Below are 59,487 nucleotides of genomic sequence, written 5' to 3'. Positions count from 1 at the left end.
TCATGGGGATTTGCATGGCGTTTCTATGACTTTTTTTTTTATTATTTTTTATTTTTTTTAGTTTGGTTGTTTGGGAATTTTTTTTAAGTTGGGACAGAGAGATGTTTTGAAGCATCTTTTCATGCAAGGCAGGAACAACAAAAAGCAAAAAGCACAGGGGCTGGTACTCAGTGCTTTGCAAGTAAGACTGATAAAGCAGAGCACCTTAGTGACTGAAGGTCTGGGATGCATTTTAAACAGTGCCTGCCTATTTGTTGTTACAATAGTTGTTGCTACAAAATGCCCTGACCTTGCAGACTGACAGATGGGTTTTTCCTAACGCTGTGTACAATGCCAGCTCCAGCCAGAAACACAGCACCTTCTATAAGCAAACAGCCTGAAATAAAGGGCCAGAGGTGGGTTGTGAAGAGTCAGGGAGTTTGAGCCCAAAGCATGATGAAAACTTCTTCATGAGAGGAAAGTGCAAGAACTAAATCTGATGGTCCATGAAAAACTGGTGATAACACAAAATGGATGTGCAGCCAAGGAGGAGGTGAGTACATTTGTGCATTTGCAAGCACAGTGGCAACACAATGCCAGTCTACAATTGCTGCATGTGGCACAGTCCCGACTCATGCATCAGAAGGAACGCTGTAAAATGCTGTTAGGTGAGATCTGTACCTGTCCCCCTACCTGTGGTGTGAGCTGACTGCTGGCCAAGGGGAGCCCATGTCAGCTGATGAGAAGGGTTCGTTTCAAAGGGCTGATGCACCACTTGATACCCATTTATTCCTGAGCACTTCTGCCAAGGCTTCCATGAGGAAGCAGAGTGTGTGGGTGGAACCTCTTACCCCATCTTTCACACATGCATGTTACCCAAACCCCAGCAAAGGAGGGACAGGGGAGCAATGGTGTGCTAAAGACACCAAAAGAAGCTGACTACAGAAGGGACCTGTGCTGCACCCCCGGGTCCCCAGCCTGGCAACCTGAGAGTTGGCTGCAGCTGTTTCATTTCCAGGAAAGAGGCTGACGCTATTGACCCAGAGTATTATTTGCCTAATGAAATACAGGGAACTGAGGGGTGGGGGCTAGATGTGAGCATCTGCAACTTGCTGGTTTTCCTCCCTCTCCTTCCCTGGAAGTGTTTTGCAAGAATGTCTCAGCACTGCCACGACATGAGTGCTGATGGCTGGTAGAAACATTGCTGCTCCAAGGGTGTCATATCCTGGAATGCTCTACACTGCTGCCTGCAGCCCTTACAGGTGTGTGAGCCACGTGTCTGGAGCCATCCTGACGGACGGAGGAGCCACAGGCACAGTACTCCAAGGACCTTGAACAAGACAGTGTTTTGCCAGATGGCCTCAGCCCTTAATGGTTCTAGAGAGCCCCTCATGTCTGGGGCTGTGCCTGTGACACTGAGCCCTGCTGTCACCTTGTCTTTGTGGCCCAGTTGGAGCAGGGATGCTGCAGGGACTCGGCTGTGAGAGCAGACTGGCCTCAGCCCGTGCTGCTGGAGCAGGTGGGCTCTACCAGGGCTGCTCGTTCCAGCAGCTATTGAAAGCAGAGGGGGAGGCAGGTCGTGTATCAAGCTGATTTCTGGATAGTGTGGCATCTTTGTCTGTTAGAAAGCCCAAATGGATTTGCAGATCCCAAAGAAAATGCCATCTGCCTCATTACTGAGCTGCATTCTGTTCCTGCTCTATCCCCCAGTTATATTCCCCAACCGGGATTTATTGTTCCTTTTCAATCTGATGTTTTAATCTCCAATTCCCCTGCCTTCCTGCGGCTGCCCCTGTCGATTCCCTTTCCAGAGCTGCTGCTGTTCCTCATGTCTCCCCTGCCTTTCTTTGCCAGTTGGAGTGGGACACTTGAGAGGGAAGCAGCTTTACCTGCCTACTCCTGCTGTCTGCCAAAAGAGGGGAGCTGTTCTCACACAATAAATGAAAACACCACCACGAAGTTGCACAGGTCCTGCCCTTCCTGCAGCGCTCATGTGAGCCAGACATTAAACACCCGAGCTGGCATTCCTGGGCTTTTCAGGAGATCCCAAAACCTCGGGGGGAGTGTTTGGGGGGTGGGGGGGTGGGGTAGGTAGCATTTGTATCTGTGCTTGCCCCAAGTCCTTTGCAAGACAACTCGGTCCAGAGCAAAATAAGGAAGGAGAACGTACACATTGCTGCGGCATGCACAGAGCATGGCCAGGGTCCGTGCTGCCTTCATGCTCAACAACTTCTTGCTCTGAAGAACCTACAGCAAAGCAGGAAGAAAAATGGCCCTGGCTGCTTCCTTTGCAGAGATAAACAGTTGGTCGCAGCTGAAAATGAGGCTTTTAGAGACAAGGCTGCCTTTTCCTGCAGGTGGAAGCTGTCTGGGAGGAAGGACCAAGGCATTCTGCACTTGAAGAGCTTCTGGAAGAGCCCAACAATTACGTATTTCAGAACATGTACTCCTAGATGAATAGCCAAAATATTTAAGGCTAAGGCAACCAGTGATGTGGCACAGCAGGGACCCAGTGTTTGCACTCAAGTGCCAAATCTACACTCCTCCTTTGTGTTGCAATATCTACGGCGTGTGCTGTACAACAAGTCCTTTCTGTCCCAGAAGGGGCCGTGGTTCCTGTGGTTTGTCCTGCAGTGCCTATTTTTTAGCTTTTCCTGCTGAGAGGATGCAAGCCTCCAGTGATGCCATCGGCTGGAAGTGAGCGAGCGGCAGCGTCGCCCCAGGATTGTCCGTGTTGGCTGCTCGGCCCTGGCGGCGCACGCCAGGCCTTGTGCAGCTGCAGGGCTCGTTGCCAGCAGCAGGGTCTCTGCCTGTGCTGCAGAAAGTCTGATTCAGCAGCAAAATCCTCAAGTTGTCTCCAAGGCCTCCTGGAAAAGCCGTATCCCACTTGGGTGGGAGCAGCCACTGCTGGATGTACTTGCTGGCTCGCTCCGTCCTCGCATGCTGTGGGGACGGGGCACCCCCAAAGGCTTCACCTCCAGGATCCCAGGCTCCTCACTGCTTGAGGGCATGATCAAAGTACAGTGTGATTTCTTCCCTTCCTTACCCTGGAGGTCTTTACCTGAAGCTTGCTGAAACCTGTGGAAAGGCTTGTTGGCTTCCCCTTCTCTTAGGATTGAAACCATGGCTTCCCTCTCCATCAGCTACATGTTTGTAGCATTCTGCTGGCACCCTTTTCAATTGCATTTCTCAGGATAAAACAAAAAGACTGCAGGGGAGGAAGGGGAATTAAACCTAAGAAACCTTTTCCTTCACCTTTCCTTCACCTAAAAGAGCACTAGGTGGCTGGGGAGGGATGAGAGAGTTACAGGCATTGCCAAAAATTAGTGATTTGGTATCCTCTGTACCTGCTACTGAGTAACCACCCCTTAAGTAGAAACAGTTGGATGCATGTGGGATAATCTCTTAATACTGCTCCTACTGTCTTGTCTCCACTGATATGCAGGATATGTTGTATCTTCTTTCTGGATGTGCTTTATGATACAGCAAGAGGCTAGATGTGTTTTGCATGTGAGTACAGTTGCATAATGCATGACCCATTGACCTGGGGCTTGGATCTGAGCTGTTTGATCTGGAATGGCAACCTTTCCCCAGCTTTTTTCACCAAACTGATATTAGGATACCTGTTGGGGGCAGCCAAAGAGACACTGGGAGAGGGTGATTGTTTGACAACCTTGCTCATTTTGGTGAGTCCAGGGAGCAACACTGACCATCACTTCAAACCCTCTTCATTTGTCCCTGAATCTCTCCAGAGCTCAGCACCAAAGGGCCGGGTCAGCTGTTATCAAAGGCTGCAGTGGGGTGGAAAGTGGCTGGCAGCTCCTGGTAATGCTGGTGAAGTCTGGGGATGCTCAGCATCTGCTGATTGAAAGCAAACACTCTTGGTGGCCCAGAGGGCCAATTCTGAGCAGGGCTGAAGAGTATTCCTGACGTCTAGTTAACTGATAGCAGCTGATTACGTTTCAGTCGAAAGCTTTGACAAGTGCAGAAGTCAGCGGTCTCGTGTCTCTTAACCCATCTTTGTGTGGCCATAGAGGCCCACATAGCTCACCAGCACTGTGACAGGGAACAAGGGCTTGGTCCCAGCAGTGTATTTGCTCCCCTTGGAAGTGTTTTTCCATCTCTGGAAGGAGTGCCTCAGCTGCTGCAGACTGTGCTGGTCCCAGTGACATGTGGAGTCTGTAATGTGCTTATATCGATCACAGCATGCTAGTTTATTTTCTTTCTCCTTAGATATTTTGTAATGTCCTCTCAATTCAATTGCTAGTATTTTTTATAACTGCATTTCAGCAACTGCATCAATCCAGAATTTGTATAGATGTCTTGAATTTTGCAGTGTTCTCACTTGCATGAGGCACCTCTCACGAAGCACTGATGAGGCAGCCAGCACTGCTGACAGTGCTGCAGCCCCTGCCAGAGCAGTGATCCTCCTCAGGAAAACGGTCCCACCTCTTGTCCCACCTGTACCTGGTGAGCAGTAGCTGCCCTGAACAGTCCCCTTGTTCTCCTTGTCTCACATGGGAAGTCAGCTGGGGATGGAAACAAGCAGAGGTTTGAGCTGCTGGAGCCTGCACAGGAAGGACTCCCAAGATGGAGCCATGTGGAGATGCCGGGAGCTAGGGATACACTGGCTGGTGTTGTTTTAAGGCATGCAGGAGGGGAGCTGAATTCAGATCTTCCATATTCCAGATGGTGACTCTTTGGTACTGGCCTCAGTGACCCCAAATCCAGGCACCTCAAAGGGCGACAGCCATGTCCTGTAAGGGAAAGTCCTCCCTTCCTCTCTCCATGCACATTCTGCATCTGTGCCGAGCTACTGTGACAAGGGAAAGAAAACACATGGTATTTCTTCCTTTGTGCAGCCTGCAGTAGAGGCTTGCTGGGCTGCCCTGGCTCAGTGCTATGCACAAAGGAAACCTCCTCCTGAGATGCCCCACAGGGCTCAGATTTGCTTCTGAAGCAGGAGAAGCAGTGACCTCTGTTTCAACATGAATAATCACAATTGTAGTTCCTGCCCCTCCACTGATGCAGGTCTTTATTAGACCTGACTGGGTCCATAACCTCTGCTGGCTGCAGGTTCTCCCAGCTGCCGGCGTGCTGTGTGAAGTGCTGTTTGTACTTCCTTCTATTCGTGCTGACCTTACCTGCCATGAATGATGCAATCATGTGGACAAGATCAGAGGGAGGTTCAAAGTCCTGGATGGAAAAAAGGAGAGGGGGGCTGGAAAAAAAAGTGCCAAAAATAGAGTTTCCAAGGCTGGAGGTCATTTCAGTGTGGGGCTCAGGGGACATCAGAAACATGCTGGAGCCTCCAGATTGGAGGGGAAAATCCACTTGATGCCTTTCATTTCCTGTAGCTCTTCGTGCTTAAGCAATCACAACTTGCAGCAATGTTGAGTCCACAGACTTGAGGGAAACCCAAAGAGAAGTGAAGCTCTGGGGGGTGGTGGAGCCCTGGCTGCTGGAGAGGGAGGGGTGGCAAGGACCATCACCAAAGGCCGCTATGAGCCGACCTGTGAGGGTGAGCTTCTGGAATCCTCTGGAGTGACAGATGACGTGGCTGTGGGGAACAGTCACAAGAAAAGGGTGGGATGTTCTGAGAGGCCTTTAGGAGAAGCTTCTCCACAGGATGGTGGTGCAGCACTGGAACAGGTTACCAGGACAGCTCAGGGACTCTGGAGAGGGTTTAAGACTTGGCTAGACAAAGCAAGAGATGATCTGAGCTGGTGTTGGTAACAACCCTGCTGCGTATGGGAGATGGGGCCAGAGGCACCCAGAGATCCTTCCCAGCAGATCCTTCCATGACTATACTGACATTAAAATTGAATAAACATGGCCTTGTGTTGACTTAACCTTCCCAGTGAGCATGTTGATCTGGTTTTGTTGACATGCTCATTCCTAGAAACCGATTCTCATTAAATACAAGTGAAAATGGGGGGTGGCCTGTTTGTTACCTGAAAAAACAGAAGTTAGGTGTTTGATTAGTTCCCCTCTGGTTCTGGGAAGCTGGCAGGGGCTGCACTGCCTGAGATGATACGGTGCCATATTACATAAAAAGACATATGCTGTCTTTGTACACGTCACTGCTGCTCCCTGTTACCCTGGACAGACCAGGACGTGTGTTCCTGTGCTGTCTCATGGGGAGTGAGGTAGAGGTCAGAGAAAACCCTTCTTGGTCCCCTTCCTTCCATCAGAAGCATGGAAAATGGTAAGGAATTAATCTGAAACTTTGTGGACTAAAATATAAATCCCCATTGCCTGAAAATTGCTGGATAAGAGCCAAAAAGGCCTAACAAGGAAACATATTCCTTCCAGCATAATTGTGTATTTGGCTTATATTTTATTAAATGAGTAACAGCTGAGCAGAAAGGCCAACAGGGGAGACTCCCCCCACCCTGAGGTATGTCCAAGGCAGAGGTTGGGCTGTGTGTGAGTGTCAGGTACCAGAGTGGATGATTTAGCATAAAACACTGAGGTTTAACTGTGGATTAGACCATGAGAAGCAATCAAAGTGAGTGACTAACGCAGGTGTAAAGGGTTGTTGTTTTTTAATGTTTAAATTTTCTTTTGAATTCCTTGAAAATGGGAAGAGAGGGAGCAAACCCAGGCACTGAGGTCAAGTCTGAGGGGAACTGGAGGCCTGAGGTGATAAATCATCAGCAGTGCAGTGAGATTAAGGGGGAAACTAATGTAATATATGAAGCAATACAGAAAGAGGAATTTTATTACTTCAGTCAGCTCTCAAAGGATTCCATTCCAGATGGTTAAAACAGGGTAGATGAGGAACCCCCATCGATGGGGCCCACCATCCGACAACAGCAAAGGGTTTCTTCTCACTCCAGCAAGAGTTTCATCAGGAGAGAGCTGTGTCTATAAAAGGATAAAATAGCTGGTATTAGTGGGAAATTTTCCTTAGTGAGGAAAGCTGGTGATGAGCATGGACTTTGTGGCATTTTCCCCCACTAAGGAAATGTGTCTTGTTCTTGCAGAATATTTATGGAGAGGTTTAGGGATTAGTGTGCAGCTCTAAAGCACCTCCTGGCTCTGGATGATGGTGCCATTGGGCTATTGCTGATGGGAATAATGGCCTTGCTAAAGACCCCACCATAGCAGCTCTGCAAAGCAACAGCCCCAGGGATGAGTAGCAGCTCCCACCAAGCAGCCTGAGTCTCTCAAACTTGTTTTTTTTTCTAGATCACCAAGCAGTGGCTAGGAAGCAATGCCCTTTATAACCCTCAGTCAAGGCCTGAGGTTAAAACAAAGGCCTGGTTCATGGGGGAATTTTCCCTGCAAGAGCTGTTGAGCATGGGCACTGCCCAGCTCCAGATCAAAGGCACACAAACCCCGAGGCACTGATGCAATGCCACAAACCATTGGAATGAGGGAGACTGTTTCTCTGTATGGATTTTATTTTATTTTTTTTAAATTTGAGGCGCTTGAGAAGAATTCTCATTTGGGGAAAGTTTGGCTGTGCTTTGCTACAACATTAGACTTCTCTGTTGGGTGTCTTCTGCTAGAAACGTTTAGATTTATTTTTGTTTGTGTTCTGTCTTACACAGCTAAGAAAACAGTTTTGAATAGGACAAATTGTCTTGTTCCAGGGAGGAGGTCTGATCTGGAGAGTGAAAACAGCTTGCTACTTGGAGGACTGTCCACAAAAGAATGAAGCTCTGAGGACACTTCCCTGCACTGTGCCCCACTAGAGATAATGTAGAGCCAAGATGCTGGCCTCAGGAAACACAACTGTGTGAGACAGTCTCTTGTTTAAGTATTTTGTTTCCTTGTTTTCCTAGGATTCGTGTGCTCCAGTGCCTGGTGCTCTGGGTGTTGTTGCTCCTTTGGATCTGATGGGCTGGGAGGCAAGTGCCTTGGGTATTCCCTACTCCTGCTTGTAAGAAAGAGGAATCATTTTAGTTCATCATACAGTGTCACTAAAGGACATGAAATGATTCACACAAACGCTTCTCAGTGTTAGAACAGGAAAGAACCAATCTTCATTCTCTGACTCCAGTATTTATAGATTCTTGACAATGACCAGGGATTGGATAATTAAGTTACCACCTTCCCAAGCACACTGGTCATGCAAAACGTCCATCAAAAGACATTTCTTAGAAGGAATGTGATAAACAACCTATGTTTATAGAACATTCATGGGAAAGTCACTAGAACTATGAAAACATTATCAGAAGGCTTTAGTTTTCATGGTGACAATACAGGGATGCTGCTGCACTTTTCTGACAGTCTTTAATAGCTGGTGCTGTAGAAGAACACTGGAGTCTTTTTTTAATCAGGTGTGTGTCTCTCTAGATTTGTGTTTTGCGTGTCACTGGCAATGTGTGAGGAAGAAATAGTCATGAGAGGGCCAATGTTCCTGCACAACAACATTCATGGGAAATCAGTTCTGGACACGCAAGTTCCTTGTGGCAGCTGAATGGAGAGTTATAATTGGATGCCTAGAGAAGTGAGATGATGTTGTATGATCCGTGCATCCTGGAAATCAACCAGCACTATGGTTATAAAACATCTCCATTTGTAGTATCTGCTTTGGCAGACTGGTGATAATGAAGAATTTTAAACTTGATGTAGGAAGGAACTCTCAAGCCAACAGGAATTCAACTGCTTGAAAACCTTGGTCTTGGCTTAGTCCAATTTTTAGCCAAAGTGTGGATTCATCACTTTTAAGTTCTCAATTAAAAGGTCATCCTCACACCATCAAGCAGTCCAGGCTCACCATACCATCAGCCATCAGTTTTCCAGAAAAATTACCCCTGTCTGAAGGATAACTGGAAATGCCTAAATGAGATTATGGAAGTGCTGTGACCTGAGCCAAGAGCAATTTTGCTGTCAAGGAAAAAAAATTTTCATTAAGACAGAAATGTTAGGAAATAGTAGTCTTTTGATAGACAGTTCACAAGATGATGTTTGTGAGACTCTGTAGAAAGAGAAGCCAATGGAAATTATTTTTTACATTTACACCTAAGGCAATTGCATGGATTTATTATTACATCTGGGGCTGCAAGCCTGAGCCTGATTTATTAACTACTGTCCCTTTTGGTTTCTTATCCAGGGTGGCAAACCAGCTGTGCAGTGCTGAAAAGAAGTTGAGCTGCATGTCTTGTCCTTTCAGCCTCTTTCTTGCGTTCATTCTGATCTATAAACAAACATCTCTCAGGTCTCCTAAATAGATTTTCTGATTGAGTTCCCAGAACAGACCACCACCAGCCTCATTAAAGCTTATTTATGTTACTTTCATGCATGAATAAAAAAAGCTCCCATTCACTGCTGATTTTATTTAGTTAGATTCTGTGCCTTGTGGTAGACATTGAATTGGAGTGACATTTTTGGCACCAAAAAAGAAAAAATAGTGAGACTACAAGGAATAGTTTGACTCCTGCATCTTTTGCAGTTCGAAAAGGAAGGGGTTAACCTGTTCTTGGCTTATATGATATTGATTGAGGACACAAAGAAAATAGAGCTGTAAATGTTTAGGAATATTCTCTAGTAGCTGGGTTTTTTTTTTTAGGGGAATAGGTCATTGAAGTGGAACTCTGGAGGTACAGTCTGTTTTCCCAGGGATGCCACCCGCTCCCTGCGTGATAGGAGGAGAAAGGTCACTCGTTGTTCTAGGTCTCGGCTCCCAGCTGAGAATGATGCTGTCTCCCTCCTCTCATTTTCTAGCTTGCTTGTTTATCTCACTAGCTTTTCATCAGAGTAACATCCACTCTGCCTCTGTGCTGAGCACAGTGGGTCCTGCTCTTGGCTGAGGCTTTTAGACACCACTAGGAGTAACAGATATGATTCTCTCTTTACGCCTGTCTCCTCCCTCTCCGCCCATGCTCCAGTGCTTGTGAGGTAAGATTAACAGCTAAAAAACCCCAAACCAACAATAAAATCAGTGTAAATGGAGAAGGAAAGATCCAGTATACGTGATAAATTGTGAGATAGGTTTGAGCGGTGTTTTTCTCCAGCCCTGCTGACCGGTGATCTCTCTTATGTAAAGGTACTGCGTTTTGGGACAAGAAGGATTTGAGCCTATCCTTTAAGTCAAAGGGGTGAACAAAAAGCAGCTTTGCCTGTTTCCTTTGCGCTAAGCACATTGTGAATATTCTTAAGCATTGCCACAAGGATTAACATCCCTGAATTTTAATGTGCCTGGTGCTGGAATGTAGCTGGAAAGCAGAGCAGGCAGGAATGGTCTCTCTGGGCTGTAGGCTCTGCTAGGTGACTCTTTGAAGTTCTATTCAATAGCTTTCTGTTACTCTATATATTTTCCCTTTTCCGCCTTTTTTCCTCTTCTTTCAACCACTTCTGGAACAAGTACTGATACATTTCACGTTTCTCAAATTTACTGGACTGGATTGTTTTATCTCCACATACTTTTGCATGGCAGTAGAATTAAAATAAAAATTAAAAAAAAAAAAAAAAAAAAGGGCATGGGGACAGAAGTACGGAGTTTGGTGTTTACTTTGGATCATTAACCTGGTCTGTAAATTTGATTTGATCTCTCCTTTTTTTTGTTCCTCCCTTGGTCTTTCTTTTTTCAGAGCCTTCAAAGAGACGCTGTTTTCTGTGGCTTCGGGATCCCTGCAAGAAATGGGAGTCTGATGGATTGTAAATGCACCTGCTTTGTTTAAAACCCAGCCATACAGATAAGTGCACTTTTAATTATCTCCGAACAGTGCTTTAGACATAGCTGTGCACAGCGTCTCTCTTCAGTTTGGTGAGGCTCTGTGTTTCACCCCTGCAAATGAATGCTGTGTGGGTCTCATTTCAGCTGAGAAAAACCAGACACTATTGGTATTCCACATTAAGGTAATTAACTGGTGTCTGAAGGAGCTGCAGCTGTGGGGTTGGGAGGCTCCCAGGGGTCTATCCTCGCTCTTCCAGAGCCACTGTCTCCAGCAGCCCTGGGAGGTTTTGGGACTCTGAGGAGGAACTCTGCGGGACCAGACGAGGCTGATGTGACCCATCTGAGCCTTAAAGAGTCCTATGGGACTCATTAGAGGTTTAATAACTAAACTTGGCTGGTTTGATTGAGAAGATGCTTGTGCAGGCTTGGCACAATCTCAGAGAAACCAGCTTGTGCTGCTGGCAGGAGAAAGGGCTTTCTGCATGTGTTTGTCATATGTGTGCAGAGAAAGTGATAACCCTGCTTCCTCCCAACAGCTTCCAGGTGGGAAAAGGGCTGGGGATGGGGGAGAAAAGACCTTGGTTACCCTGAGTTTACACAGGGCATGCCAAGAAATATCATTGGTGAGTGATAATAACAATTGTCCCCTCAAAGTTAGGGGAACATTTTTGTCTCTTTAGCAAGAAGGCAGTTTCTGGCTGCTTAGGTCTGCTTCTAGAGGTGACCACTGTCTCCTTCTGGATACACCACTGCAATTACTAAATTATTCAAGAAACTCATAAAATAGGGTCTCATGTAAAGTGTAACTTTGCAGTAATGTACAGCCATGGGGCTGGGGCAAATATTCGCCATAATGCAATTTATTGTATTATAATAATGAAAAAAAACCCCCAACATTGAAGCTGAGTGCATGAGCTAATTATTGTTGTTGTTATTATTATTATTATTATTATTATTATTATTATTATTATTATTATTATTATTATTATTATTATTATTATTGTTGGGGATGTGTGGCAGGAGGCTGGACAAGAGCCATATTATTTACTCCAGACTTGTCTTGCCTGCTCTACCAAGGATAATTACTAGTGTAAAACGTCTGCCTTGCTATTAGGAAAACTACAGACAGGTTTGCTACAGCAAATGAGGCTGTAGCAACTGACCTGAATTCATCTTACCTTCCTAAGCAAAAGGTGAGTTCCTTGGTGAAGTTGCCAATTTAGAGAGAGACAGGAGAGACAAGAATGGGAAGTGGGAGGTTGCTGCAGTTTGTGAGAACTAAATCTGGATCAACTAGTGATTCCTGAAGTGTCTGAAGTTCCCTCTTTTCTAGGAAAAGCTTCACTGCTGCTGTTATTACCAAGGAATTTTTTATATGAATAGAAGAAATGGCACGTCTGTTAGTAATGACTAATCTCTGCCTTACAATTGTAATACTTATTCCTGACTCTTTAATACTTTGAAAGCAAAGAAGCTTGACACTATATTAAGAAACACTGATAAAATGGAGCTCTAGTGAGAAAATCATGGCTAGTTCATTCAGCAAGGGTGGAAGTTAAAAAAGCTTAAACCTTCTCTGTGCACCAGCTAACACAGCTTAATATTTTTCTTCCCTCCGAGATTCTCAAGGTATTGGTTGTTAGGTTTGCAACTTTAAATCTGTTTTCTGCCAGTGAGCCAAAATCAATGTTATCCCCATATTAGATCCCATTAAATTAACCCTAAGCTGGCCAGTCCCAGTCTGGGCAATCTGCCATTACTCCAAGTCAAATTTGGGAATCATCCTGAGGTGTGGCTGGCATGCAACATGTAATGTTTTGTGCTGCCTGGAAGAAGAAGCAGCAAACACTTAAAGTGTGTCTCGGGAGCTGTACTGATGAGAGAGGTGATACCAAGAGCATTTTATGCACCTGTGCTTTGGCTGGTGCTTCCTGCAGCTGAGGAGAACAGATTCAACAGTTCTTGTCCGGTTACTGTAAAAAAATTTTGTCCAGAAAAGAAGATCCTTGAATCCCTAACTCCTTGTCTTACAGGTGAGCCTTGAGGACACCTGGGAGACTGTAGCTCCTGAATGCGTGACCTTCCCCTGTGAATAGAAGAAAGCCATGGGGAAAGACAAGAAAGAAGAGGCCATCTTCCTGAGGAAAAAGATAACTTTGCTGCGGGCCTTCTCGCTGCTCATCGGCAGCATGGTTGGCAGTGGCATCTTTATTTCCCCCAAAGGAGTACTGAAAAACTCCGGCAGCGTGGGATTCTCCCTGGTCGTGTGGTTCTCCTGTGGGGTTTTCTCCATGTTTGGTGAGTGCTGAGCTTTGGCAGCCTTTGCTTAACACCTGGGAGGTGAGGGCAGCCTGTGCATTTTTGTGTTTAGAAAGTTGGGAGATGAATAAACCCAAAATTCCTGGTTCCTACTGCCACAAAGGTTTAAAAAGTCGGGGAATGGTCACTAGGAGTTTTTAATTCAAATGATTTCCCTGAGGCAATGGAGAAACTTCCAGCACTTATGGTCTGCGAATATCAATTCATGTACAAGTCCAGGGCAGGGGAGTGACAGTGACTGCAAATGGAGACAGCCTGGTCTCTGCCAGGAAAGCTGGGAGAGAATGAGGGGACTCCTTCTGTAAGGTAGAAAGGAGATGTAGGCGCCTAAAAGGGAATCTGAGGGCTGTGCTGTTCTTTTCACAGACACTGTGAAGAGAGTAGGGAGTCCCAATATGCCCCATGGGACCCCCCCTTCTGTTAGAGAGAATAGCTGAAGCAGAATTCTTGGGGAGCTGCAGGGTATGCACCAGCCCAGGGCAGGTGTTGGGTGTCTGTAAGAAATGATGTGGGTATGTCTGATGCTGCCCCATTTTCTGTGTGTTGCTATTGGCTTGATTTCTGTCATTTAATACCAGTCTTTTCTCACAAAGCATGTTTTTTTTGATGACAGTTTCATTCTAGTTCTTTTGAAATAACATAGCTCTTGTAAGTTACAGTGGATAAAACACATGGCTTTCAGTTTCTTTCATTAACTGCATAAGGTCACTATCTCAGAAACTCTCTGAAGGTGCTATTAGGACGACTGTAAGTTCTCCCAGCCCAGGAGAGAAATCTGATGCTTATTACAGTGGGTGACTTAAACATTCCTCTTCTGTTGTAACTAACTAAAAAATAAAATAAAGAAACAAAAAGCCAAACAAAACAAAAACAATAAAAACAAACAAAAAATATCCCCAAAACCAAACAAAAAAAATCAATCAGAAAAACCCCACCAAGAAAACCCAACCAACCAACCAGAAAAATAAACAAGAAAGGAAAAATAGTCCATGTGAAAAAAGCCCACTTTGACACTGTGGCTTGTATATGCAGGTTTAGAAATTGAGACATTCAATTGTTAGTAGGGCAGTAAGTTGTTCTTGCTCTCAGTATATGTGTACCAATATTTCACATTGCAACCTTTGTGTGGTTGTTTGGTGAATTATTCACTTCTGCTTAAGGAAAAGCTGACAATATAATGTGAGCATGGTTTCTTCTAACCAATCAGAGCAGTAAATGATAATGTGAGTGCTGATCACATAGCCAAGCTCTGCACTTGCAAAGGTTTCTCCCTCTACAGCATCCTTTGATACACTCTGCTGGAAGAGCCTTGGGAGCCTCTTTATCAAGTGATTGCATTTTATAGCTGGATTTGTTGGTTTGTTCTTCCCTTTTATCAGCTTGATGACCTCCCCTGATCATTTCTCTGACACTTTTTTGCATTATATTTAAAAGGCCTGCTTTTCTTTATGCTTTTTTTTCCTCTCAAGTGGGGCATATATACAAGTCCCTTTGCATAAATTCAGCAACATACTTACATGCATGCTTGAAGCCTTTAAAGGGACCCACTGGAATAAACAAGATGAGCTGTCTGCCTATATTGGATGCTTTGAACAGGAGTTCTGCACAAATTTACCAACAGGGAGGCGGGAAACATTGAGGCTGTCACCACCCTGCATGACCTGAATATGTCATGAATGCCATTGGACTTGGAGGCATAGTCATGTCACCACTGGATTCAAAGGAGGGAAGGGATTTATGTGAAGATGCAAGATAAGGACACAAGAATGTTGCCTGAGATCAAAAACATGATTGGAATGACCAGCTCAGCCATGGCCTGTGGTTGAGCTGCTGTGGCTGCTTTGTAAGCACCATTTTACCAGTCTAACTGTGAGGAGAAGTAAGAATCCAGGGCATCTTTCACAAAAAATCTCTTGTAGCTCTGTGCAGCATTTCTCTCATGCACCTTTATTCAGAGCTTCCATGGAAATGTTGTAACATTAACTACAAAATAGAGAATTTCTTTCCACCTGACAGGTAAGCCAACTACTTCAAAAGTTCAAACCATAGTAGTGCACAAAATTAGGGAAAAGCAGTTCTGTTAAACCTCTTTTTCTTCCTCTCATTCACTACTTATTTTAAATGGATTTGTTCGATCCCTGAAAAAATCACACAGAAAAGGGAAAATCCCTGGGATTATTTACTTGGTACATTTCTACCTGAACTTTTCCAGGTGCCTTGTGCTATGCAGAGCTTGGAACAAGAATCACCAAGTCTGGAGGGCATTATATCTACATTTTGGAGACACTAGGGCCTCTGCCAAGCTTCTTATTCCTGTGGGCAGAGTTCTTTGCTATCAGGTAAGAGATTTTGTTTGCTTGCCTCTGCATGGATGCAGTGTTAATTTAAAATACTGAAAGTTATAGGGCCAGGTAACAGTCCAGGCAGTTTGTAAACAAAAGAGTAGAAACAAGATGAATGATTTTTCAAGATTTTTCAGTGGTAAAAGGAAGAAGACGCAATGTGGAAATAGTTAGAAATGTTAAATATGTTCTGTACTTGAAGAATATCTCTCTTTTCCCCTGGCAGCTCATATCCCCCAAGAGCTGTGGTGTATTTCAGACAATAGATGCCAGATTTATTTCAGGTCTTCTGTTTTCAGTGTGAAACTTTTTTGGTTTCTCCAGATTTGGAAAGTGGAGACAACCTCATGGCTTAGCCCCAAGTCAAATAATTTATAAAATTGTGAACCACTTATTTTTTTTAGCATTAAAAAGGAAGTCTCAATAACCTGTATCCTTCATGTAAGCTTAGATGAAGCAGAACATATGAACTACACTCGCATTGCTCAGTATGATTAATCTCAACTTTTGCTTTCAAGTTGGAAATTAATAATTTTGCAGCATGTGGTTTTTAACCCATTCACTGAGAAAAACCTATGAGAAAAACTTGATGGGAATTCACCATCTGCATGGGTGAGAGGATTAAGCCAGGGGGGAAACTTGTTCCCCTTCCCAAGTTTTGTGCAGTTTTACCTCATGCCATTTTCCAGCCATCCTCAGGCCAGATTGTGCTTGGTCCCCCCCACTCCAGGCCTGCCAACAGTGCTGTGGTTTCCCTGGCATTTGGTCGCTACATGCTGGAGCCATTTTTCACCCCCTGTGCTGCCCCTGTCCCTGCGGTGAAGCTCGTCTCTCTCCTGGGCTACTGTAAGTACTAACACCTATGGGATTGTCTGTCCTGGCCTCTCTGCCCTAGACTAGGAGCACTTATGGGTTGTTATTTCTGGGACAACTGTGGGGGGAGGGTCCTGTCTTACTTCCTCAGCTAACCAAAAACGTTCTGATTCAAGGTGATGGTGTTGGGCCACACTATTCTCTAGGAAGTGGAATGGGCCTCCCTGTTGACTAGCCGGAGCCCTAGGTAGGGGGAATTTTCCAGGTGTGGGAGCAGAAACTCTCAATGTGTAATTGTGCAAGAGCCACATGAGTTGTGGGTGTAAGGCTTGAGGTTTTGGACTCGTCTCCTGGTGCATCCAGCCATGTTCTGCCTGCTCCAGACTGGTGTGGGCTGGCACAGGGAATGCTGTGAAGTGGGCTGCTGGGATGTCCCACACCTTTCCCCCAGGCAGGTGTTGATTACCCAGAAGGAACCAGGTTCTGCTCCCTTTTAGGAACATAAATCAGCCCCTTCTTTAAACACTGTATGCTGGACCACACCAATGTTTTCTGACATCTCTCACCCCGGGCATCCTCTCTAAGGCATAAAGATGTGGCTTTCCCCCAGCATCCCCAGGGCAGGGAGAGCTGCTGTATTTTTTCCTGTGTATGTTGAGCACAGGCTGCAGCTGCAGCAGTGTGGTTTTCTCTCCAGACATGGTCCTCACCCTCAATTCCTGGAGTGTCACCTGGAGCGCGCGGCTGCAGACAGCTCTCTCCGTTGTCAAACTCCTGGCTCTTGCACTCATCATCGTGCCAGGGATGATGCTGCTGGCCCAGGGTAGGTGTTGCTGCATGGCTCAGGGAGGGTGCTCGATATGCCCCCTGTCATGGCTTTTATCAGTCCCAAGTGACAAGTGTGGTGTTCACTCAGCTGGCAGGAGCTTTCTCTGTCTGTGTGCCAGATGTGAATTATCTGGGAGCTGAGACCGGCGTAGCTGGCACTGGGCTGATGTACCTGGCTGGTTGGTGCTTTCTCCAAAATTTAGTGGGTCTTAGCACCAGAGGATGTGTGATCCTACCCAGGGTCATACAGACACCTTTCTCTGCAGATGGTCTTTCTTTGGAGTCAGACTTGCCTATTTCCTGTGTAGCTCAAAATCTTTCCAAAGCAGCACATATTTGATGGACGTTTAGGCTATGTGACAGCATCCCCTGTGCCAGTCACAGCTGTGCCAGTCACAGCTGTGAGTTACCAGCCCTCAGCTGAACCCTGGTAATGGCATCTCTAACTGTGGCTAATGTTTTTTACCTCCAGATTGAGATGGGTGGTAATTTAGTGAATTGACAATGAACTTTGTACAGGATTTCATGCCTGCATGCAGTGGGGGAGAAAACCCTGCCAGTAGCACCTTCTGTGAATGATACAAGAGTATTGGCTTTAATCCAAGCCTCAGTTTATAGAAAAGCCCAAGGCATCCCCACTCAAGGGATGAAGACTGCTCCCTCTTTTTGCTATTACCTTCTTCTGCAGAGAAAACACCACAGGCAGTGGGCTCCGCATTCATGTTTCTTTCTGATGTCTGGAGCTGGCTCCTTTGAACATGCAAAGCTCCCCTTGGGCTGGCACCACTACTGAACTAAAGGACTGCCCTGCAGCTAGGAATCCCGAGCCATTATTGTTAGGAATGCCTTCAAATGACAATCTGGAGCCCTGGCACCCCTCCTCTGGAGGGGAGGATAAGTGCAGGTGACATCTGGAGGGAGAATTCACCAAGAGGCTCCAGTATGACAGGTTGTATTTAATGTGACTCACAGGGGACTGTAAAGTGCTCATTAATGCATTGCAGGCAATAAATCCTTTTCATGCACCATCACTTACCAGCCATAATTTTAGAACATTAAAAAAGTACCCCAGTAGGCCCACTCCTATATTTTGGGTTAGTTTTCTTCAAACCTATTTTCAAATTGATTAATTTTTTTTTTTGTGCTTAAAAATCAGTTTTGTGTTTTTAAATAAAAATCAGTTTTGTGCTTTGTGTGATTCCTCTGCCTTGTGCTGTTTTTTTTTTAAATTACACTTCTGGCCTTTCCTCTGCCATTACCTTCTCTTTGGCTCAGGCTTATATTAGAGACTGGCTGGACCAGTGTTTCAAACCCGAGTGCCCAAATCTCATCACTGAACTTCTTGCAGATGCACCTCCACAGAAGTGGCTTGACTTTCTCCATGTGCTCCATGCCATGTCACACTTTGCCTGGTGAAGCCCAACTAGGCAAGCTTCTCACCTCTTAAAGAGAGTTTATTATGGAAAATTGAACATAGATGTTGAATCAAACCTTGGGTTACCTGGATTTGAAAATGTTGGGACACAATTCTTTTTAACTGTGTTCAAATGAAAAGCCATTCAGCATTTCTCTCTTCCCTAATTTTTTTTTTAATTTAGAGAAAATCCTGACTTATTTTTTTTCTTTTTTGTTATGTTTTGTTTTGTTATTTCAAGCAGACAACTTGAAGGAAAATAAGGAGAGTTGGTAAATATCTGAGACACCTCTACTTTGAAAATTTTATTTGCTTCACCCTCTGTGTCCTTTCCTGTGGGTGAGTGGTGGTGGGTCAGACTGGCAGGTCCCTGCTCCCATCCCCTCCTCCAGCCTGGTTCCCATGCTCTGGCCAGCACAGGGCTGGGGTCAGTGCTCCAGCAGCAGGAACAGGAGAGAGCACAGTGAGAGCTGAGTTAGCTGCCTCGCTGGCTGCACCACATCAAAGGGCAGTGTGTGTCCAGCTGCTGAGGGGGCTGGGGACAGAACATGGGGGTCAATCCAGCAACTTAATTTTGGGCCTAAAGAAATGAGAGGACAGCATGATTCCCCTCGCCTCCATGATCTCCTGTTCCCACAGCAGGGTCTGTTGGAAACAACTAGCTATTGTTGTTGCCCTTCCTGAAATGCCTAAAGTAGCTGGACAAGGGATAGATTTTTTTTTTTTTTTTTTTTTTTTTTTATGTCACTGTAGGAAAGTAAACACATCAGCAACAGCACTGAAATTAAAGCAGTGAAATGAATTTGAATACCCTGTTCCAAGGAAATAGCAAACACTCTTCCCAGGTCTGGGCAAGAGGTACAAGGGATGTTATCCTACAGGGAAGGAAGCCTGTCTCTGACATTTTCCGGCTCTGTGTCCCTTGTTTGTCTCCTCTGCAGGCCACACCGAGAACTTTCAGGATGCTTTTGACAGACAGTCGCTGGTTCTGGATAAGCTCCCCCTGGCTTTCTATGCAGGCATGTTCGCATACTCCGGCTGGTAGGTGCGATGGGAGGGCACTTCTCGGGCAGCAGGCAGGTGCCCTCAGCATGATTCAGACTCTCACCCCGTCTCTTCCCATCGTGCAGGTTTCAGACCAGCTTTGTGCGTGAAGAGTTGGTCAAACCTGAACGGTAAGGCTGGGAGGAAGCTGCCCTGGGTTACCAGCCTCGGGGGTCCCGCAGCTTTCCCAAGTGCAGGACAGGAGGAATAACTTTGTGGGTTCACCTGACTGCAATCGATTGTACTGCCAGATAAAATCTGCAGTAATGCTGCGCATAACAAGGAATAGCAGCTTGTTCTTTGTGTGTGTGTGTGTGTTCCCCTTCCTTCTAGAAATATCCCCCTGGCTGTCATCGTGTCCGTGATCTCAGTAATTGTGGGGTACATGCTCACCAATGTCTCCTATTACACGGTCCTGGGAACACAAGATGTTCTGGCTTCTCCTGCTGTGGCTGTGGTGAGTTGTCATTGCTGTTGTTATCTCCTCAGTGTGGCAAGTTTATGCTGTGGTCATGGCAAGTCTTTCAGAGATGGTTTTCCTATAAAATGCTTTATTGCTTTGTAATTTCTCTGGATTACAGGGCAACAGTAAATTCTTCTTGTCATGCCTAAAACATAATGAAAAAGTAATCTGCAGATGACAGTAGAAAAAGTGAGGTTTATGACTTCTATATTGCTCCTTCAAGGGAAGAACTTTTCATTTTTTTGACCCTGATGTCACCTAGAGATCACCACATTTTCTGTAAAGTCATGTTTGCTTTTCCTCCAGAGCTTTGTGCAGCGAGCTTTCAAAAGCCTGATCTCCGTGGTCCCTGTCCTTGTCGCACTGTCCTGCTTTGGAACCATGAATGGAGGAATCTTCACATTTTCAAGGTCACATCCCTAAGGATCTGTTATGCTTTTGGCTTACTGAATCAGAGGGAAGTGTCACCAACCTGTGCAACTACCCATCCATACAGTGGCATTTTAGCCACTCTTGTGGGAAAAAAAAAGGCTTTTGACTGTCAGGTTGTCAGGTACAGGATGGTCCCTTTTGGCTAAGAGTCTGCTTTTTCTATTTCTGACCAGGTCCAGACTTTGGTGTCTAGGACTGGTCACAAACAAAGATTTTTATCTTCTCCCCTACCCTTCAGTTTAAATCCCCAGTTTAAAGTGAAATGTTAATGTTTCTGGTGAACTAAAGGCTTTGTTGATGTTGGCAGCTGCTCAGTGAGACTGAGTCTTCTTTCACTGGGTTCACCCAGCTGTGCTGCTGGAGGGCATGGGGTCCCTCTGCTGTGAGGCTCTCTAGGCAAACTCTCCCTTGAGGACTTTGCTTTGAAGTCAGTGAAATGTCATAGAGATGGGCTATTCCTAAAGCAATAGTCAAGGTTCAAGAAGTCTTGTTATAGCAATAAGAAAAGCTTTGTTCCATGGAAAAATAAACTTGCCAGCTTCACTGTCTGCCACACTCTGTGTCCTTATGGGAGCCTTGAAATTGGAGAGGAGGGCAGACCTTGTGAAGAAGTATGTTGTGTTGGTCCTGTGAAGCTGAGCAAACCCTCTGCAGTGGGTTCTGCTTCACAGCTTTGACTGCAAAGGGAAAAATAAGTTGATCTGAAAGGAATATTTCATAGTCTGAAAGCTAATGAATTATCTGATCCACTACCCTGAAGTCCTGTGTTAAATACAGGTGTGGATGATCCTTCCTATTCACTGCTCTAGATAGTGGCTTTCTTTGAGGATGAGAAGTCGCTGGACAGCACAGAGGTTCTTCATGTCCCCTACTGACCTTTTCTCCCCCATCCTGGCATCATTACCATAATCACTGCAGAAAGTCCATATAAACACTGATGGGGCCTCCCTGGCTGCCTGCCAGCCACACCCCTGCAAAGCCACAGAGACAGCAATAAAGCCAGTTGTACACTTGTGCCCCAGCTGCATGGGGCCCTGCTTCAGCACAGATGATGCTCTGGCATGGTTTGTTTGAGGATATTAAATTTATAAAATTGGATGTGATTGTCTTCTCCGTAATTGCTCTTTCATGAGTCAAAGGAGGGATGCAAACAAGGAACTCTCTGCTCCCATTTTGTAGTTGTTCTTGTGTGTAGCTGGTCTCTTGGCAGAAGGACAAACTTTATTTTCCAGCAGCTGACCAGAGGATTGGAAATCATCTGTCATTTGAAGAGATTGCACTTTATTTTTTTCTATATATGTACATATAAGAATATAGACTTCAAAGCTGACAATCCCCTTTCATAAACTCAACAGTTTCTCTTATATAGGATTAAAGTTTGTGACTCCTCCACTTCCTTTTCATTGGAAAGATTAATTCCTTTTTTTGATGGCAAGAGACTTTCTTCTTACTCCTGTTTCCAGTCTGGGCTCATTCACGGTCACTTCGGACTTGCCCAGGGGTCCCTGCTAATGAGGCACCCAAGGAGCCACTGCCAGTGTTCTGATGGTGGGCTCTGAACTGCATTGAACTGGTATTGGGAGAACTATGGGAACTCAACCTTGGTTTTCCTACAAACGGCCCTAAAGTGGAGCTCTGAGGAACTCGGCCTGGTGGAAGCTGTCCCTGCCCATGGCAGAGGGGTGGGTTCCAACCCAACCCAAACTTTCTATGAAAGTGCAGATAAAGGCAGAACTGTGGCCTTGAATAGCAGAGTTGTGCTGGGGAAGGCAGCGAGTGTCTTGATGCCTCAGGTCAGTCCAGATCTCATTTCTAATGTGGATGTAGAATGTTAATGTAAAGGGCTCCTTGTCTTTTCCCAGGACTCTGTTTGTGGCTTCCAGGGAAGGGCAATGGCCTCCTCTCTTCTCCATGATCCACATTCGAAGGCATACCCCCCTTCCTGCTGTCATGTTAATGGTAAGGAGATCTGGCTGTGTGTGACATGCTCTGTTCTTTTGCTGTCTTGGCTTTCTTGCAAGGAGTGGATAAACTGAGGAGTTTTAAAGGGTGTTGAGGCACTAAATTACCCCCTGAAAAATAAAGAAGGCAGGATACAGGAAATGGCTGCAAAATATTAAGTCCCCTTGAGCCAGCAGTGGTATCCAAATGTACAACCTCGAAGTCCCTGCCTTATAACACCTTTTTTAAAAGTACAGTCCCTACTGTCTGCCACAGGTGTGCTGCTTGATATAGCCTTGTGAGAACACCTCTGCCAGGCTTGGCTATTTGGAAACTGAAAATTCCCAGGCGTGGTGGAAATGCAGGGAATGAGCATTTGTAGAGATGATCTGGTCTCATGTTTTGGTTTGTTCAGGGATTTTTTAATGGCAATGGTCCAGCTCCATCCCAAGAGTGCTGCAGTGCCTGTTGCAGCTTGGCTGACCTGCTGAAAACTTAGCAGATGTTGTAGATAGCCTGTGTACCAACAGTGCAGGTTTTTGGATCATGCATGTTTTAATTGCCCTGGCTTGGACATGAAGCATCAAAGATGCTGCTGATCTTGAAATGATCACTCTTTTCTGTAGCACTACAGAACAGTGCCTTTAGGTCTTTTGCCTTCAGTCTGTGACACTGTTTTGTAAAGCTCTCTGACCTCCAAAATGTTGCAGCTGTGATGTAGTTGCAGGGGGGTTGGAGGAGGTGATCCACGGCTTTAATGACTGTATTTCACGTTCACAATGCTCAGTTCCCTTTGGTCACTGCCATGGTGTGCATCGGAGACATCTACCATCTACTGAACTTCTTCAGCTTTTCCCGATGGCTCTTCATAGGATTAGCCACCCTCGGGCTCATCGTCCATCGGCACCGTCACCCGGAGCTGCACAGCCCCTTCAGGGTAAATGCACAGCGCCCACCTGGCAGCCAGCAATGTGCAGGCCTGTCATTCCTCTCTTTGATTTGCTAATAATTACAGCATTACATGGCTATGGCTGCATTTAGGCTCTTAGGGGTTTCCGTCCCTGATGCTTAGTAATGCCTGTGGGGAGCTCCTGAAAGTGCTTGATGTGCCCAAACAGCCAGATGTGGTAAATCCTATAAAGCCAGTTCTACACCAAGTCACCAGATGCATCTGTTAGAAGACTGCTTGCTACAGGGGACAAAGTTTCAGGCTTGGAACTGGGAGATGTATGGAGAGTGGTTCTCTAGCTCATCTCTTGTGGGCTACAAGAAGGGACTTTTTCCTGAATGTTATTTCAGTGATAGGTAAGTCTCAGCTTTAGCTGAGAATCAGGAAGGTGTCAGGCTTGGGGGAAAAAGGAGCATGGGTGGAGGGATCCTGGGAGCAAACCTGACTTGGGAGGAATCATCTGCTGGTATGGAAATATTGTCTCGTGTAAAGCAGTGGGCCCCTCTTACGGTCTCTTTCACTCTGCTGGGTGCTGGGATCCCCCTCATGTCAGCAGGGGATGCTGGAGCTGGTGCTGGAGCAGCTTTCCTGTGCTTGGGCACCTTTTCCACTGCCAGATAATGAATGTGCAGAAGGCATTAGGCTGGGGGGGTGCTTGAGGCAGGCTCAGTTTGTTCCTGACTCTGGTGGCCCCTGCATGGTGCCTCCAGCCAGAGCTCCTGGGGAAGAGAGGGGACCTCCGGGGCCATTGGCACTGGGCAGCGAGGAGCTCGGGGGACAGAAACACTTCCTGCAGCTCGCAGGGCTCCCCTTTATGAGCTGGGAACATCCTCCTGCAAAGTTCGGGGCAATTTTTCTTCTCGGTCTTTGCATTTAGCAAGATCTTGAAGCTTCCCAGTTTGTTGGTTGGCTGCACTCATGTACTCCCCCAAAACCAAACTGAGTAAGTTTTTAGTTTTTCTTTCAAACCAAACTTCTCAGGGGAGATTTATTAATGGGTGTCACTGCTGATGGTTTCAAATGCTGAGATTTTGCCCTGCTTTTCTTCAGACAAAGATTCAGACTTCCAGCGGCTCCTAAATGCTGGTTGAGCGGGGGAGGGAAACGCTGGCCTTTTGGTCGGTTCGGCTGTTTTCCCTGCCTTTTCCCGGTGTTTATGGGATCCGTGCGCGCCTGGCGCGGGCACGTGCTGCGCTCTAGTGGCCGCACGCGGGCTGTCCCCTGCCCGGCGGAGCGCGAAGCGTGGCACGCGTGTGACAGTGCTGGTACTTAGGCTCTCCATAGCATTGTGAGTTAGAAACGGCGAGAAAACACCGGAAAGAGCAGGGAGCAGTCCGCTCGCACACCTCTCAAGCAGATGTGCAGCGTGTGTGCATGCAGGAGTGGCTGGCAGGGGGTGCTCTGGCTCGGAAGACAAGAGTACCTAAGTTTGATGGCTGGATGACTGCCATACCTAGAGCAACTGATCTCTTCCAACTTGGCATGTTGAACATCCAAAATACAATCTTTATTGCTGCTAAAGATTGTCACCCTAAATGAAAGCAGCTCCTTCATTCCATCAGCTGTGGCAAGGAGTTACTTGGCTGAGTTTGGATCCAGAGACAGAGGGAGTGTTTCACAGTTTTATTATTTATTGCAGTCTTCCTATTTGCTCTCCAAATAAACCAGATGAATTGGCTCACCCAATAGGGTATGGCTGAAGTGCTGAGTTCTGCTTTGATTTTCACCATGGTGTTGCTGAAGCTGAAGTTCTTGGCACAGATACTACAGAGATGGGGATAGGGAGTCTGGTTTGTCTTGGTTTAGTCACTCTAAGTCTCTGGTGAACTGGAGGTGGGTCAACACAAGTCATGAGTTTTATAAGCAAAGAACAGTTTGATTCAAAGTGTCACTTCTTTTTGGCTTCAAATCTTCCCTCAGCAGTTGCCTTAGGTGACAAGAAGGTTTGTGTGTGTGCACAGGAGCAGGACATTCACAGCTGTGGGGTGTAGGTGGCTTCGCCCCCTGCTTGGCTCCCAGTTGTGAGGTTTAGATTTTGGTGCACATGAACATAGGAGGCATGCACCTCACAGGGCACACTGGGCTCTGAAGCTGATGCAATTGTTTGCAGTTTGATTGTACAGAAGCATTCTGTGGAACAGGATATGATTCTTCTCATTTTCTTTAGGAGAAATGAATACAATGTGGGCTGGCACATGCAGAGTCTGATTGGCTATAGCTACCAGTTTTCCCTGATAGTCTTCTCTGCTCTTTTCCCCAGGTTCCCCTCTTTGTTCCTGTCTCTTTTACCATCATCTGCCTCTTCACGGTGGCAATGTCTTTCTACTCAGACCCTGTGAGCATTAGCATTGGATGCACCATGGTTTTGAGTGGTTTTCCAGTCTACTACCTCATCATTCACAGGCAGATGTCGGACCGCTGCCGCAACCTGTTCTGTAAGTATGCACTTTCAGTATTGTGGACCTAAACATGCTCAAGGGTTGGGATGATGGTTTGTTCTTGTCATTTCTGTTCCAAGCCTTGCTTTCTTTTGATTTGCTGTTGGATGGAGGTGTATCAGTAACCACTGAATAGAAGAAAGCATACAGCAAGAATAGGAAACAGATACTGTGATCTGCCAACATAAAGGGCTCCAGCCATCAGTGCTGATGCTCTGATTTTCAACCATATCTCAGGATTTCCTCTGGACTAAGCTTCCTTCCTTTTTTTCCACCCTTTCAGATTATCTTACACATAAACTACAGTTACTGCTGGAAGTTGTCCAACAAGAAATCAAGACTTACTGAGAAAACCATCAGAACTCACAGAAGACAATAAAAATCTACTTACACCATTTTTGACACCTTTGATTCTACCAAAAGCAGGCCATGCTTTTATTCTTTTTAGTCAGTGAAAATGAGGATGACTCTGAGCCAAAACCTTGCTGCAAGTGTTCCTAAGCTTGCCAATAGGGATCTGATCCTGCCCTTTCATTTTTTTCAGGAGAGCAAACTAGTCGTCTGAAATGAGCTTGCTTTGCCTGCAGTGTCTTTGAAACCAATATCCTAATTTAGCCCAGTCCTGAGTAAAATTGAGTATGTGTGTGTACAGAGACAATGTTTTGTTTTCCTAGCTTGGCAAATAGAGGAAGTGGGCATGTTGCAGAACTTAGAATCCAACACATGGAAGCCAAATGCAAGTTTCAAACAGAACCACTATAGCAGCTTTGTTGTGGACAAGGGGAAGAGTTGGGGAGAGCAAATTAGAGATAAGGCAGATGAATTGGAAAGGGGAATGCAGGGGGATAAAATTTTATTCACCTGAAAGTGCAGATTGAGCTAATGAGAAGATATTTGAAATTTGAGTATTAACAAAGTAAGGTCAGAATGTTTTGTTTTGATTTTTGTATAAGCAGAATGAGTTTCTTTTAGCTTTGGAATAATCTTTCAATTTTGAATTTTACTTTTCTGAAATTGCATTTTTAAATGTACAAATACATTAAAAAAACCCCAAACCAAACAGTTAAATATCAACTAGAAGAGAGTATCAACAGAATAGAGTCCTGGTCCCTCCCCCAACTTCCCCGACCCACTCCTCACCAGTGAGGTTGAAAACTCAGAATTTGGCCTAGCTCCAGTGAGATAAAATTCCTCTTTTAATTAGACAGGACCACTGATGAGGTTTGGGCAGATTCCTGAATAAGTGCATCTTTTGGTGCTGTAAGAGGACATGAGTAACTTCACATCCAAGCTTTAATTTGCCTGTTGCACATGACTTGCTGATTTAATCCACAGATGCTCATTTGAACTAATGGCATAAGAAAGGTTTCCATTATTGGATTACTTTGGTTTACATTATTAATGTGGCAATGTTATGTCCAGATAAAACAGCAATTAGCTATTTACAATCATGTAATTGTTAATCGGTTCCTAAAAGATGGGAAGTAGCATGCTGAGACTCCTCTAATGATTGCTGGAAAGAGGAACAGCAGAATGCAGTGGAGCATTTTTTAATCCTTTGTATCAAAAATTTATGTACTCAGAATAAAAACAAAGTACCATTTACAAATCCAATGTAATCTACTAAAACGTGTAAAATTGTGGAACTAAAGCTGGGTTTTTTTCAAAGCAATTGAGAATTATTATTCTTGTAATGATTGCTTCCTGTTCCTGTGCTGAATTAAGCTGGGACAGCAGCAGTGTGGTTACAGGGCTTGTTTCCCCACTACCCTCCCACAATTTAATTTACCAGCTGCTGGAGATTGTCCAACAGGAAATACAGTCTCACTGGGAAAATCCTCACAGCAGAAACCATCACAACCTACAGGAGAAAGTACTGGCTTTAAATGATGAAATGGATTCAAGTGAGATCTGGAAATGCTTCCAGGGTCCCAGACAACAGCCAGTCTCTCCTCAAGCCAGGCTTTGCTGAAGCTGAACCCCCTGGTACAGCTTCCCACAGCACCCCACTGGTGAAGCAGGACCAGTATGGGTGGCTGGGGAACCAACCTGCAGAAGACCTTGCAGAACCAGGTGAGATCAATCACCCCAACATTTCCTGAATCCACCCACTTAGGTACTGGTACAAGACAAACGTCCAGCCTGGATGGGCAAGGAGGTTTTGGAGGAACTTAGGAACAAAAAAAGGATGTGTCATCTTTGGAAGGAGAGTCAGGTCTCTCAGGAAGTATTTAAGGGGGCTGCTAGAGCATGTAGGAAAAAAAATAGAGAGGCCAAAACTCAGTTTGAACTTAAAATGGCAACTTCTGTAAAAGACAATAAAAAATGTTTTTACAAATATATTAATGGTAAAGGAAGGCTAAGACCAACCTTTGTTCTTCATTGGATAAGGGAGGGAACTTAGTAACTGCAGATGAAGAGAAGGAAGAAGTGCTTAATACCTTCTTAGCTTCAGTCTTTAGTGGGAAAGCAACTTGTCTTCAGGACAACATTCCTCCTGGGTTGGTAGATGGTGTCAGGGAGCAGAATGGTCCCCCTGTCATCCAGGAGGAGGCAGACAGAGAACTGCTGAGCCTCTTGAATATTCATCCATCTATGAGCCCAGATGGGATCCATCCCAGGGTGATGAGGGAGCTGCCAGATGAGCTTGTGAAGCCACTTTCCATCATTTACCACAATCCTGGCTCACTGGTCAGGTTCCAAATGTCTGGAAGCTGGGCAATGTGACACCCATTCACAAAAAGGGTGGGAAGGAGGATAGGAGGATACTGGTAATTGTAGGCCAGTCAGCCTGACCTCAGTACCTGGTAAGGTAACAGAGAAGCTTATACTGAGTGTCATCATGCAGCACTTATAGGATGGCCAAGGTATCAGACCCAGCCAGCATAGGTTTAGGAGGAAAGGCTGTGGATGTTGCCTAGTTGGCCTGCAGCAAGGTCTCTGACACTGTCTCCCACAGCACACTCCTGGAGAAGCTGGCAGCCCATGGCTTGGACAGGAGCACTCTTTGCTGGGTTAAGAACTGGCTGGATGGTCAGGCCCAGGGAGTGGTGGTGAATGGTGCTGCATCCAGCTGGCAGCCAGTGACCAGTGGTGTCCCCCAGGGGTCTGTGCTGGGGCCAGTTCTGTTCCATGTCATCAATTAAAATATTGATAAGGGTATTGCGTCCTTCATTAGTAAATTTTCAGATGACACTAATCTGGGAGTGTGTGTCGATCTGTTGGAAGGTAGGAGGGCTCTGCAGAGAGACTTGGAACGGTTGGATGGATGGGCAAAGTCCAATGGGATGAAGTTTAATAAGTCCAAGTGCTGAGTCCTGCATTTTGGCCACAATAACCCAGTGCTACAGGCTGGGGATGGTGTGGCTGGACAGTGCCCAGGCAGAAAATTACCTGGGGGTGCTGGTGACAGCTGCTGAACATGAGCCCTGTGTGCCCTGGTGGCCAAGAAGGCATATGGCTCCTGGCCTATATCAGGAGTAGTGTGGCCAGCAGGAGCAGGGAGGTCATTCTCCCCCTGTGCTCAGCACTGGTGAGGTTGCTCTGTGAGTTCTGTGTCCAGTTCTGGCCTCTCAGTTCGGGAAGGACGTTGAGACACTTGAGTGCGTCCAGAGGAGGCAACGAGGCTGGTGAGGGGCTGGGAACACAAACCCTGTGAGGAACAGCTGAGGGAGCTGGGGTTGTTCAGCCTGGAGAAAAGGAGACTCAGAGGTGACCGTATCACCTATCACACTCAGGTGGGGGTTGGTCTCTTTATCCAGGCAGCAACTGATAGAATGAGAGGACACAGTCTCAAGTTGCGCCAAGGGAAATTTAGGCAGGACATTAGGAAAAAGTTCTTCATGGAAAGATTAATACTGGAACAGTCTGCCTGGGGAGATGGTGGAGTCACCATCCCTGGATGTGTTTAAAGAAAGACTGGATGTGGCACTCCGTGCCATGGTTTAGTTGATGTGTTAGGGCTGGGTTGGACTCAACAATCTTGAAGGTCTCTTCCAACCCAGTGATTCTGTGATTCTCTGTGATTTGGGGGATTTTACACATCTTAGGGTAGAAGTATGAGGTACTGCCAGCCTGGTCCCAGGCTGCATGACCCATGTGAACACAGTGTGCATGTGTTGTAGCATCAGGACTCCCACATCAAACCTTGGAGCCGTCTGAAATTGCAACAGAGCTGCTGTGTGTCACAGAGGCACAGACAAAGGGTGAAATGGCTCTTCTTTGTCTATTTCCTCTGAAGAGGAAAAGTGAACAAGAATTGAAAATCCTGGGAGGAAACTAATTGACACTACCTGCTGGACCATGGTTTCTTTATAAAGGATAAATTAGTTGACATATACCGGGAAACCACACTTGGGTGCCCCTGCTGACTGTGCAGGAATATGATCTTGCAGGGCTATGCATAGGATGTTTGCTCCAAGACCTGTTCCATTCCAAGACTCTGGAAATGCAGACAGATGTAGTAGCATGGTGGAGAAATCAGAGGTTCAACAGCTCCACAGATGATGTTGCAATTAAAAGCGATAAAAATAAAAAATACAATGTTCAAGGTGTCAGTTCACAGGGAGCTCAAGTTTCCAGTTTGTGGACTGTTGTTTGTTTTTAGAGCAGATGGTGTCCTGCTTCCAGCAAAGATATGTAAACATTTTCTACCAAGCCAGAATGCTCTTCCTAAAGCTGTTGTCTCATGTCTACTTAGGCCTCAGAAGGCCTAAGAGCTTCAAGAATGGCCAGAAGTGAAAGAGAGTTCAACTTCATAATCACATTTGTGGTGTTGTCTTTTTTTTTTTCTTTTTTTTGTGTGCGCTAGAGGTTTTTTTGTTGCTGTTGGGTTTGTTTGTTTTAATGCTATGTCTATAGAATGCAGTCAAAGTGCATACTTTCTGAAAACTCAGAGGTTTATGTGTTTCAGTCACTACTGATCTGGTGTGACTGGATCACCAGGAAAGAAAAATCTTCTGGGCAGTTCAACTGAACAGAATCTGAGGGGGAAAAAAAAAAAGGCCAAAGAAATGCTTTTGGCTTAACAAGTTTGCACGGTTAAGACTACTTGACCTGTTGTTAAGCTTTATACCTCAGAGCTCTGCTGGGAAGCTCTGTCAGCTTTTGAAAGGCTGGAGGTCAGACTGGAAAGCTCCTAAGCCTTGTCTGATTTGTGTGGGAAGAGCAGAGAGCAGGATCAGACTTCAAGGTACAGGAGCACAAACACCTGAGACGGTGCAGAGCTCTGAGGGCTGAGCGAGCCTGTCTTGCAGGGCTCTGTGCTCAGCACATACAGGTTTGTGTGGCTCAGTGTGGCTCTGCTTGCTGCAAAACCCCCACCAGTGCCATCACTGACCCTGGGGACAGCAGGAGGAATGATGCACCCACTTTCTGCACCGAGATTTGGGGGGGTCACTTTACAATGCAAAAACAGCTGTTGGGTTTCCAAGAATGATGTTCAGCAGAAGCTGCTCATTATAGAAAGGAGAAGATCCTGAATATCCCCAGCTATTGGAAGGCTGGGAGGAATTTGCTTTAGATAAGTGCGATGACAGGAACCCAGAAGCAGGGATAAACTCTGCTGGTTCATAGTGATGTTGATTTTGCAGCTGTATCTGCCAAAGCCCTGGGCTGTGCCTGGCCGGCCGGCTCGTACTTGGCAGATGCGCATGCGTCTGTCGCAATAACCAGAAGGAAATGTTACTCAGCCCCACTTCCTCAAGGGTCTGTGGCAGAGAGGAATCCGTGGTCCCACGGCGAGAGGCTGCGAGGAAGACTGTGAGGTACAGATGTGCTGTGGGCAGCTCACAGGGAGCTCTCACAGGCCAGCTGTGGTTTACTTTTGAAGGTGTTGCTGCAGCCAGGGCACCTTTGCCATGCAGAGCAAGGGCTGAGGAGGCTCATCCAGCCTGGCAAGCACAAGGCTGATGCCTTCAGCTCCTGAGGGTGGTGACTGGGCAGCCTGAGGACAGAACTGTGCCAGGCAAGTGGCACATGCTGGGCTCTGACAGCCTTCCCAGGGTGCAGCTGAGAGGGGAGGGTTGGACATACAGGAAGTTCAGGATTTCATAGCTTGTGGGCTTGGCTTTACAGTCTGCTGAAGGGATACCTGCTTGCACTTTGTCATACTGTAAATTGTATTTGTATCTTCATTCATTCATCTTTTCTTCTTGTGTAAGGGAAAAGCTAGCATGAGGTTGCTTTTTAAGTATGAAGTTTTCTCTGTATAAAATTATTCCTGTTAAGATATAAAAAGTAAACGTACAGTTGCACAAGACCATGTAGTGAGATCTTCAGCAAAATGGAAGTGTGAATGGTAGTGAAGGACACTACCTGTCTTGCTGGTGAAATATTTGTCTGCTTTTTTTAAGTGTTTCACTCTGTTTATTTCTATTTGTGGTTAGTTGGTGAAAGGAGAATTCCAGTATGGAGAGAAATGCTGGAAAGTGAAAAGGGAAGCAAGTAGCCAGTGGACAGTTTTGCAAGCTCATGTGATTAGGGCAGACTGGGAGCCCCAAGTCCCGGCAGGGAAGCTGGAAGGGCTTAGCAGGGGTTATCTGGAGTGGGGATAGAAGGAAAAGAGAGGGGAGCAGCAGTGGAAAAAAGCTGTCTGGAAATATAATCTCACCCCACTTCCCTGATTTCCTTTCCATTTCCCCTCTCCCCACTTCCCCCCTCAAATCCCACCCTTCAAATCCACAAACTTCAAATTCTTCAGCCGTGCGGGTAGCAGAAGCATCATGGTGCTGTGCAGAGGGGAAAACAGGAACAGCCACGTCCAAAAAATCTCATGGTTGTGCTGGATCTCTTGAACGCCCTGCAAAACAAGAGAAGAAGAATTTGGAGCATTTTTGTAGGAGCAGGCCTGGCCAGTGTTACTGTGTACACAGATAGCGCTGGAACAAGGTCTGTCTGCAAAGGAGACCCGGGCTCTTCCTCGCTTTTTGTTCTGGCAGTCTGGGACTGCCACGCCTTTGTTTTGTGGACCTTTGCACTGTAAACAGCTCTATGAGGGAGCTGCTCCTGTAAAGATTTCCTCTCACTGGCCTGCTCTGAATACCCTTGATCCCTGCCAAAGAACAAAGGGCATCAGAGCTGGACACATGATCATTTCCAGTTTCTGTTTCAATATCGTGTTCAGATTCTTCAGGCAGCTCAGAGCAGCTCTGTCACAGACTGCTGGAAGCTCAACGGCTGGCAGCTTTTGGCTATGGATATGTGATCCACGATAGGTAATGTTGTAGGGGCAGTAAATTGGTGAGATACATTAAAAAAGTGTTGTCTAAGTCCAAAACTGGAAGATTAAATGAACAGTGATGCCCAGCAAGGATGCAAAGTAAAATCCTATGAGCTGGAATTAGCAGTGACTACCTGCTTCATGTTCTTCTCTTCGTAGGTGCTGTGTCTAGGATAGAGTGCAGAGCAGAGACTTTGCTGGTAAGTAATGATATCCCCTCCTCCAAATGAGAGCTGCTCTCTCACTCCCTATCCTCAGCAGGACAGCAGGGAGAAAATAGGATGGGAAAATTAATAATTTGAGATAAAGCCAAGGTGAACATTGGGCAAGACAGACTTGACTTGGGGAAGTTAATTTATTGCCAATTAAAATAGATTCAAATTGTGAGAAAAGAAAATTAGGTCTCCTACTTCCCCTCTCCCATCCTGCTGGATTCCCAGGTTCAACTTCACTCCTTCATTCCTGACTTTTCTACCCTCTCCTACCAAAGGATCGCAGAGGGGAAGGGAAATGGATGCTGTCCTCAGTCTCTAAGGTTTGCCATCTACACCTCCAATGTTCTCAAAATTTCCCATGCTTCAGCATGGTTCATTTCCCATGGGCTCCAGTCCTTCAGGATAAATGTGCTCCAGCACAGGTTCTTCTCCATGGACTGCAGCTTTCCTTGGGGCCTGTCCACAGGCTACAGCACGGGCTTCTCCATGGGCTGCAGTGTGGATCTCTGCTCCATGGATCTCCACAGGCTTCAGGGGAGCAGCTGGCTCACCGTGGCCTTCTTTGTGGGCTGCAGGAGAATCTTTGTGCCAAATGTACTTTCTTAAAAGGTGTTTTTTAGGAAGATATATTTTGGGGAAAATCAGTGGCACAGGTCCAAGCCAGAGCAGTCAGGGTCATTTCTGTGGTGTTTACCATGCCCTGTAAACATCCAAACACCAGTTCCTCAGTTCTGGGGCAAATCTGCACTTCCCAGCTGGAGGGAGTCTCCTTTTTTGAGAAGTGAATAGATTTCTGATCAGACCAGGGATACTGCACAACTTGACAGCTTTGGAAAAGACATCTAGTTTGATCTGGATTTCTTTTCCAATGCAGGGCAGAGCAAGCAGCCAGGTGCCCATCTGCTCTTCTGCACTTGAGTTGTCTCCTGACCCATCTGTCTGCTGCTGAAATGGAGTATGTCTGGTATTGGCTCGATGATTCCAAGCAATGGATTGAGTACGGGAAAGAGGTGAAATTCATTTGCTGTTCATGCCAAAAGCTTTTGTTAAGCCATCTTTGGAGAGTTGTTTAGAGCGTGTTGTTCTGCAGCTAGTGTGTTCTACACGCACCGCTGGGTGCCCTTGCAGTGCTGCTCCAATGCCTGTGTGGAATTGTCTTTTTAATTGTCCCTCAAAGCAGGACTGGAACCCTGTGAAGGCTTTCAAGGGACTGGCTTTGAAAGTGGGTGCATTTTCCAGAGCTGACAAACATAATTTGGCTGGAGCTGACCACACAGGCTGAAGGCTGCTTTGTTGCTGTTGTTAGAAGCAGCTGTGCTCAGTGGGGTACCCCTCCATTGCTGTAGAACCAAACGCTTGAAGCCATAGAGATTTACTACAAAACATCATCCTCTCACAGGGGCCTGGGGAAAACATCAGTATTTCCCCAAGGTGACACCTAAACTGAAGGGTGGTTTCTAACATATATAATTTCGTTGTTCTTTCTGCAGCACCCAGATCATGTCACTGCCACTGTAACATCTGCATTTCTGGAGAATGAATATCTAGCTGACAAGAATGGTGTTATTTTTTTCAGGGCTGGTTCTCAGAAGTATAAGTTAGACTTTGCAGGTGAAGTATCTCCTTGTTTTAAGTTCATTACACAGAGCAGCTGGCTTGAATGTTTTCACACAATGTCTGTATCTCTTCAAACAGCTCTTCTTCCTCCTGCAAATTTTCTCCAAGCAGAACTTGAGCAGTAGGTAAATTTCTCTGCAGTTTAGGGATGCTCCACTTGAAGTTCTCACTTGGGCATCTGTAGTCAAAAAATATACCTGAAAATATTGTACATTTAGAAGAGTTGAGAATAAATGCTTCATGGCACCTTGGCTTACACATTTGGGTTTATACACCTGAAAAGGAGGAATGAGAAAAAAAAAAAAGGCACTGAAAAGTCAAAAGGTGAAGAAGTGAGCCCATGGTGAACATCTTGCAAGCTACTTGCAGGAGAGAAAGCATTGTGCAGCAAACACAAATTTAGGGCTGGTTGCACAGAGAGAGAGAAATGGGGAAATGAGAAATGCTTTTCTGTTTCTTATTTATTTACCCGTCTTAAAACTCCTGTTAGCTTTCCAAACTTGGAATGTTTCCTGGCATGAATAAAGAGTGGCATTTAAAGGAGGAAACAATGGATAATTAGCCATGTCACATAGCATGTTGTCTGTGATATTGTTACAGGACCAAGAAGAGAGGGCAGGCTTTCCTTTTAGCACCATGGAGCAGCCCTGTGCTGCCAGGAAAGCCAGGTTTGTGGCCCCATTGCACTGAAAATTCTTTTCTGCTGTAGGCCTGCCATCAGATGAGGTTTTCTCTGGCCAGCAGTCTGGATGTGAATACCAGTGCAGGTGCAGTTAGTGCTTGGTTGCCTTCAAGTTTCACAACCTGTGCTAACAAGTGGTTAACCTTGCTGATCTCCAAGTAGGAGCAGTGCAAGAGGGAATTAAGTTTGAACTGGGGTGGGTGGGATAGAAAGAGCTCCACAATGCAATATTCAAGGCTATCTCCTCTTTTATTTTTACTTAATATTTAAGAGCCTGTCCCTAGACAATTATCTCATTATTGAGTTATTTTGTTTTTCTTCAAGACATGATCCAAACAAATCTGCTCTTTCAAACTCAAAGAAGTGTTATTCGACTGCCTAAACAGCCTGAAGGTGGACAAGATGGAAGGTAATGCACATTCACTGTTTAACAATGTCTCTAGAGGACAGCACCTTTCTGGTAAGAAGTTCCTCCTACCTGCCTAGAATGCTATTTTGTATTTCTTAAATTCATTTCTAGATACCTTTTCCTGACTGGTTTAACAGTACATTTTGCAGTGACAGTATTTGTAAATCAAGCAATGCTTCTGTAAAGCTGTCTGGAGAGACGTTTGATGGCAGTCTCTGGCAGCTGTGAGAGACCACTGGAGTAGATCTGCTCTCTCTGTGAGAGGCAAGGCCACATAGGGCTGACACAACTATGCCAGGAGCTTTTATTCCTTGATTTATGCCCCAACACTAGTAAATAAACTGTGCAGCTATTAGGAGTGAGGGACTGCCAATCCCAAGAGCTGTGGTGCATATGGATGTCATCCCTTGAAAAGCTGAGGATAAACTAAAACTCAGAACAGGCAAATCCACTGAAATGAAGTGAATTAGGGGTACTTACTTGAGATACCCTATCTTATGGCTTTTTCTAAGAGAAGTTCAGCTTAACAGAATTTGAACACATCTGCTATAAATGTTATTTGTGGTACTGATTTATTTTAATAAGAGCTGTCTCTGCTTTAGAAACTCACCAGAAGACAGTGCATGTGAAGCTAAAGGTTCAAATAAAGTGTTGGTTCAACTTAAGGTGTGTTCATTCAAAAAGCAAACACACTGTAGCTCCTGAATGGATGCCTGAAGGGTGCTTTAGAGCCTGTGGTTAAAGTCTCCAGAAGGGGGATTTGGTTAGGAGTATCACCAGCTGACTGGCTCCTTTTTCTGTTCTGTAGCCAAAACATGACTCTCTCGCATCCTGTCTATCCTCCACAGTGGGACAAAACTGCTCTACCTGATATCGGGTTCAAGGTAGGACTTTCCAGCTCCCCAGTGGATGAGGAGACCTCTCTCCTGTACTGATTTTTCCAAGAGCATAATTCAAGGCATTTGAGATGTTACCAGCTTTTAAAAATGTATCTTGTAAAATAAGCAACTATGATGTGAAACATGACCAACAGTTTAATATTCAGAATAGACATGCATTTCCTGGGAGGCCCACTGAGATCCCCTATGATGCCACAAAGGGTAAAAAAGGCCATTGCTGCTCATACCTGTCCTTTGCACTCTCTCAAAGCACTTCATCCTCTGATAAAGCAGATTAATTGCATCTGAAGGAGGTATTTCTTCTCTCAGTTTGGGGCAGGCTGTTACTTGCTGTAGTAAAACTGCAGCTTAGCCCTGTAGGGAAGGAGCTAGAGTGTCAGATGAAACTTTCACTCTGCTTCAGCCTGAATACTGCTGTGTGTTTCAACTTCAGGTTACTCTGAACTAAAAGTAGTCCAGATGTGGAGGTGCGTCCTCTAAAGGAAGCTCTCATGGGATTGTACTGATTTCCCTCAGCCGGCACCTGGGCTTCCCCATGGGGAGTGATGGTAAAGGAGGGTTAACAGGAAAAACAGGAGCAGCTTGTGATTTTTCTGATAGGGCTTTTCAGCAGATGTGAGAAGGTTGATGAGTCCTTTGGAAGGACTGGGAGTTGATACTCTTAGTAATACCTTATTTTTAGTGTTTTAAAAATTTTCAGTTGATACAGCTCAGTTATGATTCCCAAGAATATAGAAAAATCAAGAGTCTGTTTGAGAAGACAATGAAAAATTACTGCATCAACCAACTGCAGAGGATCCAGAACCCAACACTTTGGGACATTTTTCAGTGGTTTGTATCTATTTTATTTCATTATCCTTACTGTATGAGAAGAGTGGTATTTCCTGACCTGTGGTCCTCCATAGACTACGTTTGGAGCTGCCAAATTCAGCAGTCCAGCAGAGGTGAGGCTGCCATGTATCTCTCTTCCCAGGTCTGGCTGGTGGCCCAGGCTTATGACTGCCCCAAAACCTGGGTCTCTGAGGCTGAGGCTTCCCTGGGGCAGTCCTGGAAGGAGACTGGGGCACCTCTTTCTGTGACTGGGCTGTTAAGGTTGCATCTGTGTTCTTTTGTGTGTGTAGAAATGGGCCTTTTATCCCTAGCAAGATGTGTGTGTGATTCCTGCTAGTGTTATTCAAAAAAGCAAATTCTTTTCCTTCATCATAACTGAGCTTTGGTGTTTCAGGTTTATTCTTTTGGTTTTAGCGTCTTCCACATAGGAGTTAAAAAAAGAAAGAAAAAACCAGGAGAGGTATTTTTTGTGATAAAGGGGCAGAGATTATACAGTCTTCACTGTGGCTTCATACAGCTCAGTTTTATAATCATTTTTTTATATTCAGGATTTATGTAACATGGGAACTGACCAATTCCCAGTCAAGAGATGTTTGTCTCTTTACTCTCTCATGTGGTATGAAGTTGTGGGTGACGCAGTCCATAGTGATGCTGAGAACTTTTTGTTTTGCTGGCAGGAGCCAGCTGTGCTGCAGGGTACCAGCAGAAGCGCAAAGCAGGCAGTAACCCCACTGAGAGTGGTGTCACTGTTCCTCCATAACCCAGAAGTAGGAAGAGTTGAGTTGGGAAACTCTCCTTGTTTGAACCAGGATAACAAATAATTTTGTTGTTTGTTTGTTTGGGTTTTGTTTTTGTTTTTGGTGTTTTTTTTTATTTTTTATTTTGTCTCTAGGCAAAAAGAAAAGATGAGGAAGCTCCATCAATTGAAAGCGGTAAATGAGAGGCTCCTGTTCCATGGCACAAGTCCATCCCATGTGTCTGCCATCTGTGAGCAGAACTTTGACTGGAGACTCTGTGGGACTCATGGGACGATGTATGGAAAAGGTACAAGTGCAGAAGGGTGTAGGGGCTGTAGCAGCAGGGACTGCAGAGCCCAGCCAGGCTGGGCCATATGAGTGAGACACCCATGTACTCTTGCCTTTAAGGCACTCTCACCTGTGTACATCACCCAGCACCCACAGCAATCCCATCCCAGGATTTCCCACCTCTCTTTGCCTCGGGTACCTGCTCTTGGACAGGTGTGATGGGAGGTGGATGGCAAAATGCAGACTGGAGTTTGTCGGTACTTTACAATAAGCCAATGTGGGAATTCCTGGCAAGAATGTTCCCACATGTTGTAGGGCTAGCTGGGGTTGTTGAATTGCTGGCTGCTAAAGTGTTATTATCATGTGTTTGTCCCTTGGCTGGTGTATTGTCTGACCTGTGGCTTTTTCTGCTCCCTAGGAAGCTACTTTGCCAGAGATGCCAGCTATTCCCACGAGTACTGTTCCTCTCACAGTGGGCGCTACAGAATGTTTGTAGCCCAGGTTCTTGTTGGAGACTTTGTGCAGGGGAATCCTGAGTACTGCCGCCCTCCACCCAGAGCCAAAAATTCAAACAGACTTTATGACAGCTGCGTGGATGACCCGACAGACCCTTCCATCTTTGTCATCTTTGAGAAGCAACAAATTTACCCTGCCTATATCTTGGAGTACAGCACTGAGACCAGCTGTGTGGTCCTGTAATGAATGGTGGAATGTCCTTTGAATTCACACTGAATAAATTACTCTTCAGTACTTTTTTTTTTTTAATGTTTGTTTAATTTTAGTTGCAGCTTTAGAACACTTTGTAATGCAATGAACTGATACCAATCCCTTGATGGCTTTGGGGGCATAGTTTTTTTGTTAGGGGTGATTTTTTTCCCCATAACCAGTGCAAATCTTTACCATTCACCATATGTCTAGCCTGGAATGAGGACATACTTGCCTTGCATACTGTGACACCTGCTGAGTTAAAATGACCTTGATCCACTGATATGTTCACCTAGGGGTTGATTCCTGCCTGTAATGGTGCTGATATGCCAAAGGGAGGCTGGGCAGGGAATGTGGAAGGAAAAGTGAAAGTACCTACATCATGGTGCTCAAGAGAGGAATTATGGCCTGTCTTTCAAGTAAATAACAGGAAGCTCCTGCATCCTGAAGGCTTTGTAATGAATGTTGGCAAAGAACTTTGCTTTGTTTCCTGGTCATATTGCTGACATCTCTTCTTACCTTGTTCTGCTGTATCAAGTCTGCATGTCTCTGTAACACTCACTCCTTCCTCTGTCCACACTGGATTTAGGTCAAGAAAAACAGGGATATGGCAGCTGCTGAAGTTAGATCCCTCCAATGCCATGACACCAGCAGTGAGGAAGTCCATGGTGGGCTGAATAATGGCACAAAACAGTGTCCCACCAGGGCTGTGGAGCCAGCTCCTGCAGCAGTGAGTGGTGAGACACAGGGGCTTTGTGAGGGCTGGCTGCTGGCATGGCCACCTCCCTGCCACCCTGCAGGCTGGCACTGGTGGTGGCTGTTCTGGATTACCCTGCTGCTGCCTGGCACTCTCAATGATGGAGAAGTTCCCTGGTGGTGTGTACTCCAGCTAGGATGGACAGTGGGGAAAGCTTGAATTATGGTCATAGTACTTGAAACTTGGTGGATAATGGGATAACATTTGGGATGACTGATAGCATGGAAACAAAAATGAATGGTTTATTTTAAAACAGTTGTGATGTATAAGCTGTAATTCAGCAGAGGACTCACAAATGGTTCACTTGTGTGTGCCATAGCTGGAAGGAACCAAGAGGAGGGCTGTGTGTAGGATTTCATCAGCTTTCCTAAAGCTGCTATCTTCAGGCTTGATCAGTGCCTTTAGAAAATTTGGAAAGACTGCAATAAGTCCCTAAGATGCACTAATTCATGCACTTCCATGTCTCACTGCTTTTGCAGAAGCGTAAAGATTGTTCTTTTGCAAATTAGTTATCAAGTCTCGTCAGTCACAGGTGAGCAGAGAACTTTCCACGCAGTCAGGAAGTAAAAATGACAGTCACTTGAAGTGGATGAGAAGGGACTGAACTGTGACCATTTTCAGCTGTCACCCTGCATTGGTCCTTGCAACATTCCACAGATTTCCTCCATGGCTTAATCAGCTTAAGGGGGCTTGGACATGCAGCCTTTGGGCAGGACAAGGGCAGGGAGATGGAGGGTTTGGGAAGAGTTTTGCTATTATACAAAATACTCTGTGGAATTATGCCCATGTATAAATCATCTTCCCCCATTCTTCTCCTCCATGACAAAAGAAACCACTCATCATGTGGGAGAGAGTTCTTTCCAGCAAGGTGGGCTTCAGAGTATGATAGCCAAATTCCTCAGAGGCAGGAGAAGGTAAGGAAAAGCCTGCTGAGAAGCAGGCCAGCCACAGGAAAAGGGGGGGGTTGTTGATCTGAAAAAGAAGAAACCAGGCAGAGAACAGAGGACAGGTGCAAACATGCACAGTTTGGAAGAAAATGAGATTTTCCAGTAAGTCAAAACTATTTCTGACTGCAGGGAGAGTTTCTCACAGCCTCCATCTGCCTCCAGAATTAGGTGCTGGGTGTTATATTGAGAAGATCAGGCAGGATCTGGCGTGAGCAGCTCTAACAGTGTGCAGTGGTGTGGCACTGCTGTGGGCTCTGCAGGTGCTGGAGTACTGGATCTGACATGGAAATTCTCCTTGAGGAGCCCTTTCAGGGTCACCCTCTGGACTCTCCCTTTGTGCCACTGCCCAAAGGAGCAGTCCTGCCTCCAGGTGGGTGCTACTGCTGTTTCACCTGGGCCACTGCTGGATGGGGGGGAGCAGATGCAGGGCATTTACTTACTTGAAAACTGACCTAGCCAAAAGCCCCACAAAACCTAAACCCAAAATATGGTGTTCAGCATGAGCGGTTTCCAGTTCTGTTTGTGTCGACACCAGCAAAGAACAGAGCAGGCTGCAGCATGATTTTTAGTTTGCATAAGATGATCCTGAACCTCTAACCCAATAGATCTGGGAATCTAAAACTAAAAGGCTCAGGGATATTTCTGCCAATGAGGCACGGAGAACAGGAGCTGCTAGTAAAAGTGAAAAGTAACTTAATCTATGAATACTGCTTCATGGGACTTCAGTTCAGTGTCATAAATTTGCTAAAGCTTCTTCCCAACCTGAACCTCTGGCTGCCTCTGCAGCACCTGGGTGCCTTCAAAGTACTGACCAGAAATCATTCCTCAGCACCCTTTTAGATGAGAAATGCTTGCAAGCCATCAGCAGCATGTGTGCTAGTTGGCAGGCACCAAGCATGGATCTACTGGCTTTTCATTCACTTTTTTTTTTTTTTCTGGAAAAAAATATAAGATCTGTTGAGAAAGGGTTAAGTTGTTTCTGACTCATGCATGTGACTGACAGTTTTACAGTCACCAAGTTGGTGATGGAAAAGGTCTGGTCTGAGGAACACTGTGAGTAGCCAAACTGATTTCTGAGGGGTTTGTTTCTTCCAGTGTCAGCCAGGCTGACAGGGGATGGGCAGGTGGTGGAGTGTGCTTGTTCTGCAGCAGCAGCCTCTCTCTGTCATCTCCCGGACAGGCTGCAGCTTCTCCAGTAATCCCTTTAGCAATTGCTTTTCAGGAACCAGCAACAATTCAGAAGGATCAATGGATGCATTTTGTACTCACATAAATAATGTATTTTTTTGATTTGTTCAAATGTACTGTCCTTGTCTCTGTCTGCAAGGATGTTAGCTCAAGTGATCTTCCCATCATAAGGTATTTCTAATTGATTTTATTGTGGTTCTCTCAGGGCTTCACAGCATCCCTAGCTTTAACACAGTTGGTTACATACTCATGCAACTGGCCTAGGCTTTCTATTAAATAACACCTCAGCAAGTTTTCAGGCTTTCTTTTCATTTACTGGTGCCAAGTTTGACTTTTCAGCATTTTTAAGAAACCTTTTTAACAATTTTGACAGAATTTATTACAGGATGATTAAACTGCAGAAACCTAATGCTTGATTGAACATGCTGAATGACATATTATTTTCCAAAACATTCGAACTGTTAAAAATCAACCTGAGCCCCATAACCTGGCATGACCACTGTATGGGTGCCAGGTGAAGAAAACACAGATATTGTTCTTGGCATGACATGCTCAACAATTGCATTATTTAACAAGGCTGTTTCTAGATTGAGGGAATAATGAACCCAGATCACTGGTAATGATGGGGGCTGAAGGTTTGGGGAAGGGCAGGAGTCTTTAGTTAGGGGCCTGTAGGAGACAGGTCTCAGGAAACAGCTTTTTCTAGTTGTTCCTGTTCTTTTTCAGTGCCTGTTGTCTGGCTTTTTGAATCCTAGGTGTGATTTCCCAGAGCAGCTCAAACTGTCTTTACAAGGTTACTTTTACATCTAGCTTACAAATAGGAGCAATAGGGAAGGGTGACCTGGTTCTTATCCATCTGTTCTTAATAAGCTTAGATTTCCCTTCCAGATGGTTTACAGTGATGTCAGAGGGCCCATTAATCGGTGTTCCAGTGTTCAACTAAGAAATACTTGGGAAATGTCTGCATGTGATTTCCCCACCACTGGAGAAAGCTTTGTCTTTACTCACTCCCAAGGAGTTTTCTTTCAGTGTGTGTTCTGTAAATATTTTTTCTTGGTATGTATCTTCAGCTGTGGTCTCCTTAAATGTATTTTATTTTCAATATCATTTTCTATTTACTAAGTCCAAAGAAGGTGTTGGAAGTCACATTGGTCTCTGCTTAAACAATTTGCTCATCCTTTTATTCTTGCTTCTTGCAGGCTCTTTCTGACTGCATTTTGCAAGACCCTTGCAACTTCCAGTTTGCTTTTCTGTTAAAAATTCCTGCAGGTTTTGGGGTTTTTTTTACTATGTCCTGTAGCATCCATCTCAAGCTGTGATCCATTCTGCTGTCCTGAAACCCAGCTGACCTTTGTTTTGTCTCACAGCTCAAAAAAATTCTTCTAACCGTCTTCCTTCATATCCTTTTTCCTCTTTGATCCTCATACAATTTAATACCTCATTTTGGCAGTGACACAACCTTCACATAACTTGACTGAAGGTCCTCACATCAATACTAATGTTTTAAAAAATCCCTCTTTCTTTTTTTTTTTTTTTTTTTTTTTTGTTTGTTTGTTTTGTAGGGTTTTTTGGTTGGTTGTTTTGGTTGGGTTTTTTCACTGGGCAAATCAAATTCCTTACTAACAGAATGTCCTCTGTACATTTCCTTACTAATCACAGAAATGTGATTAGTTTCGTTGCATGAAGCTGTAGGCTACTAACTAAACCTAAATTTTGTGACAGTGCTATCAAAATAGAGTTTTCCTATCAGGATCTTCTCCACCTGCTGATGTATTTGAACAGTCTGAGTAACTCCATGAAGTGTCCTGATAGCTGGCTTTTCTTTTCCTTCCCATATTGACCTTTGGATTGGTTTTCTTCCCCTCAACGTTCAGTTCTACTTGTTCCTGTTAACATGTGACATCTAGGCAGTTTCCTGAGCTGAAACATAATTAATGACACTCATAAGTAATGCAAAAGCTTCATTACATAACTGGGAAGACAACTTGAAGGACTCTATCTAAATGCCATCAACCTACAAAAAAATTAACGTAATCCTCTAATGACTGTGAATTCAAGATGATTGTGAAAGTTGTTGTTCATCAAGAGAAGCAGCTCCTTGCAGTGGCATGAGCTATGTGGACTGGATAGCTAGGTGATCTAATCCCACACTTGTGGAAGTTTTATTAGGGAACCTCTAAATAAAAATGTGCCTTTTTATTAAGCAAATTCAGAAGTATTCCCTTCTATAGGTAAAACATGGATAACAGCCGAATAATACTATTGTTAACTAACCAGGCTCAGGTGTCTGCTCAGTGCCTATTCTGTGGGCTGGCACACTCATAGGGCAGAAAATGGCATGCCTGGGTTTGAGCACAAGCAAAAAGAAAATCCAAACCTTTTAGGACTTGTTTTCTTCCCCGAGGATTTGGAAGCTGGACAATTTTCTGGGCTGTGATATGATGACAACAGTCCAGGAATTCCTGCAGAGTTTGGGTTTCCCTCTCAAGACTACCGTTAAGCTAACTGCCAGAAGTTGATAATCTTTTTCTTCTTCCTCCTGGTCCATGTGCTCTCTGCATGTCTTGTGCCTTGCCTCAGAGTCTTCCCACATTCATTTTGATGTATTCTGTAGCATCTCATAATTTTACTTATATCACTCATGAGAGGACCGTGACAGGTTGGGGCCTGAATGTTGTTTCTTTTCTTAACCAAACCAGAGCCTTTCAAAATTTCTTTAATCTTATTATTTTTTTTTAATATGTTGTGTGTGCATCTATGAGGAAAGTGCTTTTTCCTTTTGTAAATCCTAACTTAGAGCAGAAAACAGTGCCAGAAAGCTCTCCTATGCACTGACAATTGGACCATTTGAGAACCATTTTGAGAGCTGTGGCAATGTTCTCTAATCCTGCCTGGAAGGGCTGAGGAGAAAGCAGCAAGCACCGCAGACTGCAGAGATGGATGGGGCAGTGAGGATGCACCACACCACCAGTCCTCAGCCGTGTGTGCTGTGATGAGGAGGGGGCAGTCCAGGAAACAGCTCCTGATGGGAGGTGGGGTTCAGCTGGAATGCACTGGGAAGTTCCAAGTTGGCAATTACACCTGGTTAGCAAATAAAATGCTGTTCTGCAGGTCCTATAAGCCAATTTTTTTTCAGATTGATAATTCCTTTTTGGTTTGTTTTTTTTTTTTTTTTTCTTCTTTTCTTTCTCTAGTCTCCAAATTACTGTTCTCCTGCTTTAAGCCCTACACAGTCAGAGAAGGCAATTCAGTCTGACCAGACTGGCACCCTCCAGTTTCAAGCAGATTATTGGCAGTATGAGATCCGCTTCAAAGGTGAAGTATCTGTTTGCTTGATGCCTAAAGCAGGTGGGATGTGACTAGTGCTGCAACGCAGCATGTCCTGCAGGGGCAAGGCTTGCAGGCCAGGACACAAGATGAGTGAAAAGCTCTTTTCTGATTTTAAGCAGTCAGTGCTACAGCAGCATGGAGGGGAGTGTGGGAAGAAGGGGATTCTCCACTAAGCAGGCACAAGGATAAGTGCAAGTGTTGGTGCAAGGAAGGATACAGCCGAAGCAGAGGAAGATGTACAGGATGGGAGCTGAGGGTGGATTTGGGATGCCTCTGAGCATGGCTGCAGGACCGACTGTGCCAGTCTGGATATCTCAAAGAAGCGAAGTGCTCCTTGAAACAGGGCAAAACAAGGCGACGATTTGTTCTTCAGCTGTCAGATAGGTCTCCACGTGTGTGTTCAGAGTCATTGCGATTGACACTGAAAGTGGGGACAGCACATAATAAAAGGATTATACAAACTAAGCGCGCCTGGAAAAGAAGGCGAGCCGAACTTCCCTGCGTTGCCGCCGCTGCCGGGCGGAGAAGGAGCCCATGGAGCGCTGTCAGGACGCTTCCCGTAGCCGCCAGCCCCTGGCGGAGCCTTGTTCCTGTCCCTAGGTGGCGGTGCCCGCCCAGGCCGGAGCCTTGTTCCTGTCCCTAGGTGGCGGTGCCCGCCCAGGCCGGAGTCCCCGGGGCGGAGGAGCCAGGGCAGCCCCGGGACCATGAGGCGGGGACCGCTGAGGGCGAGCGGGGCGGGGCCCGCTGGCCCAGGCCGAGCTGAGGGCAGCGCGGGGCTTGCGGGTCCTGCCCTCACGGGCACCCGCACCGCGGCCAGGTCAGTGCCCCCTCCCCACAAAGTCCCGGTCAATCGCTGCTGCTGAGCACGGGGTGCGGATCAGTGCGGACCGGGACCCACCCAGCAGGCAGGGCTGCAGGGTTACTACAAATGATTTTAGCACTGCTAGAACCTCATCTGCCTCTTTCGCTGCCCGTGTCCATAGTTCTGCACTGTGTCCATCACTGACGCCCGCTGCCCGGGGTGCTGGATGGGCACAAGCACTGGGTTGAGTGCAGAAAGCAAGTGAACATCTCCCTCTCATGCCCAGCACCCAATGCCAGTCACTCCCTTCCTGCTCTTCTTACCCCAAAATGTAGGAAAGACAGGACAAGAGGTGTACCAGAGCCTGTCCCTATCGCTGGGTGATAGAGGTGCCCAAACAAAATTAGAAGCAGACTTGTAGAGATACTTTTCCAAACTGCTCTGCCTGCATGCAACAAATTTTGGCTTGGAGATCTCCTGCGCCAGAGTTGGTATCTATATATGTAATAACCCCGGATGTGTTTTTCTTTCAGTAATTATTCCATCACTTTTTAAATCTGTATATAATTTTAGCTTCCACAACATTTTTTAGCAAATATTCCCACAGCTGAATGGGATATTGCTTGAGGGAGGCTCTCCTTTGCCTTGCTTTGAACTGAGCACCTGCTAGCTTTGTTTAATAAAAGGGGTGCAGATATTCTCCCAGTGCTTTCTTCATGACCTCACACATTTTTGCATTTTTTTCTGATTTTCCTCAATGCTCCCAGGAAACACAGCTCTGAAAACAGGCTGTCTTTACAGATGGCTTGGGAATTTGTTGAAAACTCATTTTAATTTGAAAGTTCTGGCGTGTGAGAAGAGCTCACTTTCTGCATACTTCTGCTGAAAAACAAATCCCAGAAAATCACCTGCTTTTCCCATCAAAGCTATCAAACCAGGAACCATCACCATCTATAAGCTCACTTGGAAATAGCTCCAGAGCCTGGATTTGCACTTTCTTTTTCTGGGGAGCCTCTATTCCACTTCTGAGGGCAGTCAAAGGAGGGTGAAGGGCATCAGGGAGCAGGGAGGGTGGCAGTGCAGGGGTGAAGGGAAGTGACATGCAGACATAATCAGATGGCACTGCAGTCACCAGCGGTCCTTGGTGGGGGACACAGAGAAGAGATGGACATGAGAGAGACCCTCCAACCTGCTGTGATCCAGGCACTGCTAAAGGGTGTTTAGTGACAGGACAAGGGGTGATGGCTCTAAATTAAAAGAGGGTAAGCTTAAATTAGATGTTAAAAAGAGATTCTATGAAGAGATACTGTGAGGGTGGGGCGGCACTGGAATAGGATGCCCAAAGAAACTGTGGATGCCCCATCCCTGAAATTGTTCATGACCAGATTGAGCAGAGCTTTGAGCAGTCTGTGGAAGGTGTTTCTGCTCATGGCACAGGATTGTAATTAGATGATCTTTAAGGTCCCTTCCAACCCAAACTATTCTGTGATTCTAAAATTCCCTTAAACACATTTAGAGGCACCCTGATACATCCCAGAGACAAGCCCATGTTCTGACTAGTTTAAATCGCTGGCTTTTTCCTGTAACTGGTATAGATGCTAAATCCAAATGACACCTATGTGGCCCAAAGCCAATTGCTAAAAAATATCTCTCTCCTTTGTCCAGAACAAGGTGCTGCCCCTGTAACTTCTGCAGATGTGGTGTCATGGCTTCAGATTCGTCTGTGCACTTTTGAATTTCAAGTGGATTTACAGAAGTATGGGAGAGGCTTCAAAGGTAAAAAAAAAAAATCTGTGTATTTACCTCTTTACATACTTATAGGAGAACTAACTGTAATGCATCTTCTTTTCCAAAAATAAGCTTTTTTTTTTGCTTGAATGTGAAAGCAATGAGGGAGCATTTCATGAGGTACAGGCAGCATCCATTAACACTGGAGGAAGGGAAGGGGAAGGAAGTGAAACAAAATAAAGAGAATGGAAGCAGTTTTTGTGAACTAATCAAAACTAGTGGCTCTCTTCTAAGTAGGGACTTTTTAAATTGATGTCTCTGTCTCCTTGATATTATGATATGCTGAGCTAAGATTGTAAATGTGGGAACCTTCCTTATATGTTTGTAACTAGGAAATAAAGGGCTGAAATAAGGACACAAGTATGTTGAAGGGGATGATACTGGATCATTCAAGATCAATATGGTGTCCCTCTTGTGCACATACCTTGTGCGTGGTTGTTGTGTGCATTGTAATTTTACTTTCCATATGAATTCATTTTATCCTGGTGCACAGTGAGCATGATATGCTGGTGACTCTGCTTTTCCTTGGGTGTGTTTAGCCTTTTACATGGCTAAAAGGCCATGCATTTAGGCCTTTTCCAAGCAGAAAACCTCTCTCCTTTCCCCCCCAAGCTGCTGTGACCATTGCCTCCAGGGAGAGGAACAGGGGAGGAAAAAGGCCAGGGCCATAGTAGCTTAAGCCAATTATGAACTGTATTTGAGTTTTTCTGGTACATATACATCCTGTGCAGAGATTAAAAAGAAATTGTGTGCAGTGATGTTTGTTCATGATATGCTATATTTGAAGGAGGCTGTAAGCTGTGGAGGCAGCCTTGATTAAAACATTAAAAAGTGTGTATGTCATTCATGTCTAGAGGAGATGGTGTGCATTGCCCTATAGTATCTTCCAAAACTAGTCCAAGGGAGCAAGAGGTAGGTAGGATGTTTCCTCCTCAGGTCTGGGGCTCGAAGAAGCACATGGCTTCTCTGGGGGCCTCATTCAGCAGCTGAAAATGAAGAGAAGTTTATTCAAGGCAAGTGAGCTGTAAGCAGACCAGGGAATCAGTGGTCAGTGACCAAGCACTCCCTCAGCAGCTCCTTCTGGCTTTTACCTTCTCATAGCTTTGCTCCATCACTGTGCTCTTGTGAGTGAGTGTGTGGAGTTGTTATCCTTACATCTTCCCTGGTGATAAAGCTGAGCCTGAGTCATCCAGCATAATCTGTGCACGTCACTGCAAGGGAGCTGGTGAATCTGCCATTCACCGGAGACACTGCCAGGCTCCTGAGGCCTCTGCAGGCTCTGGGCTTCCCCAGCCTCTGAAGCATCATCTGGTGCTGCTGTCTGGTGGGGAGCACCAGCTGCCAGGTTGTGAGGAGAGGCAGGAATTTTCCTGCCATCTCTGGCAAGCAGCAAAACTGAGAGCACCTGGGATGGAGATTGAAATACTAGGTGCTGTGGCACATCAGCGGAAAACAGAAAAAGATGTAGTGCGAATAAGGCAGAGTCTAGAGACCTGCAGAAGGACTCTGCAGCTCAGAGAGGCCTGATTTTGTCATAGGCATTTACACCACTATAAAGGGATCCAAATGTTTGCTCACTCCACTTGGAGTGAGGCACAGATAAAATGATGTCCACAAACCTCCCCAAAACTTTCACAGGCAGCACTTCAGGTGTTTGTGTTTTCCCTGTGCTATCATCACAAGATCACAGAGGAGAAGATCTCTTCTTCCAACACCACAAGAAGAGCTTGTGCTGGTTGGAAGTCAGGACAGCAACCTCTAAGGCTTGGTGGCTTTGGAGACAGATTCTATGTGAAGGGAAGAAAGCATGAAGTTGGAATATCAACTCCTCAGGCAATCACCACAGCGTGAAAAGGCTGCACAGATATCTCCTTACTGATGGCAAATTCCTGAAGCAGAAGCAGCAGGCAACAGAGGAAGGGGTGGATGTAGGAGCAGCACAGGAGGATAATCCCACTGTGTTTCACAATGACATCTGCTCTCCTGGGCAGCATTCCCAGGGAATAAAAACCTCCTTTCTCATTTGTAGTGCATTTATCTTCTCTTTCAAAAAATGGTACAGACACCTGAATCTTCTGTGATAAAAATCTGCAGAAGTCCTAGTACTGCAGTAAGTGGCAGTAGGAAGCAGAACAAGAAAAGGTATGGGGTGTTATGCTCATTATTTTCCTGACTGTGGAAAATAATGTCTGTTTATTGAGTCTTCTCCTGCTTCAGAGTGACTCATTGATCTGCTGATGTAGACTGGGTGCAGGTAGGCTGGGTGGTGGGTTTGACAGCGTTGGCAGGCTGTCACTGTGGCAGGCATGCTGCGAGGGGAGTGCTCTGAGGAGATGTCCCAGAGGCCTGGGGACTGCCAGGGCAGCTTCCCACTTTCTGCTGATGACAAGTTACATGGCTGGGGTTGCTCAAAACAGTCTGATGGAGATGGAAAAACACCATAATGGGATTTTTAGAGCTGTGTTTTATATTCTTTTGTTAAGGCTAGTACAGGTGACAAGGTGGAAGAGCAGGTCCAGCTGAGGCATGCATAGCCACAGAGCCTGGAGAAGACAATTTTGGTTTGACACACAGCCTGCTGGTGATCTGGGAAGATCAGAGAATAAGGCTGACATCCTGTTTCTTGGATGCTGCAGCCTAGAGCAGGCAGAAGAGTGGGACTGGAAAAGCAGAGATATCAGTTAGGGGGAATTCGTGCAGTGTTGTTGGAACAAGCATGGGTCGAGTCCTGAAACAGTCAAGAAAAGTAAAAGAGAAGAAAATTAATATTCTGGTGGGAGCAAAAGCAGATGTTGATAATCTGTTGTAGTTTAGGTGATCTTTTTGTTCTCTGATTCCTCTCCCAGTTCAGGAAAGGGATAGTTTAAATAATTTCTTTGGGTCTCAACAGGCATTGCTTGAACAATTCATGTCATGACATTTTATTTTTTTGGACTGAAGAGGCTAGTGTGGCCTGGCTGTGGTAAGGGAAGGTAATGCAGGGATCATGCTTGAAGAGCTGTTGGCAATTTCTTTAGATAGGTCTAAGTTATGATATTGTTAGGCATGTTTATAGGCACATAGGCAAGCAAGGAATGAAAAGCTAATGCTTAGCTGAAAGCCCAATGTGATGCTTCTTGCTGCAGAGCTGCACTATAACAATGGACATTTACTTGTAGCTTGCATTAGTAAGAGAGAACAGTTTATACAGAATATAAAGACAAGTTTTCTGAGGCAATCCCTGAAGCATGATCAGGAGACTCTCTTGTGGAAAGCCCTTGAGTTTGTTTATCTCAGTCAAACTTGTTTCAAACAGTCAATCAGATGCTCCTTCACGTACATCATGTTTCCTTCAGACTGGGACCATCCAGCACTGCCTGAACTAGAATATGAGGTAAATAAATATCTTTTCACAGCTGCACACTAGGTTGGAAAAAGTTGTAGTCTGTAACAGCTTGCATCAAGTTAATGTAAAATACATGCCTGAGTCCAGGAACTGGTGTTGTTAGTTTGCAAACATGTTACTCCAAAATCTGCAGCTACAAGAGGGACAGGGATGGTTGAGCAGAAGAGCTTTGTAGGGACACAGTTTTGTCCATTCACACCATGGTATTGTACATCTAAATGGCCAGTGCACAGAAATGTTTGTTTATCCAGTGTACCTTTTGTTTGACCTAAATGACAGCTGATGATCTGATCTGGAGGTTGAGCCTCAGTGCTCTCTATTCACAGGACTGTTTCTCCTTTAAAACTCTGTCATGCTCTTGAATTTCAAATCAAAGCATGAGCTTTGGGAGACCATCAACTCATTTAGTATTGCTATAATAAGGTTTAGGTCTTGTGTGTTTTTGAAACATCAGGCAGAGTGATTATAAATAAAGTTGCTTTGATGACTCACTACAGTAACACCAGGGCTTGTCTATGAGGATGAGTCAGTGCACGAGAAGATAAAATGTGCACTTGATATAAAACAACATTTCACCTTCCCTTTTCCAGCTGGACACCTGTTCTGAAATCCCAGTGTTGTTGCACAGTTTTGCTTCAGCTTGCTTAGGATTGCAGGTGCTCTCTGGGCAGAAGAAATGTGCTCCTCAGAGTCCAATGTGCTCCTTTGTATTAATGGACAAGCTCTCAGAGGAGGAATTTGGAGCATGCTGGGACAGGAGGGAGAATGAGGGAAGGACCATGAAAAAGTGGGAGAGGGCTCTGAAAAATCCCAGGCCACGACTGCACCCCTAGTGGGTGTTGGCCAGGTCCTTTGGGAGGGACCAGGGAGGTATAACTAAAAGTGTTGTAACACCTTGGTCGGTGTTGCGTCAACTTTTTTTTTTCCAGCCAGTAGGAAATAGAGGCAAATTGAAAACCTGCTTCAGCAGACAAGGATGACAGAATCCGCAGGGTCTGGAGGAGTCGAAGCCTGACACTTTGGCAGCATTTCCAGCTGTTTGTACCCACTTTACTCTATTCCCCTGGGTGGCAGAGGAGCCGTTCAGATGCCATTCTTGCAGCATGCGGGTGGTTCTCCCTTGGGAGAAGGCCCCGGATCCCAGGCGCATTCCTCGGGAGCCTACAGCTCCGATTCTCTGATTTACGATGGAAAAATAACCGAATCCAAAAGTGGGAGGGGACATGAAGAAAAGGGGCTGAGGCCCTGTGGAATTAGATCTGGGTTTATAGAAAATTTATGTTTTAATTAGGAAAACCCAGCAACTGGGAAGATTTTTTATTATAATGATGGCTATTGTAAACCTGGGGTTTATACTTAGGGTGCATTCAAATTTTGTTTTGTAAGTCTGGTTTTATATAAGCAATTTTTAAAACTATCAGAGGCTATGACCTTTTTTAGGAAAAGAAGCAACAAAACCATTTTAAGTTGTTCATACCCTCCCTGTTGGTAGAACAACATGAGTTGGGGGAATGTTTTCTTTACTGTTTGGCTTCTTGCAGCTGTAATGTTCTCATTCACAATGGAGAAGGCCAGAATTTTTTATTTTAATTTTTTTTTTTTTTTTAAATGAAATCTGAGAGGTTGATTAACCACAGCCAGAGGAGCGAGCGCACTGTTTCCCCAGGGTATGGATGACCTACATTTAATCCTGTCCTTGAACTGAACCTAAAGCTGCCTGTTTTGGGTACCTACCACTATCATTTCACAAATGGAGAGAGAACAGGACAGGATCACTTGGGCTCAAGGGGAGTAACCAGAGATGTCAATCCAGATCTAAAGTTTTCCAAAGAAGAAAACAGCATCAAAACTGAATGTTCCTGGAAAAAAAGAAGTGGTTCCAGTTGGCATGAGCATTTTCTACAAATTCAGAAAAAGCACTTAGTCAAAACCCTTTTGGGTTGGCTCTTTGTTTTGTAAGTGTAATGTGTAGTTTTACACATTTTCTTGTGTCTAACTTGGTCACAACTGAACAAAGCATGAGAAATTAGTAGATAGGTGTGATTTAAAGGCCAGTGATGGAATAGGTATTATATTAATTTTAAATTTTAAATTTATCTTTAACTGGTTAAATTAATTTTACTGCTCTGATAGAGAAGGGAACTGAAAATGTTTCAATACATCCAAACAAGAGACCCCTTCAGTTCTTCTCCAAGAAGAAATATACTGCATTTGTAGAAAATGTGGTCTGCTTGCTGGCCAGTGTTTTGTCAGAAAAACTGTGGTCTGAGACCAAAACCTAGTGTTATTGTTATTGAGACTTAGAGCTCAGGGCTGCAGAAGAGCATGAGACAGCAATATTTGACCTGTGATCTATTTTCTTTATCCCTGGATGAGATGTGACTAGCATCTAGCATATTCTTTTCATTCTCTTCTTCCACATCAAGACAATCTTGTATTTCTTGCATTAGGTCCTGTTGTACTAGCAAAGTTTCTTTTAAATATATCTGAAGCACAGTGTTTTCATGTAGGTAGAAAGAGCACATGGAAAAGAGAAGCCAGGGCAGGAGGGGAATGAGTTGCTCCTGTTCCACAGTATGAATCCATCTGATATGCCTGCTGTCTGTAAGCAGAGTTTCGACTGAAGGACCTCTGTAAGACTCATGTGAGTCTATGGAAAAGCTACAAGGGCGTGGGCTGTGTCTGCATCAAAATTCTTGGGGAGTTTCCAGAGTGCAGGGAAAATGCTGTGCTTCCTACTGTGTGGGTCTGATATCCTAGATCTTTTGTAAGCAGTAAAGCAACAAAAAATCAATGATGAAAGCTGCTAGATCAGCCCCATGTGTTGATGCCTTAAAACAAGCTCAAGCAGAAACACCTGGCAAGGATGGTTTTGGAGCTACCTGGGTAGGAAAGAGAAGAAGGTGCTTGTTGAGGAGTTGGCTACCAAAATGCTGATAATAGGTATTTGTTACATTGGTTAGGCACTTTCTTACTTGTGTTTTTTAATGATTCTCAGGAAGCTGCTTTGCTTGAGATGCCCTTTGTTCACATCAGCTCTGTCTTTCCAGCACAGATCACCACAGCATGTTTGTAAGTGAAGTTTTTGTTGGAGATTTTGTTTGAGGAAACCATGACCACTATTGCCTTCCAACCAAACCTGAAATTTAAAAAGACTTTTGAACAGCTGCATAGATAATGAAAAAAGTCCTTCCATCTTTGTCATCTCAGAGAAGCACCAGACTTACCTGGCATATATCTTGGAGGATACACATTCATCCTTATAAAGGTGATGTCAGAGGTAACAAGTCTTGCCTGGAAATTCAAGGTTCACCTCTTTTTAACTCTGTGTTGCTTATAAGAGCCTCATATCTGACACTCAGCTGTACTGCAGCTGTTTCACTTACAGAAAGGAAACTTAAGTGTGACTTACGGAATGGCTGGGTCCACTATGAGAGTTGTTTTCCTTCTAAACAGGCTGGTAGCAGTTAAATCGTAATAAATAATATAACCATCACAACGTGGTGATGATTTGGATACAAGTGCAATGTAGATTTAAATGTGCCTTGTGGTTAATTTCTAAAACTAATTGCTTCCATGTACAGTATGGTACATAAGTAGATGTTTTTTAGGACATACTTGGGGAAATGAATATAGAAATGGGGAAAATGGAGTATAAAAAGCATGTTTGAGGGGTGACTCTCTGGACTTGTTTTTCCATGGAGAGAAGATCATCAGCATCTTGTCAGTGTAAGAAGAGTAGACAATAGACTCTGAGCTGTTTTTGTCCTGTGGTTTGGCTGCTTTGAATTTTGTGGCAAGAAAAGGCTTTTAGATCATATCCTAAAGGACTGTTACATCATGTTCCCTAATTTCTCTGCTAGTCCCATTTGGTTATCTTGCAATAGGAATCATAAGGACTTCAATTCAGATGGAAAAAAAAATAATATTCCTGGATAACAAAGAAGCAAGTGACTCATTGATCCTCCTCAGTTTGCCTTGGCTACTGATCGTGTCCTGAAGCCAGAATGATGAGACCCATCTTCACATAACCCATCTGTGAGAATGGGGAGAAGTACCACAGCCTGTACTGCAGTCCTGTCATACTGCAAATCGAGACAACAGTAATCTCTCACTCTTCTAGAAAAGAGTGATGTTGTTACTTTGAGCTGTCAGTGCCCTCATGAACTTCAGCATGGGCTGAGATCTTACCTTAAGGTGCTTAGACAACCTCCCTCCCAAAGTCTGAAGGATGAGTGGAAGTAGCCTTCCTTGGATTCACAATGGATATTGTAGTGGAGTTCTCTCTGGCATTACCTCACAGGTGTGCAGCAGCCTGCTGTGTGCCTGGCCTTCCCATCTAGTGGGCAGTGTTGGGATGTCAAACTGGGTCTGCTGGGGAGCAGTGGGGGTGTCACTGCAGGCAGCTGATGCTCAGCCTTTGCTCACAGTGAGGGAAGAGTCAGTAATTTAGGACTGAGGTGACAGTGAGTGCTCTTGTACTTGCCTGAGGGTCGGTCATGGGCCAGCTGGAAGCAGCTCCCTTAAGTTCTGCCCTGGTGCCAGCCTGTACACTCAGCCATTGCCCATGGGCAGCCCTGGCCCCTGTGGGTGTGGGAGCACTTCAGCAGGGCACCACAGCTGCTTTGAGTCATGTTCACTCTGCTGGGAATGAGGTCTCCCACTCTTGTCCAGAGCTGAGTTTGGGGTCATAATGTTAGAAACACCTGAGTGTTGGTGGCCCCATTGTGGCTGGCCACTGGGAAATACTGGGAGGAGTTCTGCAGCCTCTGTCAGTGGGAAACCTTGGGAATGTAGGAAATTGATGCTACAAGATGTCGTGGGAAGCCCGTAAATCATGCTGGGGATGGAGTTTGCTTTTGTTCCCTGATTGCTCTCAGGACTTCTCACCCTCTTTTTCTGTGTGAAGTCTGCCTGTTCCCACTGGTAACACCCTGTCCCAGACTAGAGCTTCCCTGGGCTTAGGTCAAGAAAAACAGGGATATGGCAGCTGCTGAAGTTAGATCCTCCCAATGCCATGACACCAGCAGTGAGGAAGTCCATGGTGGGCTGAATAATGGCACAAAACAGTGTCTCACCAGGGCTGTGGAGCCAGCTCCTGCAGCAGTGAGTGGTGAGACACAGGGGCTTTGTGAGGGCTGGCTGCTGGCATGGCCACCTCCCTGCCACCCTGCAGGCTGGCACTGGTGGTGGCTGTTCTGGATTACCCTGCTGCTGCCTGGCACTCTCAATGATGGAGAAGTGCCCCACTGATGTGTGCTGCAACTGGGATGGATGAGAGACTGTTCTGCCATCTGAACTTTCAGCTCTTTTCATGTTTTCTGTAGGAAATCCCCAAAGTAAATTAGCCCCTGGACTGGACTGTTGCATTTGGTTTAATTCCACTGTCGTATTTTTTGAGGGGAGTTGGGGGATTTGAGCAGAAACTGAAGGTTTTTCTTATACAAACTAGTGAGCTCATTGGGAGCTTCATGGATGTAATGGATGTGGATCTTGTTTGCCATGTCTAAGCACAGGGCTTTTTTGAAATCAGGAGGTAAAGATGCATTGGAAGAGGTGATATTTACTATAAATAACTTTTCCAGTTGTTTATAAGATTGTTCTTTTAACTTTCCAGTAATGAGCAAGCCAAATCCAAATCTGTTCTTGCTCTTCTAGCCCAGCTATCCTGCCAGGTGATGTTGGTGCTTGCTGAGCTGTAGGTGCTTAGTGTTGCACTGTTACCAAATCTCATGTTCCTCCCCCTGAAGTGTTTCTGTTTGGATAGCCAGGATTTCAGTTCTGTGCAGTGACAGCCTGAGGACCCTGTTTCAGCGATTGAGCAGTTTCTGACCGAGGGCTGGAGGTGCATGTGTGGGTGTCTGAGAGGGACTTGTGCCATTACTGGGTACAAATATTTTCTCTGTAACACAGAACACTCCTAAGGGTTTTTAGTTAACTGCTTCCTGTCACTGACTGTGCACACACACACGGGAGTCTGATGTTAAGTTTTTTATGGAAGTCACTTTTTGGATTCCCAGTTTAACAAAAACACCCTGCTTTGACAGGTTCTTAACAGAGCATTGTTAGTGAAAGCACATGTATGCAAACAACTCCTTTCCTTCCTGCTCTGTTGTTAAAACTGGTAACTCAAAATCCAGCCACTTCATTTCATCTTTTTCTGAAGGTGAGGAGGGACGTGACTGTACTTTAATTTCACAAAATGCTATTGCATAGAGCATTTTGCATCTTTGAATGTTCCAACACTTCTTTGCTAATGAAATGCTGGAGGACTGAATGTAATATCATGCTATTTGCATCTTCCTTGCTGTCTGGCAAGCTTTCACATGTAGGGTACCACACCATTTGAGCACACTGTCCCTTCACATGGCCAAGTCTCAAAGGGACTATTATAGATTTACTATTATACATTTATTCAATTATTGTGTGACAAAGGTAAGAAGTGACTTCTGTTCTTTGTGCTGGAGAAGGAAGTGAAAGAGGTAGACTTTGATCATTACTGGGGAATGAATACCTGCTGGGCATGCATAGATGGCACAGCTGGCTGCAGTGGATTTACTGGAAGAGGATTTGGAGTCTGACAAGTAGGTAGGATGTTGTTTAACTACCAGGAAAGCCTCATGTATCCTAAAATGATTACTTATTTACCCACCCCACAAATAACTAACTGTGTCCTTATACACAAAGAAATTACTGTGATAACTGTAACTGTTTTCACTGGATGGGATTTATAACTCTCATGGGAAAAAATAGCTTTTGGTCCCTGTAGGTCTAGGTAAGCTTTCTGCAGGTTTAGGTAAGGTTCATAGAAAATGCTCCGGTTTAGTATTGGGGTCTCATGTCATGGTGCCCCTTTTCTGGCACTAAGTATAGGTTGGAAGTTCAAAAAACACCTTAGAACAATTAACATTTCCTTTGAAACATTTCTGGGAAAAAAATGAGAAGAAAAGAAAAATACTTAAGGAACCAGAAAGCTAAGCAGAAAGAGAACGAAAAACAGTGGCCTTTATGTGGATTTCAGAATCCCCTTTTCATTCTTGGAATAGTTTTTTTTTGTTTGTTTTTTTTTAAACATGCGGTGATTTCAAAGCCACACAATCAACAGTACTCCAGTCATCTTTTATAGTGAAGTGGTAGTCATAGCAAGATTAAGGTAGTTTAATATTATCCCTTTTTAATTTAATTACTATTCATTATCAAATACTCTGTTGTTTAAAACAGAATTGCAGTTCTGATCCCTATTTTTCTCTTGGATGGAGTTAACTGTTCAAGGTGAAATTAAGCTCTGCTGGTTGAGTTTTGTACCTTAGATGAAACCAGGAAAGAGCAACACTAAATCCCCTCAAACCTTTGCCCTCTCAAAATTGCTAGCAGGTTAGAAAGCTGACTCAAATGTTGGGTTTGACCCAGAAAGCTGACTCAGGTGGAATTGCTGAAGGTCAAAGCCTTTGCCAGGATGCCACCTGCATGAACAGCACCAACTAGATGTTCTGTCTTGTGCGAATTACTCAACTCATTTGCTGGTATTAAAATGTAGGTGTTGAGATGGCTATCACTGATACCACCAGCATGGGAAATTCTTTGAATATAAAGGCTGGATCTCCAAAATTGAAATTTACAGCAGCAAATTTTAGAGTTCCAACGACCCTCCCTAGTTTTCAGAAAATAAGGAATTAAGTTTTTTAAAGCTGAAATTGAATAGAAAAAAAAGTCTCATGAAGCAATCAGAAGCATTTATTTGTGTGGTTCCTTGACACTTATTATTTACAGCTGGTCCCTTCCAAGGAACCTTGGAGACAGCAGGTGCCTAAATGTGAGCTGGACTCTGAGGTCTGAGGTACATCAAGCACATTCATAATTATGTCATTGTGGCTGTTTTATAAGAGTTTGCTTTGCCATCAGATGCTGTAATATGAGCATGAAACAACACCTATTTTCAGAAGGTACAGGGTGTGTAAAGACAAGCACCTAAGATAAGATAAGCAAGACAATCTAAATCTAAATTTAAATGTCTAATCTAAATGTCAATCTTTAAAAAATGCATCTCCATTAAATATACCAAAATAATGCTCTTTAAAGTGCATCCCTCTGTCTCT

General features: G+C 45.0%; 2 protein-coding genes across 10 annotated transcripts; both read left to right on the top strand.

The window, feature by feature from the left end:
• Positions 1–9,745: 9,745 nt before the first annotated feature.
• On the top strand, positions 9,746–28,631 carry LOC131573361 (cystine/glutamate transporter-like). 3 transcript variants are annotated; one of them, XM_058827255.1, is made up of 14 exons: positions 9,746–9,831; positions 10,524–10,791; positions 12,643–12,907; positions 15,141–15,267; positions 16,001–16,116; positions 16,781–16,906; positions 19,267–19,366; positions 19,456–19,500; positions 19,703–19,826; positions 20,139–20,242; positions 22,127–22,223; positions 22,993–23,142; positions 25,415–25,589; positions 25,876–28,631. In XM_058827255.1, exons 3-14 carry the CDS (start codon positions 12,715–12,717, stop codon positions 25,938–25,940), a joined length of 1,422 nt encoding a protein of 473 aa, XP_058683238.1. In that variant the 5' UTR covers positions 9,746–9,831; positions 10,524–10,791; positions 12,643–12,714; the 3' UTR covers positions 25,941–28,631. The 3 variants fall into 3 exon arrangements, with proteins under 3 accessions (XP_058683238.1, XP_058683240.1, XP_058683239.1); XM_058827257.1 differs by lacking the exon at positions 9,746–9,831 and having other exon boundaries at positions 10,525–10,590; XM_058827256.1 differs by lacking the exons at positions 9,746–9,831; positions 10,524–10,791 and adding an exon at positions 11,630–11,802.
• A 1,948-nt stretch (positions 28,632–30,579) lies between these two features.
• LOC131573352 (protein mono-ADP-ribosyltransferase PARP12-like) lies at positions 30,580–39,257 on the top strand. 7 transcript variants are annotated; one of them, XM_058827237.1, is made up of 11 exons: positions 30,599–31,357; positions 32,716–32,806; positions 32,971–33,011; positions 33,493–33,620; positions 33,901–34,036; positions 34,517–34,637; positions 35,650–35,734; positions 36,543–36,618; positions 37,334–37,464; positions 38,357–38,508; positions 38,908–39,257. In XM_058827237.1, coding segments are annotated over exons 4-11 (984 nt in total). In that variant the 5' UTR covers positions 30,599–31,357; positions 32,716–32,806; positions 32,971–33,011; positions 33,493–33,618; the 3' UTR covers positions 39,189–39,257. The 7 variants fall into 7 exon arrangements, with proteins under 7 accessions (XP_058683225.1, XP_058683220.1, XP_058683221.1 ...); XM_058827243.1 differs by having other exon boundaries at positions 30,600–31,357; positions 34,603–34,637; XM_058827238.1 differs by lacking the exon at positions 32,716–32,806.
• The last annotated feature ends 20,230 nt before the right edge of the window (positions 39,258–59,487 follow it).

The sequence above is a fragment of the Poecile atricapillus genome, chromosome Z (genome assembly GCF_030490865.1).
Source record: "Poecile atricapillus isolate bPoeAtr1 chromosome Z, bPoeAtr1.hap1, whole genome shotgun sequence".
NCBI lineage: Eukaryota > Metazoa > Chordata > Aves > Passeriformes > Paridae > Poecile > Poecile atricapillus.
This window is presented reverse-complemented; position numbering and strand designations above follow the sequence as displayed.

Coding starts and splice junctions, on each gene's coding strand:
- LOC131573361 (XM_058827255.1), top strand. CDS start 12,715: ATGGGGAAAGACAAGAAAGAAGAGGCCATCTTCCTGAGGAAAAAGATA. Junction 19,827..20,138: donor CTTCTCCTGCTGTGGCTGTG/GTGAGTTGTCAT, acceptor CTTTTCCTCCAG/AGCTTTGTGCAGCGAGCTTT. Junction 20,243..22,126: donor GGAATCTTCACATTTTCAAG/GTCACATCCCTA, acceptor GTCTTTTCCCAG/GACTCTGTTTGTGGCTTCCA.
- LOC131573352 (XM_058827238.1), top strand. Junction 35,735..36,542: donor GAAGGTGGACAAGATGGAAG/GTAATGCACATT, acceptor TCTGTTCTGTAG/CCAAAACATGACTCTCTCGC. Junction 36,619..37,333: donor TACCTGATATCGGGTTCAAG/GTAGGACTTTCC, acceptor AAAAATTTTCAG/TTGATACAGCTCAGTTATGA.